Source organism: Varanus komodoensis, unplaced genomic scaffold (assembly GCF_004798865.1).
Source record: "Varanus komodoensis strain SLA01 unplaced genomic scaffold, ASM479886v1 scaffold11, whole genome shotgun sequence".
NCBI lineage: Eukaryota > Metazoa > Chordata > Lepidosauria > Squamata > Varanidae > Varanus > Varanus komodoensis.
The window spans coordinates 3,717,860-3,789,948 of record NW_025335317.1 but is presented as its reverse complement, the minus strand read 5'-3'; the positions used below and the strand labels follow the sequence as shown (position 1 = coordinate 3,789,948).

Sequence of the window (72,089 nt, the reverse complement as noted above, 5' to 3'; positions counted from 1 at the left end):
AAATTTGAAACTAAATCTAAGAAGCCTGAGGGCTGTTGGAGCTCACATTTTTCTAATCATTGCCAATAAAGTAAGTGAAATCTTATGTTTGCCTGCCCCCTGATACCAGGTAATTATAGCTGCTTCTGCCCTGGCCTCCAAAATCTACCCATTTCTGCCCTCGTGGCTCACTGTTTGCACCAGCATCCAAGCACCCTTTTCCACATGGGCTTCAAGTCCTCTGCTCTGCCATTTCTGTTGTGCCTTTCCCTTCCTCCTTTGGCGAATTTTCCCAATATATTTTTTCCAATGCCCAAAATTAGACCTATTAGAACTGGAATATCAACCCAACCTAGGCGTTTTTCTCCTGTGTAATGAATGTATGTGTGTTTTAAGAACAAAAAACTGTAAAAACTAAAGACCATGTTTTTGGAGTTTAAACAAGTGTTTCAGTGAATTTCCCCTTTGTAGAAATTCTCCATTTTAGTAAACACATAATGCTTAAGTCTATTGTACGCAGACTGAAGCCCAGTTCGAGATGCTGCCCATTAGTCATTTCATGCATATACAGGAAAGTTTCATCTCCATGTGACTATGGATGCACAGCAACTTTACAGATTAGCAGCATTCAAAATCCTGTCAGAAACGTTGCTAGTCTTCGCAGAGTCTTTTAGCTGTGCCTGAAATTCCTCAGAAGCTTCTGCTAAGAAGGGACCCCAAAATCCCCTTCAGTCAAACTTGCAGCTGCAGCCAGACTGTTTGCAGAGTGTAGAATCAGGCCCTCCTTGAGCAGACAAAATGAAATATATCCTGTCACAGTCTAGAGGAGATGACCCAATGGACTGTGACATTTAATCAACTGTTTGACTGGGACGTCACCCCTGAATCTCCTGCGGAAGAGAACACGATTCTCTTCACATCGCTTTTCCAGTGCACAGTCTTTCACAGCCAGGTTATAAGCCCTTAGAAAAGACGGAGAGAAGAGCCCGGTAACAAGGGTCAGTCGCAGCTATGAGTCCTATGAAGGTGTGCTGGAAAACTGCATCAAATGCCAACTTCCATGCACATCCGTTCTGCCGGGCTGCCGCGGCCAAGATGGTTTGCAAGATGCTGGCACGTCAGAGGCACCACTGCAAAGCAGCGACATTTGCTTCAGCGTTAGAGCCTTCCTTCAATCGCTGCGCAATACACTGAGGGTTTCCTTACAATCGTGTGCCCATCAGGGACATGCCTGGCTCTGATGTAAGCCAGAGATAGCTAAGGATCGGCTCTACCTTTGAAGCTAAACAATAGTGCCTTGAACCTCTGGCTGACAGCGCCAGGGTGCTTCCAAAATGCCTCTTAGCCTAACTCATCGTCAACTGTTGGATTCTGCAATGGCAACCTTGCATGCCCAGGCCTGGAACTAAGTAAGCCCCATTGAACTTAGTGGGATTGGTCTCTAAACAAACATGCATAAACTGTGTGGCGAATTATCTGATCTTGTTTCCCTCCAGTGTGCAATTTTTTGTATGCGTTTTTGTACATATACCTTTGCCTGCAGAATGGGTTTGCAAAATCCAGAAAAGCCTGGATTTTTAGGAATAACTGAATCTGGGTTCAGGCATTGGTCTGAATGTGCAAATCTGGCTAGGTCTGCATTAATATGAGCAGGTTTCTCCAGTCCCCTCTCACTGGCATTACAGCTGTGATCATCCAATCAAATATATAAATTATCTTTTGCTACTGCAGCCATCCGGAGCTGATCTTGCATGTGTGAACCATTCCCAAGTGACGAAAATGCTCTCCTTTTCTGAGACTCTGTGCGCGACGACTGCCTGTCTTTCTGCAAGCCCAAGCGTACTTTTTGTTGCCAAAACACAACCGCAACACGCCTGCAATAGACTCCACAACCTGCCATGCAAGAGACACCTCCGTATGTGCACAGACAGACAATTCCATTTCAAAGTACCATCAACGCACATAAATGTTTCATTCATTATAAAAGCATAATGTTTGTGAGGATATTTGCAACAATCTTCCATTTATGCAATTGAAGGAGTGGCCAAGCCCAAGAAAACAACCCTTCTCTCCACAACGACTGTGCTTTTAAAGACAAACCAAGGCCTGCTATAGCATTGCGAATTTTGTGCTTGCACAAAATAAAATGCAGCACTGAGGGGTTTTTTTTCCATTTCGGTTGCTTGATATATGGCAGGAATCTGCCCCATCATTCTAGTATGATTCAAACAAACATTAGAGAGAATTTTTCTACTTAAATTCCTCACTGCAACAGAAGTAAATATCTTACTTTTATAAAACACCATTTCTTAAAGATAAAATAGAATTCCACAACACTCTCTCAGATAGAATTGCCATAAGTCAGAAACCCTTGTTCAAATAATGAACTATGAACGCCATCCATCTTGCGCCTTTACGTAGTAGTGAACTGGCTTTTATTAAGGTGCTCCTCCAGGACGCAGTGTGACTGATCACAATGAATGGCTTTTTTCCCACCACATCCTGGTTGCCACTATATGTCTTTAGTGAGAATGGAAAGGCAATTAAGAAGAAAACGATTGAGCAAGGAGAGACCAATGACAGGGCACTGTTTTTTAAAGACCACGGCACAATTACACCGCTGCAACTAAAGTGACACACGTACGTGGGGATTCAAACTTTTTGCAAGTACAGCACTTACGGTATCTGTCTTCCTTTCTCTTCCGTTGGAAGGCCTCTTTAATATGCAGGCATTGGTTTTCCATCCCTGGCCCCAAATTGGAGGTGGGCCCCAGCGGCAAAGCTGCTAGCCTTGTGTTTGGGAGAACCAACTTCAGTCCAGTGCTTGGCAGCAGACTCTGTGCTATTCGGAGGAAGACTGTTAAAGTCACACCCAACACACATTGACACAAAGCGGAGCCCCACTGCTTTCTGTGCAACTGGCTTTCCTGTAAGTGTGCATAAGATTGTGGCCCTGCACAAGAGTTAAATGGAGTGTACTCTCAGGACAGTGTGCAGAGAAGTACCATCTTAGTTTCCTACAGCTCACAGAAATGCACAAATATATTTATATAAAAATATAAATATACAAATATATAAAAGGAAATTCCAGTGGTCTTTCTACGCATCAGAAACACTTAAATGTTCTTCAATATGCTAAAGTTTGTGCTCACGAGAATGGTACTACGTGAGATAAAAGAAGATTGTTTCTTATCTAGATGATCTAGCCTGTATTCTTATGGAAATTATCTATACAAATCTTAGTAAATCGGTACTCTTATACTTCAGGTCTATATTCAGTATGGATCAGATCTAGTGGCTAGAATGAAACATGGCATTGTCAGGTGATACTACTCCTTTCATAATGATCTCAGTGTTGGCAGACACCAGGCAAAAATTGGGGCGAGGGGAAGGGGCAAAGGTTATGGGCGTCAAGATAGGGCAGCAAAACATTCTTCATCAGCTTCATCTTCATCAGCATCTTCATCAACATCATCATCTTCATCTTCTTCTTGCTATGATCATTCTCAAGGATGTCCTGCCCCAGGAACAAAACAACTTGGCCAGCCTTCAGGAGTCCCAGACACTTTGATGTGGTGGGGCAGGTGCAGAGGCAATGGCGATGTGTTCTGTGTCGGGGTGACATGGGCTGGGGATCTCCTCTGCCGATGCTCCACAAAGGAGAGAAGCTGTGCTCAGCTGGCAGGCTTTTTGAATTCTTGCGTTTGACGAAGTAGCACAACAGCACCTGTGGACAGGTGCTCATCCTTGTGCACCACCGAGGGGGACTGGGGAGCCACCCACTGGCGGGCTCCAAAAGTGCACTTTGGAGACACTCATCCACTCCCATCCAAACGGAGGCCCTGCTCTTTCTTGTGTGTACATGCTAGAACCAGAAAACTCACAAACAGCACATTGTGCACAAGCACACAGCCACACCTATCCCTATCCATGGCTGGTATGGAGTCAGTGGGCTGGAAGCCCCAGAGAAGGCACAGCATCCTCTTACATCCCTCTACGTGATTTAGCACAATGTGGCTTTCCACAGTTTTTAAGAGCCAGCCAAGCCGGCCATCCATGCAAGAGCAAATGGTAGCCACTCGTTCTGGAGAGCCGCAGCCACATTCTTTGCAAAAGCCTTTTCTAATAGCTGCACTGATATTGATGGGCCGCTATCCTGAAACACGTTTAGCATGACAGTTAATGCAGCCTTGAATGTGAATCTGCCAAGTTCTTGGGTAGCTAATAAAATTAAACTTGTCTACATGAGGAATCTTTTGGTCCTAGATTATATAACTGATTGATTGCTATATATCCAATATGTGAGAATCATTTAAAGGCTTTTGAAGACAAGTGACAGCTCCCCCACACATGAAAAAAGAAAAGAAATATTTTCCTACACCAAATATTTTTGTATTAAATTGGTAGCATATGCATAACATGTTTTTATGTGCTGTTATTAACAAAAGGACAACTTTGTAATGAGCTTAATTATTTAAGGAGATGCATATTGATACGGTGATTTCAGAAAGCTCAAACCATTAAATGGCAAGATGCAGCCCACAGTTTTCAAAGCTATCCTAGTGCTTGCAGAATTCATAAACCAAGTAAACCTTCTGACATAACGATAAAATGTGGCATAAACCCCAGGAAAAAATAGCCATCTTGAAAAGGGTAACAGCACTTTTATGAGAATTTCAACTGCACCATGGCAACATCAACCTGTCAAAGCAAATGAAGGGCAGTAAAACTAAAATTAAAAATGATGAAGGGGACCCCAGCTTGCTAACAGCTTTCCAAGCTGTAAAGCTTTCAAATGTTATCTCTTCATTGGTTTGTTCAATCACACATGTCTTTGCTACCAAGCTTTATCATATTATGTATCTTTCCCATCACTGCAGGCTGCTGAATTTGATCGACTTATGCATGAAAAATACCATTTTTCCCCAACTAGCTCATCTTGCTAAATTCCTTTTCCTGTCCTTATTGGTTCATTTTTATTGGTGCCTGTATTGACACCTGCAGGCTACAATAGCAGTGACAGATTAGCAATCAGGTCTGTTGCTAGGATTTATGTGGCCTTGGGCTGCAAAGCCGCTGGTGAGACCCCTGCAGTCACTCATTTCACCCTGGCCTCATCTGGTCTCATTTCCATCATCCAGGGCAGGGCAGGGCAGGGCTGGGCAGGGCAGTCCCAGTCCCAGCAAGTCTTCTACAGTGGACCATCCGGGGGGAGGTGCCAGGCACCTCTGGAGGACAACGGTTCTTCCCCACATCTGCCTGGAATCCCAAGAAGCAAACAAGCCGTGCGATGCGCAGGGTGGAATTTGGTTTGGAAGGACACACGCTGTGCAGAGCTGACAGGGAAGCAGTTAGTGCCAGCTCCAAACAGATTCAGAGACAGGTGGCATGATCGTGATCAAATCAACTCCGAAGCAGCAACCAAAGGGCTGGAAGGCAAGCGGCAAGCGAGATAATGTGCCTGAAGGAAAGCCCGTGGTTGGGTGGAGCAGACGAGTGAAGTGAGTTCATCTGTGTGACTGCGAGTAATTCCTCTTGCATAACAGACCTGACTCAGAGCTGGGCTAACTTTTTTTGCGGGCACGTCAACCATGAACTCAGATAACAAATGTACCACAGGGTGGGGACAAAAGCAAAACTTCAAATGTTCATTCAGTTCATTTTAATCAGAATTCATCCAATTCGTACCTTCTGGACCTAACATAGACACAAGCTGTAGTAGAGGTCCATACTTTTCTGAGCTCAGTGCAATTTCCAGACCTCTCCCCCAGACAAAACTGTATGAAACCATGCATTAATTTGGAAAATGCACATGAAAAATGCATGCCTTGGAAAATGCACATGACAATGGGAAAGGCACACAACTGATGCATGCTTTTGAAAAATATGCACAAAAATACACAGAGATTTTTGTGCAAAAATAAAAAAATCTCAGAATCTGATATGGACTTGAGTCCAAATGAGCTTTGAGATGGGATTCAGAGAACTTTGAGAAATGTGCATGTTTCTAGTTCAAGCTTTGTTACCAGAAGGATATGCATGTAGTTTGTAGTTCTTCCACCACGACTGTTTTTCAAATTGAAGCAGCTAAGGGCAGATGGCAAGTGTCCGAGTGGGAGATGTGCATCCACGCATGAATGTACGCTACTGTTTAACATCTTCCTTTTGCTCCTTTTCAGCTCCAAATCACCACCATCAAGCTGCTTATACATGCATGGGAGAGAAGACACAGCCACCAAACCCAAGGTTAGTCCTACATTCAGTAGCCCCATTGAAATGGGACCCCAGCTAGTCTTCTGCCCCTTAGGGCTAAGGATTATGCAGTGTGATGAGGTGAGAAACTGGACAATCAGCAGGGCCTCTGCACATTTCTAAGATCCTGCTTGAAACACTGAATTCGGTTGTTCAAATCAGCAAAACAAAGGTCCCACTGAGGTCATCCCATGGACCTGAACCCTGCCTGCAAATGAAGTCAGAGTTTCTGAACCTGCCTGGCCACCACTCACCTGAGCATAAGTACTAGGGTCACCCACACCTAAGATGATGCTGTTGATGCTGACAATTTTTCCAGAAGTGGTCTCACTGCCATTAGCCAGTCAGGGACCACCCCTCCCAACATTTACCCAGTTGGTCATCCACTCTCCACACCGCTTCTTGCACCAACTCTAAGCCCAGCTTCGACCTTTGATATGTGCACTACACATTAAGTATATATCAAAGGACGTACTGGGCAAGCAACATATCACCCTACCCCAGTAGACTTCATTGTGAGGCTGCAGACCTGACCCTGACACCATTGCACGATGCAGTCCTCAGGGCTTCATAGGCACGCATCGGTATCCATTTTGCTGCTTTGGGACTTGGTCGGAGCATGCCATCTGTGCTCTCACAGTGTCACGGAGAATAACTAGCTCTATTTGTTCTTTATGTCACTGCATGGCAAGGCACTCTCCGTGCTGTCTCGATGCATGAATACAAGCCAGAGTCTGGTGTCCAGAAATTGGCTTTAATTTCTCTAGCACTGAAGTGCGGCTGCGAGATATCAGACAGCACCGCCAATGCCTAGGGCAAGCTGTGAAGGACATGTTCTCAGCGGGTTATAGGGGGCCTTTCAGGGTGATGGGGCCAAGATGAGATCAGACACATCAACAGACTTTAATTTTTCCCCCCATAATCAAGTGGAAATAGTTACTCAGATCCTCAGAAATGCTGCTAGAAAACATGGCTAGGGAAGTATTTATTTTTATGGCAGTTTGAAAAGTAGGCTTCATGGTAGATGCACAGAAAATTAGAAAAAAATCTCACAGGCCAATAATCAAGTATGACCGTTTTTATATCATGCCACTCCACGGAAAATCCTGGGGTGAAGCACAACACGGCTAGGTTCAGACAATACGAAGCCCTGTGTTGTTGTTGTTGTTGTGTGTTTTGTTAATTACTTAATGACAACACACATTTAGGGTATAAGAGTGTGTTCTTGTGTTGTCTGAATGCAGCCAATGTCTGCATATCCACTTGCAGAAAATTCCCTGGATGAGGTGGAACAAGGAAGCCATTAAAGCCTTGTTCTGAAGCTGTACCCCACTTTCAAAAGGTTCTGTGTGGTTCTCTCTAGCTCTTCTTTTGGGGTTGCAGTATTTTCTCCTGGAAGGATCCCTGGGATGCATGATGGACCAAAATCAAAGCCTGGAATTGTTAGCCCCTTATTATGAGCTGGTGGAAAGAATCCACCATTAGCAGCAAGAGATATTCTGTCCTCAGCCACAAGAGGCAGACACAGGGAAAGTGGTGGAGGAGCTTGGTTCCAATTTATTCCGTTCATTTATTGGATTTATAATCCACCTCTTTCTTTTTTAAAGAGCTCAGAATGACTTACATCATTCTCCTGCTCCTGCTGACAATCTTATCCCCTGGGGGAGAGGTAGGTCTGAGGGTCTGGGGCTGGCCCAAAGTCACCCACGAGGCTCCACGACTGAGCAGGGCTAGAACTCCGATCACCTGAGTCCCAGATCTGCGCTCTTAACCACTACACCACACGGGGTCCCAGTCGACTGTGAGGACGCCACATATCTGAATATCTAGGGGAGCCAGTGTCAGGCAGCTCTGTAGGAGCAGAAGCAGCATGACCCCAGGCAGGGACTGGTGCTTCCTGATCCATTTTTGGACCCCTTGAGCATCCAGACAGAAAATGCCCTGAACTGAGAGGAACAGCCACCAGAAAGTAACTTCTACTCCCTGCCCAAACATCCGTGAGAGCGCTAAAGGTATTTTCCTGTTTCAGGGCTTGGTCCCACAACAACAGTCTCCACCCGCCTGGCACTCTGCAGCTTCCTCACATGGAGAGCTTGCAGAAAAAAAACGTGTCCCTGAAAACCAGCACCAAAACCAATGTCCCCAACCAAAACCAGTACCCTGAAAACCAATGGACTGCTGGGCTCACCTTTGGCAGTGAAGACTATTTCAGATAATGGAGTCAGCTCCTCTGCAGTCCCTGTTAGCTCTTCTTTGCTAATTCAGCAGCTTCTCCAGCCACTCTCCTGCTCCTGAAGCATGTAAACATTTTTTTTTTAATCATCATTCATCTTGCTGTTTTAGCAGCATGTTCCTCAGATTATTTATCCACTTGCCATTTTGAAATTAACAATTTATTGAAGAGTTTACGATTAATCTTCCCATTCACTCATCAGCAAATCAGCACAAACATGCCACCTTGGAGTCCACTGGTGTGGGCTTCTGCAAAACTTGCATATCTTCTCGTTCTCCTTCCTTAGGCAAAGTCATTCAGTTTTGCAAACAGCAAAACACAAACTCAGACTTCTCAGCTTTTATGGATCTCTTAACTCTGCTCATTAACTGTATTGCCATCCTCTTATCTCCTTTGCTAGACCTTGGAGTGTTCAAGGGAAGGAATGGGGAGCAGGATCCCATCTGCCAAAGTGTGGCCTGATATGCAACTTGAGCTGGTCGCCTTTCTCATAACGCAACACAGCTAGGTTCGGACAACACAAACCCTACTTTTTAGATTTAGAGACAACAGAGCTGTCATGTTAGTTTGTTGTTCTCATAAGTCAGAGTGCAAACTACTGCAGATGGAGAAAAAGGGAGCCCTGCTGTGTGATTAAGGCTCCAACCCTAAAACTTAAAAAGAGAAGACTGGGGGATAAGTCACATCTTCTCACTCCAGTTAACTTAAGTATTTTATTAATTGGACTGAACCATTCAGCTCTAGTATCTTTTTGGCAATGGCACCGAAAGGATGAGGGAATTAAAGAGATCAAAAACCTAAATCAAAGAAACTAACTGTGCAATAGAATTCATGTTTCAGGCACTGGGTTCAGCTGCCGTCTTCAGAAATGCATATCGCACATCTGGTTTCTTTGTCTCCTTAATATTGGTGGGGACCTTCCTGATGAGCTGCCACAGAATTTGACAGCTCCTATTCTCTGTAGGGAGCAGGGGCTTTAATTACTATTTTTTTTTAAAAAAAATCCTCTCTTAAATAACAAAGCAGCACAATAGTTGAAGGATCATTTCTTGTGGGAGACAATAACTGGACAATTGAGGGACAATTGATAAGTAAGGCTTCGGCTTCTGAACTGAGCTATTCAGAAGCAAAGAGAATGGAATTCCTGCTGAAACACACGGCAGCCCTAAAAACTTAATTTTCCCCAACTACAGTGAACTTCAAGTGCTGCAAGTGAATTGCAATAAGGGCGGGAGAGATATCAGAACTGGTCTGGAAAAGAGAAGAACTCGGGAAATACTGGTATGCAGTGGACTGGCTCTAATGTCTAGATTTTCCATGAAAAGTGATTAAGGACAAATAGCAAGACTTGATGGCTAATGTGGAAGCAACTTCGCGTTCCAGAAGAAGCTTGCCTAGAAACGTTCATTCCATGGAATATTTGTTAGTCTCTATGATGATTCAAGATGTACTGTTTCTGCAAGCACAGTCCTTGCCCAAGCACTCAGTATGTGAGGGACCTATACGCTTTAGAAACATGGACTCCCTTCCCAGTCTTGTGAATCCTTCCTTTCCCTAACCAGATGTCTGCCTATCTTTATTTACTTGCAGCCTGTCATGGCGAAAGCCACTGAAACAGGAAATACAAAGCAGTTGGTGCCACTTTTCAATATTGATCCTCTGCAGTTTTAACCTGGAACATATATGAGTAATAGCAAAAGGTGCTCCAAGGATCAGTTGGCAGGACAAATATAGGCTCAGAATCCATTTATTTTTTCCACTGCACGTCTAACATTTCTGAAGAATGGTCTGACTGCAGTCATAATAAAGTGAGACCAAGAGATGAGGCATGAGGAGGACTGACAATTTCTTGTTTCAGCCTCTGAGTGCTGAAGAAGAACATTACTGGCTGGTTCCCTTTTTCAGCCTTTGACCAGTTGCCCCTGTAAATTATGTTACCCTGAGAGGTGACGCAGGCATTCTTTTGTCACCATTAACCATTAGCTTTGGTTAATTAAGCCGTTTGCAAATGTACTCATGCAACCAAAAGCATCAGAACCTCACCGTAAGATACACGAGGCTTAGCTTCCATGCCATGTAAGTGTAAAGACACGCCAGTATCTTACATTTTCTTCAAGTTAACTTGTTTGTTGCATTTATGGTATAGGAGGCATACCGCAAGAGTCAGAGCTGTTGCACTAATGTACACAAACTACAGCTAACCCAGTCCAGAGTGACTGAGCATACTACAGGGGTTTTCAAGCTAGAACCATAGAAGAGTAGAGTTGGAAGGGGCCATGGAGGCCATCAAATCCAACCCCCTGCTGTTGCAGGACACCAAGTTGCACCATCCCACAGCTGGGGACTGGGGAAACAGGATAACCACTTTGAGGACACTGAGGCAGAAGCAAAAAGCACCATACACATAAAATAGTATTCTGTGTATTAGTTTCCAAACACAATTCCAAAAAAATGAAAATTCTCCAAGACAGCCGGAAACCGAGCAACAAAAAATGCCAACAAAAGAGCAAAACACCAAAATCAGTGCAGCATGGCTCCTGGTGAGCCATCTCTCCCCTCTCTGCCCACCCTGGAGGCACCAGTGCATGCCGCCCCCCCCATGGATGAGGAAGAGGTGTTGGAGCCCAGCCAGCCCCCTGCCAGCCTGCAGCAAGCAGTCCAACCCCGGACTGACAGGACATCTCCTGTGGCTTGGCACTGATCCATGGACCAGTGGTTGAAAATCATTAGCCTACTACAGGGAGTTGTCAAAAATCAGTGTTTGCACCAAAGAGTTATGACATATCAATCAGTCCAGAAGGGAACTGAACTTTGAATTTAAATGGCTCAGCTCATTTGCTGGATTTGCCTCTCCTTCCACGACCACCCAGAGGGCCTCTTCTTCTGCATATCTTAGAGGCCACCAGCAATGTTTGGCCCTTCCAGGTGCTTGGGAAAAGAAGGCCAGCAACACCTGGCTACATTCCGGCTGATCATTATAAGAACCCTATAACATGAAGAATGAGTTTCTTGTGCACCTTTCCCATTCCCATTTGTGTTGTCTCTTTGTAATTCATAAGCCTGAGGGCAAGGACTGTCCAGTTTCTGTTGATCAGCAATGCACTTGGGATACCTTTCGACTGAACAGTGAGCTATAAATACTTTAAATAATGAATCAATAAGTCCCCTGAGTATAATGGCCCAACTCATAGCAAACTGGAGTCTTCCAACTGTTTTAATAGAATATGACTATTTTTCATCCAGTTCCTTGAGCTGTGTGAGCCAGTGCAGTGTTTTTCAAACCGTCCAGGAAAACATGGGCTTTGTCTGAAAGTTTTCAGGAGGCCCTCAGTGAGAATACTAGTGCGGTGGGCAAGCTTTCCTGAAAAGCAGCCTTTCGCAGTTCCTCAGCAGGGAACGCTTGGATGTGTTCTAAGGCATCTTGTGGACTCAGCTGTCTCTTTGGCGCCCTAAAGGAATGGATGCACCTAAAACATAGAAACAAAGCGAGTCAAGAGGGGCCTCCCAGGCCATCTTCTCTGACCACTAGCTCCAGCTGGCTTTGCTCATGTCATCTCCAACATGTGGGAGTCCATGTGGGAGTTCTTTCCTTGAACACCCTCACGGATGGGGCCTCAGCCACCTCCTGTGGAAGCCCAAGAACCTAGAACTGTTTAGACTCATCTGTGCTGCATTGCCCCAGCTGTGCTACATGTGCAGATGTTCCTCGGTGAATGCACTGATGTGGAAAGTCCCATGAAGGCAGAATATTTGAGGACCGTGGCTTTAAGGGCTGAGAGAAGGACTTCTCCCCAGTCCTTAATTTATTAAGATATAGACTGTGGTTTACAAACCAGGAATAGCCAATCTGCCTTTCCCCAAATACACGGCTTGAGTGTATGATGAGGACCGTACCCAGTTGCATTGCCTGGTCGAACACTCCAAGATGGAGAGCAAAGTTTGCAGCAACTGGCATCTTTGCTCTACCCCCAGCCTGTCCTGCTTCACCTCGGTGGAGAAAAGGACAACCCCGAGATGTTGTGCCTGACTAGTAACTATGACAGAAGGTAACGCGCCACTTCCAGACACCAGTCTTGCACTTTTTGTGTTGACAGAAATGAAATGCCCAGACAGGCCAATTTTAACAAAGGAAGAGGAAGAGGGAAGACTGGAATATATCTTTTTCATTTCCCCATTATCTAGGGCAGTTTGAAATGTCTTAGAGGAAGAGTTGGAAGGCCAAACCATATATCTGCTCACCTCTCCTGTGGCAGCTTCTCCAACCACAGCCAGTTGGAAGAGCTGCTATTCACAGGCCCAACAGTTAGCAATTCATCATGTCAGTGAACAAGGAGGGCTTCCCTGGATTGATCCAAATACCCTGGAGGCACAGGGGCAAGATAGAAAGCTCCCGAGTTCCCGTTAACATTGCCTCTTTGTAATAAAGGCCATCGGTCCCTTCTCTTTGTTAGGATTCTTATCATGCTTTCTTTCTCTCTCACATATCCAATGCCCTTTTATGCTGCAATACCTGGAAAGACTTTCTCCCCAGTGAAAATTTTAAAAGAAACAGGTTATGGCAAAATATTCAGTTACAGGTGACACTTAAGGAGAGGGAAAATAAGCTGTGTAAACTCACCCATAATTTTTGAATAAATGTTTGTAGCACTCCTAATTGGCAGAGTGTTCTAGACAGACAGGTTAAATTGATGGCTTGTTAGTGAGGACTGGCCCCTTTGTGAGTTGTTTTCAGAATGATTGATTTACAATAAAGTGGCTCATGGTGGGAGCACGCAGGTGGAACTGATTCGGATCGATTCCACAGAAGCTGACTAATCAGCTGCTTAAACTGGCAGAGTGCTCAGTGACGGAAACTGTCGAGCCATCATTTTCTATCTGAGATTACAAATTAGCTCATTCCATTTATCCTGTCCCCCATCAATGTGGGAGCAAACAGGGAAGGAAAAGGGGGATTCTGGAAGACATGGACAAACAAGCAGCCTCCCTTGATATGGAACTGCTATGTGGGCCGAGAAAGCGTACACATAAAGGGGGCAGGGGAAGCTATTTGAGATTATTATGCTTGCGTTGCATTTCTATCCTGCCCTTTTCCTCTTGTAGCTTACTCAGTTCCACTGTCTGAGGGCAGCAATCCTGCTAGGGGGCTTGGGCTGAGAGGCAGTGACTAGCCAGAGCCCACCAGTGAGTTCCAGTGGCTGAGTGGGGACTAGAACCCAGATCTCCAGTCCCACTTAACACCACCCCACACACACTCATGAAACTTCACTAACAGTGCAAGCCTGTGTACTTACGTACTTAGGAGTAAGTCCTCCTGAGTTCAGGGGGATGCACCCCCAGATGGGCGCATGTGGGAGCACAGCTTAAAGCACTCTTCCTTGATCAAAAGGACACCAAATGAGGAGAGAATCCCATTGAACTCAGTGGGATTTGTTTCTGACTCAATGGGCATAGGGTTCTGCTGCATATTGATTCTTTTTTCTTTTTGCAAGAGAAAACAATAGTACTAGTGAGGTGAACAAAAGCCAGAAGTAGTCACATCCTCATTGGCAGCTGGCGCCCGTCGGAGCTGGTGTGCCAGCTGGATAGAATAATAGTAGCATGAGTGTAAAGCAGGGGGATTCATGCCGCCATACAGAAGTGCTTCCTTGGAAACACATTCTCCTGTTCCAGCACCAATTCCTATTCCACAGAAAATCAAGCAATGTTGAATATCCGGGTGCAAAGCAGAAGGGGAGAATGCACATAAGATGGGGATGATGACGGCAGCCTGAGCCCCACAAGACGGCAGGAGGACACTTTCTTTGGAAGTTCTAGGTGCTGAGAGCATCCAAAATTGACCCGTTGGGTTTGCTATTGCTGTCATGACAGCAAAACACCCTTAGAGCCTCAACATGGAGAAGCAGCAGAAACCCACTGCTGGCAGAGACCTTGGAACGTCACAGCGTCAGAGCTGCACAAGAAAGGATCCCGGATCTAGCTCCTCCACAGCCACCCTCCTCCAGAGGTCCTCAGATGGAAGGGTAAGAAGCAGTGCAGTGCTGACATGCTTCAGCCTCGGTGGTAAGGTGTTAGCACACAAGCAAGTTCAGCCACTGCGTGAGTTTGGCAACAGGGTGAGGAGCCTTTCTCTCCCCCTTCCCATATCAAGTAACTGTAAATTAAGAAATGAATAACCAAAAGTAAAATGCAAAATAGTAAAAATAAGATCAATTAAGTGATAACAGCCCAGTTATGTACAGTATGTGGTTGTGTGTCTCTTGGTTGTCTGTGCTCAGTATAAGGGGCTCCCGGTTCCACCCAAGGTGACTGACCTAGATGAGCTAAAAGAGGCAGAGATAAAGGTTGATGGTTCTCTTGGTGCCCAAACAAGGCAGTCCCCATTCATGGGATCAAAATAAAATTTAAACATCCCACCAGTGCTGAGGTAGGAAGAATGGATAAACCATCATTCCAGCTCAGCTGGGATCGGGCAGTTGCGGGGTTGCATTGGGAGGTGGAAAAACATTAGGGATTGTTGAAATCAGGACTTGCCGGTTTGCATCTTCCAAAGAAGAACAAAAACTCTGCAGCAATTCACAGTTGAAGTCTGCACATTTCCGAAACAAGTCTGCACATTTCTGAAACACACTGAAATGCAGTGTGATTTTCTGAGCCCTGAATGCATTTCACAGTATGTTTGAAAAATGTGCAAGAAAAATGAGGGCTTTGGAAAATGTACATAAAGCTGCTTTGAGCAATGGGAGAAGAATGCATGCATTTCAAAGATGTGGATAACTGATGAGTACATTTGGGGAATGTTCATGAAAATACACATTAATTTTTATGTGAAAATAAAAAACATCACTTTCTGATACAGACTCAAGTCAGAATGGGCATCAACATTTTGGAGAACTTTTTTTTTTATTTTATTTTCTATTTATATCCTGCCTTTTTCCTACAAAGGGCTCAAGGCAGCTTACATCATCTCTCCTCCATCTTATCCTCACAACAACAACCCTGTGAGGTAGGTTGGGCTGAGAGTCTGTGACTGGCCCAAAGTCACCCAGTTGGCTCCATGGCTGAGCGGGGACTCGAACCCAGATCGTCTGAGTCCCAGTCGCAACTCCAATATACACACATCAGAATCTACAGATTTTATTCTGTGGCCTTACAGAAAGTTAGTTCCACCAATTGCCAAATAACTGCCTACAAATGAAATGAAATGAAATAAATTAGAACTATTTGGGGGGAAATGTGCCTCTTCTAATCCACATGCCTTTTGCTTTTTTGTTTCTATAATCCTGAAATCAAGGTGAAAGATGTGTTGAATCAAAACACTTTCTGTGTATCCATTGCAGAACCCAACAGTGGAGTGATGGCTGTTGGCTGTGAGCAGTGCCCTGATGAACTTCACCTGTACCCAATATTGGTCTGTGCACACCTGGACTTGCCATTCCCACAATAGAAATCGACTTCAGCAGAGTTGCCAAATGTCCCTTGATTCAGCAGTATCCAGGAAGGCTAGAGCTAATTCTCAAACACAGAGCCACTTGTCTTGTAGGGCATTCATATTAAGAAAGGAAGAATATTCAGTGAGAACACAGTATTCTGGCATAACAAAAAGTCTTGTTAAAATCAAGGTAAATTCTCGAAGTGGCAAGATGAAAGTTCCATCCCATTGATTTTCCTTGTAGATCTTTGATGAAGGTCAATATCAGGAACCAGGCGGCAACTTTTGGGAAGCTCCTGGGTTCTCCCCTAGAGAGAACCAAGTGTGATTGTGCTGTATTTCAAAATTGCCTCTTTGCGGGCTGGAGAACGTGTGCTTCTCTTTAACCAGCCCATGCGACCGATGAGGAAGAATTGACCCTACGCTTTCCAATGCATCTTCACAATCTTACAGGCTAGCAACCAGCTCCTTATTTTAATGGAAAGTTAACATCTGATGGAAGCTCTATTGCATTCATCTCTGTCCTTTCTCTGTGCTGATGTGGAATCATGGCAGCACACACGACAATTCTTTTTTATTATTGTACTGCAGTGTCGAGACCTTGGTAAAGGATGGAGTAGAAATGCTTTTAATAATAAATAACTACTTTCTGAGTTCAGGTAATGATACATGTAGCAAGTTCTTGGGGCCAATCTGAAAGAAAACTACAAATGGCCAGTCTTCTTAGCTTTAGTTATGAAGGGTTTTTCATGGAGTCGTACCATTGGAAGGGGCCTGGCAGGCCATCGGGTCCAACCACCTGCTCAGTGCCAAATTCACATCTCCCATCCAGAGTCCAACCAGGCCTGACTCTCCTTAGCTTCCAAAATTAGGCAGGATCAGGCACTTTGAGAGCTTCGAGAGCATTCTTATCATGTTTTAGGAATACATGGAGGAAACTTTCCACTTGAAAAAGAGTGTCTCTTGAAACACATCAAGGAGTAATGGACAATCCATATAGCCCTTTCTTTTTGTGGTGGAACTATAAATGATAGCTGATAACATTAGTATTGCATTTAATTGTTTCCGGGAAAATCTGAGGAAGGTTGACCTCAACCACCATTACATTTTCAGCTCTGTTGCGTGTCCACATTTCAAAATATTAGCTGCTACAAAATACAGGCTTAAGCTTCCTTTAGTGTCCTCCAATCCTGACCTGCAGGGCTCAGATTTTGTCTCAAGTTGATATAATTCAGTGTCCCTGGCAGTGCGATTCTAGTCTTCCTTTTAACAATGTGCCAGAGCCACTGAATTATGTGTTGGTATCGAGATGCGGGCTGCTCGCTGCAAATTGAGCTGATAGCTGGCGAAGTCATTTCGCTTCACACCCTCACATTGATGGGCAGTCTCTGGAGGTGAGATAAGCAACCTGGTTCGGATTCAGAACAAGATGTGTTTCTTCAAGATAAGATGGGTGATTTAAAAGAAGCAACGGCTCAGGCAAACAGGGCGTGAGGGCTGGGGACCATTTATCAGGCACGCTTGCACACACACCGCTTTCTGTGACTGCCTGAGACATTTTGGGAAAGGTTGTAACAAATGCAGAGGTCACTTCTTCGCTGGGCACTGCTCCTGTGCTGTGGCATGCACAGCATGTTTCTTGGACCAGCCACCCTGGATGGGGAGCTGGACTTAGACCTCATAGGGACCAGGCCAAGCTCCGCCTCTGCAATTGCCTCATTGCACAACCTCCCCAAATCTCACTTTTCCTTGCAAAACTGTTGAGGTTGACAGGGACCATTACATAAAAATGGGGTAGTCTGAGGTCCCTCCCTGAAGACTTGCTATGTATATATAATGATACATGATTGTGTACTTTAGTTGGATAGCCATATGTTGAAAGTCCCTTGGACTGCAAAGAGATCAAACCAATCAATCTTAAAGGAAATCAACCCCAACTGCTCTTTAGAAGGCCAGATACTTTGGCCACTAAATGAGAAGGAACAACTCACTGGAGAAGAGCCTGATGCTGGGAACGATCGACAGCAAAAGGAGAAGGGGACGGCAGAGGATGAGGTGGCTGGATGGAGTCCCTGGGGCAGTGGGTGTGGGCTTGGGTGGACTCAGGGATGGTGGAGGACAGGAGAGCCTGGAGGAATGTCATCCGTGGGTCATGATGGGTCAGGCACAACTTTGCGACTAACATCAACAATGTTATGTAAATGCTTATTTTCCTCTTAAAATGTTAGTTTTCTTTCCTTTCAGCTTGATATTGTGGTAGTCAGTGAGAAGAAATGTGAAGCTGTGGTTAGGGTGTTGGACTGGAACTGGGCAGACTCAGATTCTTGCCCACCACTTGGCCATCAAGCTCACCACGTGACTTGGAGCCCGTCACGGACTTTCAGCCTAAACTAACTCACAGGATAAATGGAGAGGAAGAGGATGTGCACTGCCTTGGCTTTGACAAATAATCTACCCAGAAGTGTCCCTGCCTTCCCACACCCCGTCTGGAGGTGGCCACCCTGAGGAAGGCCTTAGCAGGAGCTTCAAGGGGTGGATGAGCTGACATTTGTCAATACCAGGAGCAGTTTTTCTGCAAGCCCATCTCTTTTCTGCATTCACATCACAGCAATGCTACACCAGGAAGTGGGCTGAGAAATAGGGTGAGGGGAGTCAATCCCCTTTGCATGCCTTTCAATAAGTGACAACATTTATGGAATGAGAATTCCACAATTTGATGGAATCCGGGGGCTTCTGGAAACCACAGGAAGAAACAGTTCAATGTTGCTCTGTACCACAGGGCTGCTTCCAAGCCTAGGTTGCCTCCTGCTGCCAAGGGGTCTCTTTTGGCGGGTGCCTGGAGCTCCCTGAGCTGACTATCCCAAAACAGCAGAGTGTGTGGGGTGCCACTGGGAGACCCGTCTCTGCAAGGTGCAGGGAGCATCCTTATCCTTCAGAGATGGAAGTGGGATCCGTACCTCGTCTGGGGGAATGCAGGCATCTGGAAAGTGGGTGAAAAAGTGCCCCTCAAAAATGCGGAACGTCTCACCAATATAGGACTACCTGTCAGCAAGTTTCTCCTTGCAAGTAGGAATTCTCTGTGGCATCTCCAATTATCTGCAGTGAAGCCCCAAGTAGGGCTCAAAGTTCAGTCTTAAAAGCCCTCAGTTCTTTGACAGATGGCTGCTAGGCTATGTCTGTGCTTCCCCTCTTGGACTTTGGTCTAACATTCATTTACAAGCTAGTCCCCCTTCAGGCCTCATGTGTTCTGATCCTTGGATCTTTTCCAGATCTTACCTTTGAGAAATGCCCGAGCCTAAATGGACACCTTGGAGGGCCCTTGCCCTCCAGCCTGGGAATGGCCATCTCCTTATACAGCCGGAAACATTCGATTACTCTAAAGACTGGTTGCTGTTCTGCTTCAAGCCAAACTCCCCTAATAAAGCCCCCCACCCCACCGCCCGTGCTTGCTGCAATGTTTCTGGTTTCCGTGTTCTCCTTTCACGTTAGCTTCACCACTACTTTCCCAACTGGCAAGAAGTAAGATATACTTTAAACATCCTGCGCAGGAACCTGCTGATCCATCTTAACTTCGGGTCTCTGTAATTGCAGCTTGAATCAAACCGTTTGTCTAGAGAGCCTTTTAATGGTAGCCCACTGGTGATGCTGAAGCCCTGCCCCAAAACTGCATGCAAGGTATTTGTGGCATCCGTGCTCGGTTAGCATTTCTGGCCTGCAGAACAATGTTTGCACAAGGGAAGTCAAGTTGATGGACATCGGGGCTTATCCGTCATCAATATTTTGAAAGCTCCTTTGAGGAATTAATCACATAAAGCAACTGAGGCAATCGGAACCCTGCCCGTTGAAGATAGAAAGCATTTGAATGAATGCTGTGAAAATATTTTAATGGGAAAAAGGTCTTATTATAAAGTCACTGCAATTCATTTGCTCTGAGCATGGGGGGAGAAAGCAGAGCCAGAAAGGAGGGCTGGGTGTGGAGTAGCACAGTTCAGGCTATTGTCTCTCCTCCTGGCATTCTGTTTGCGATCCCTGTCATTCCTCTGCCAGGCTCTTGGTGAGAAAGGACAAGGGGGAGTGGAACTGCCCCCCATCTTGTCCCCTTGGACAAAATTCCAGATTATGCATATAAAGTAAAAAGTAGGGATTGGATTGCTCAGGAAAAGGTTTGGGTATGCCATGTGCTTAACCCAGAAACCATAATTGCAATCCTAAGGATGATCATGAAAATGAGACGGGATGTGCTCCAATGCATGCAGAAAAAGCCTTGAAGCAAGATGCACACACCTTGCAAAGATTGAGTAACAATGTACCTGTAATGGAGCTGCTCCTGGGGTTGCACTGGCCAGGAAGGGCCAGCTGGGCCTGCACTGGCTCTTGGGTATGCCCGTTACTTCCAGAAGATCTGCTCCACCAGAGCTGCTTTCTGGGTCCTCAGTTAGCACCACCACACAGGACGGACTTCAGAGCTGCTAGGAAAGCAAACAGAGAGAGAGACAGAGAGAGAAGGAGCCTCCCGGGGCCTCCCGGGCCAGCCGGCTCCACTCATGACATGTCTACCATGTGCATGCCCAGCATATCCTTGAACACCCTCACCGATGGAGCCTCAACCACCTCCCATGGAAGCCCATTCAATGCACTAGGCATCCTAACCATCAAGAAGTACTTCCTGGCATCCAACTTGAATCTTGGTTCCCCAAGCTTTGCTCCATTGGAATGTGTCCTGCCCTGCTCTGCAGGGGGGAAAAGGTCATGACCCACTTCTGCACGGCACCCCCTCACATACCGTTATGTCTCTAACAGGTCTCCTCTGAGTCTCCTCCTCTCAAGGCTGAAAAGATGCAGCTCTCTCAGTCTCTCCTCATATGGCTTGAGTTCCTTCCCCCACCTCCCCCTTTTCCCCTAAAATGAAGCTTGAGGTGCAATCCTCTTGGAATTGTGGCATCTCTGTAGGTCATGGAACCAGAGGAGCAATGGTGATGCTGCTCTGTATTTTCACTGGACGGTTGTTTTGGGCCATCTTGGGATGGCGTCTTATTGCAGGAGGGAAGGAGGCTGGAACACCTTCAGGACACCTCGTACCCTGGCCATCCGAGCCTCTGCCCTGCCCTATACCCTGGAGCACCCCATTCTACCCCTTTCTGAGGTTGCGCTCTCAACCTGGGAGAGCAACCAGAGCACCCACTGCAAGGGAGTGAGGATGTGGCTTGGAGCTCCCATTTCCAAGCCAATGTTGGAGCTGTGCTTCTGAGTTCACAAGTAAGAATCCAGCCTCTGGTGAGTCCCTCCGATGAAGTCTAGGAGCCAGAGGATCATTCCCTCCAGGACACAGGTAGATCCACCGGTGCGGCACCACAATGAATATGTGTACTACCTTCGGTGTTGCATCAAGCTCTGACGTGAGCATGGGGACCAGTATTCCTGAAGAAACTGCACGTGGTTTTTATTACAGCTGTAACATAAGAGAATTACAAGTCTGTTATCACACTCAGTGATTACTCTGCAAACTCTTTGACACAAGAACTCTCCTCACTGTCATGTCATCTGGGAGCTAATGTTATCTAACAATCACTATCAAATACATTTAGGGAGTCTGTTAATATTGATGTATTAACTTAGGGCAATTTTCAGGTAATTAAGGTGTATATCTTATTTGCATTAACTAAATCTCTGTGCTCTTTCCATCACTAGTTCTTTAATTGCAGTACAGGTCTCATCCAGACTGTGGCTATTCAGATTTTTGAAGGGTCTGGAAAATGCAGGAAAGGGTTGCCCTGATGTCCAATGTGAGGAAGGAGATGCCATGGGTTAATTCCATTCTCTTAACCATAGTTAATCTCTTATCCCTAGTTAAGATTGTTTTATTGATCCCTTATACCAGTCAGCAAGGAGAACAATTACTTGAAAAAGGTGTGTAGTGAATAATAGGAGGAGAACTCAGTGGTGGGCAGGTGACTTCTCCTTTTCTCTCTTTATGATGTCAGATCCACCCAGGTTTCCTCTCCACTCATACCAAGAAATAGATGCAAATGTTTTCACATTTTAAGGTAAACATTACTTAATATATGGGAGGCGGAATTATACTTATGGTGGAAGTTGTTATGCAAGAACAGTTTTAATTTATAGAATTCCAACTCTGCTAAGTGTTTACAGGTTGCCAGTTTGTCTGTCAAAAAACAGCACCATTGTCTACTGGGTAGCTGTTGGCATCAAATACCCCTTGTGATAAATAAAGCAGCAGTCACACTTAATTGGGCTACAATACATTATTCATGAATTATTCCATGATGATTTTGGCATTCATTAAAGGAGAGGAAAAAGGGCACTAAACTTCCTTGGTCGAAGGCAACTGAGTTGACAATTTAAGGCTCAACCCACTTCTAAAAGGGAACAATTAGGGTGAAAGTTGAGGAATTACACAGAAACTATGAGCAAGGACATACATTCTGCTTGACTAATGAAAGAAATAAGCACATTGAAATAGGTCAGCAGCATCTGTTGTTCAAACATAGGCCCCTTTGGGGGCTAAATGCCAGGCAAAAGAAATATGTAAGGGCCACTTCTCACTTTCCGTGGCAGACAACAAACCTCAACCAGATTCCAGGCTCCAGTTCGCCATTGAGCATACCTGGCAGGGAACAGCAGGTGAACGCTGCTCCTTGACAAGGATAATTGCATAATGCAGACTTTTTGAATACTTTCGTGTTCCATGCAAAGCATTTTAAAATACCCGTTACAAAAGCTAAAATTGCAAAGTGTGGAGTAGCATACGAAGCCAAAGCAGTCCTGCTCCCTTGTCACATGTATTGGAATGAATGTCATGTCTACTAGTATCCGCTTTTTCTCCTACAGCACATTTTATATTTCAGATGTACACCCAAAATACTGCACATGCACATCTACAAAATGTAAATGTGAACCAGCTCTCATACTAAATACCCCAAATTCACTTGTTCATATTAGTAAAATTTAATTTTAGGGCTTTTGTAATATGGGTCATGAAACTTTAAACTTGCAAATCAAGTGGTTCTTCTAGTTTTCATTTCATTCTTTCTTCCTGTATCTTTCAAAAGAATGACAGAGAAAAGGGAAAGGACCAGAGGCTGCATCACACCATTTTGGCTCCCCAAGGTGACCTGTCGCACCTGCACTATGCATCGCACAGATTCCCGAAACGTCTTCAGTGGTCCAGATAGGACAATGGCACTGGCCTGCCGGAAGCCGCTACTGAATGCTTCCGTCTTCCAAGGATGCTTTTTAGGTTGGTATAAGCACTGGGAAGGGAGCAGGACCTGGAGAGCTGATGGATGGCACATTTGATCCTTTGTCATAATTCGAGGTCTAAACTTTGTAAGCCTAATGGAATTTTTCAGACAATGAAGGGTGGAGTACACCATACTGAAGAAAGGGTTGATCCACCAAGCTGCTCAATCCCTCATATAATTCTGCTTGTATAAGCATTCTTATTCAAATCTCATGACAGAAGCGCACCTGAATGCACAAAAGTACAATAACGCAATGCATTTTAGTACTAGGAGAAATGAAATGGAAATTCTTTCAGTTTAACTTCAAACTAGCTCTGGGCAGGGGAGGCTGATCGTTGCTGTGCCTTCTACAACTTTTGTTTTGAGATTGCTAGGAGCTATCTGTGGTCCTGAATTCCACTGCTATGGAGTCCAATGGAGAGCTGCTATGAAGCACCAAGGAAAAGCTGCAAAGGGATGCCACAGAGTCCCACTGACACAGGAGTTAACACCATTCCCTGGTTCCAGAGCCTGAAGCAGAGACTAAGAACTGGATGCATTGATTAATGCAGAAATTGGCCTGAATTAAGTTAGCCACTGCTAGGGATTTCAGAGAAACCCACCATGGTTTCAATTGTGTTTAGATTCTGCAGCAGACGGGCTTTTTCTGTGTTGTGTGTTCTCAGATTTGAAGACGTTTCCCTTGAGGCAGGAGAGATTTCCCACAATGCACACTGGTGCGAATATACAAATGTGCCGGCCTGCAATTGTGTGCATGCAAGCTAACAAGGGGAGGGGAGGTGGAGGAGAGTGCTACCATAAATGTGGAAGGAGGTGGTTGGAGGGATTAGACACAAGAGGAACCTCCGCAGGAAATGGGCACTGGGGCAAAGAGACAAAAAGGCATACCGGGAGGAAGAGGCCCGTTGCAGGAGGATTCTTTGCAAGGCTAAGGCTGATTACGAGCTGAGACTTGCCAAGAATATCAAGAGCAACAAAAAAGGCTTCTTTCAGCATGTAAATAGGAAGAGGAAGGGGAGACAGGTAGTGGGACCGCTAAATACGGAGGAAGGAGATCCAGTGACTGATACGAGGGAACAGGCACAGATGCTAAATGACTATTTTTCCTCTGTGTTCTCCCCAAAGCAGGATGGGGGATATCCGCATAGGAGATTAGATGAGGTCAGGGACTTAGGGGCACAGATTAGAGTCAACCCCCTAGAAGTCGAGGGGTTCCTCAGGGCATTGGACATTACAAAGGCACCAGGCCCTGACGGGTTACACCCAAGGGTACTTAGAGAGTTGGCAGGGTTCTCTCATGCCCGCTGGCCTCCATTTTTGAGGCCTCGTGGAGAACAGGTGAAGTTCCAGAGGACTGGAGGGTGACATCAGAGGTCCCAATTTTCAAAAAGGGTAGCAGAAGGGACATGGGGAATTACAGACCAGTTAGCTTTACGTCCATTGTAGGAAAAACAATGAAAAGGCTTATAATAGAGAGAGATCTAGTGATGCTAGATAGGGAAGGGAAGCTGGCAGCCACACAGCATGGCTTCCACAAAAACAGGTCCTGCCAGACAAACCTTGTGGAATTCTATGACAAGGTTTCGAGATGGCTAGATGGAGGGGATGTAGTGGATGTGATTTACCTGGATTTCAGCAAGGCCTTTGACAAAGTGCCCCATGATATCCTGGTGGAGAAACTGAGGAGTTTTGGGATACACCAAAGCACTGTCGGTGGATTAGGGCATGGCTGACTGACCGAAAGCAGAAGGTAACCATTAGTGGGGAATCATTGGAGTGGTGGCCAGTGACAAGCGGGGTTCCCCAGGGCTCTGTCCTGGGGCCGATCCTGTTTAATCTTTTCATCAATGACATGGAAGAAGGGGTGAGCAGTCTGCTGATCAAATTTGCAGACGACACTAAAACTGGGGCAGTGGCCACAACTGAGGAGCAGGTACTCCAGATCCAAAAGGATCTGGACAGACTATGGAAGTGGGCAGGAGACAACAGGATGGCGTTCCATGTGGATAAGTACAAGGTCTTGCACTTGGGGCATAGGAATAGGTGTCATAAGTACAGGTTAGGGGACAAGTGGCTGGAGAGCAGCACTTGTGAAAGGGACCCCAGGGTGCTGGTTGACTGCAGGCTAAACATGACTCAGCAGTGTGATGCGGTGGTCAAGAGGGTGAATAATGAGTCTGGTAAATAATGAGTCTGTCAGTGAGGGGAACAAAAGGTGCCTAACGATCCATGAAGCAGAGATGTCATGCTTTCCACCAAAAAATAGGCAGCCCTAGCCAGACGGATGGGGCAGAAGCCTAACTAACCTGAGCTTTATTGAAGGCAGGGTTTCTTCTTTGGCCAGATGTCCAGTCCTACACCCAGACCCAGCTCCCCTCTTTTTCATCTGCATTTTTATAAATTAGGGTTCTAGGCTAATGTTACTCCAGGGAGTTCAGACCAGCCTACCATAGACAGTCCTCGTCATTAGACTTCATCCAGGCATCCCATGGCTGGCTCTACTTAGCTGCTTCAATTTAGAAAAAAAAGTAAAAAAAAAAAAAAAAAAACACCAGCATCATGTGTCTGTATACATTATCTGGGACAAACATTTAGTTATCTGCATTTGAAGTACTGATGACTAATGATCTTTGGTTCAAATCAAACTATATATGCAGAATAAAGACTGATGACATTTCCATAATAGTGCAATTCATTGTTTAAATAGCAATTTGTCTTTACAAAAGGTTGCATTGCCATTAGCAGTTGTCTTTTTTCCCTCTGCTAAACAACCAAAGATGACATTTGTGTCCAAAAGCAATTAAATAAAAAATTACTTTTCATATTTCCTCGGGCTGTCATTACTCACTCTTGCTCTTATAAAAAGAAAGTACTGAATGAGTATGTGGGTGGGTGAGTGCCCATAGGACAGAAATTAGAGGTGAGAGGAATACTTAATTTATACTGTTAAATTATATTGTTTTATATTATGTTATTTATTTATGATTGTGAGCCGCCCCGAGGCTTCGGTGAATGGGGCAGCATAGAAGTTTCCTAAATAAATAAACAAATAAACAAATAATACCACCCAGGGCTTTATCTGTTACAGCTGCTTTTGGCAAAATCGTAAACGTTTTCCACAGATCTTATCAAATTCCGTTTCAGCTCTCATAGGTTTAACTATAAAACACCTTATTTGAAGTCTTTCTCCATTTTATTTATTTATTTTGGAAGCTATCCATTAACATCATGCTCTCTGGGGGGCCATTACAAGAAAAGTACCAATAAGTAACATAAATAAAATGCTACAATTAAGATATCTTAATAAACAGGATAAGATCACATATGCATAGACTAATAAAATGAAATTTAAATTAATATATTTAAACTGGTGCAAATTCATATAGATAATCTATGTGGTGCCACAGGTGTCCCAGAAGAGAAAAAAATTGTCAGGATCCTCAAGTTCAGCAAGGGAGGAGGCTAACAAATCCATGATGGCAGATCATTCTGTAATTGGGGTTCCACCACAGAAGCAGCCATCATCCACACAGCCTCCTTCTGAACCTCCTGAGGTTTAACCTCCTTCAAATGATAAAAACTGAGTGGAACTTTCATTTCCCAGGAGAGTGTGAAACAACGGTTTGACAAACTTTTAAATAAAATTTATCGTGAGGAGCACAAAAGTGCTTAGATAGAAGAAATAAGAAATCCAAGTGGAGCAGCATTATATTGGAAGTGCTTAAGAAACAGTCCTCTCATGCCTGAGAAGGCATCTCAGGGACTTCTCTGTGGGTGGAGATGGAAGTCTACTTTCATTTCCACAAAAGCCACCTTGCGGGGCAGTTCATGGCATATCTTCCCCCCTTGCTCCGCTTTCATTGCTGCTCTGATGGAGGAGAACGCACAAAGAGGGTGTTCCAGGGAAGCTTTGGATCTGGATTCATTAAGAGGGGAAATGATTTTTTAAAAGACAGAACATGATGAACTGGGTGAGCAAAAGCAACGTGTCATGCATTCACTGTAAATGCAAAGTACCCAGTGGCTCGCGAGTCATCAACATCATCAGAACTTTCCACCTTATTGGCCTGGCCATGAAGCAAACATTCATGCAGCTTTATGAAGAAATAGTGCCTGACTTTCCCAGCTTTCCTGTTCCCTACCCATCCCCCCGTTTTGTTTCATGTCTATAAAAGAAAAAGGCTTTGGGCAAAGATTCACTTTTCATTTTTCTTTCGATACTTAGAAAGTGTTAGGAACAACCTCAATCCTTTTAAACTCATTGGTTGGAACACTGAATGTTGAGTAAAAGGGATAGAAAAGTTCTTTTTTTTCAAAGAAAACAAACCTAAAATGTTGAAAGAGAAAACTTCAGAAGATACCTGAGGGAGCTACAAGCCATGGTCCTCTTCCAGTGGATAAGGCAAGGCATCCATAGAGGAAAGTGGTCTGCTGAATATTCATTCCTACATTCCCAAAATAAACAAGCTGAGCTCTCTATACGGGGAACCAGCACGCTTGAACCCCAGCTTTGATGTCTAGCCAGTATGTAGAGGATTATGGGGAGGGCATGGAGAGGGAATCAATAGTGTGAAGTCCTGCCGTCTGAAGTTGTGTTAGTTCCATGTGATCTAGGCCTATGTAAACATGGCTTAACTAAAAATAGTCCCATCTGGCATATTCAAGAATACACTCCAGATAATAAATTGCTAGTATTTCTCTCTCCCTTGAAAACTTAGGTTTGCCATTAGATTAATGTTATTCCAGTTGGATCTTTAATGCAAATGCATCACGGGCTCTCTTTTGTTTGATTATTTAATTAATTCTTAGAATTAAAGAAGGAATGCACTACCTGTTTGGGGGAAAACACAATCCTAGTTAGTAGAATAGTTTAGCCTTGGCCATGTTTTCCTGCTGTGCTCAACATGAAGAAGAGGCTTTTATAACTCTGTCTTGCCTTGGCAGAGAAGTCTTCCAAATCCCACATTTACCAAATATTGCCAGTGTCAGAGGCACTGTGCCCATGTGAATTGCTGGCTGGGGTTCAGGAGGGTCCTGCTGCAGTCATGTCCAGCTTGTGAGTTTCTGGTTGGCCACTGTGAGAAGAGAATGCAGGACTAGCTGGTACATGACTGCAGCAGGACCCTCAGCATGGGTCACTTTATGTTCTTAAACGTGGGTGCATGATGGCCAGAATGCCCTGAACTGATCCAGAGGAGATCTTCTCTGCAAGCGTGTTCAAGTCCTCCAAGACCAAAGCCTTGGGAATCCCCAGCACCATCCTAGGACCACCTCCTACTGCTCTCGTAGCAAGATGACTGGGCATCCCCATGGATCATGCACCTACAGAATCACGTTCTCAAGGCCAGGCATGGACACTCCAATCTGGGCAGCTAAGCACCTGACCTGGGAGGTAGAATTCTTAAGGTTCATTGCTATCTTGAACAGTGATCAAAGAACAGCATCACTATCCTTGAAAATGTGTTCAGCCTCAACTGTGTGTAATTGGCATGTTGGTGTCAGCATCCAGGGTGTGGGTGATGGATTAGTGAATGGGAGCACCGGGATCTGGGTGACCAGGGTGTGACACAAGGGTCAGTCCCGAAGCATAGTCAAAAATAGTCCAAAGGTCAAAGAACCGAGAAGATGAGCTAAGGAAAACAGGTACCTGGAGCAACTGGAGCAAGGCAGGAGTGACGAGCAGAGCTGGAGCTAGACTGGAGCGACACTGGAGAAACTGAGGCAGGGCTGCAGCAAAACCAGGGCAGAGCTAGAGCAAGGCTGGAGTGACTAGAACAAGACTGGAACAGCTCTAAGCAAGGTTGGGGCAAGACTGAGATGACTGGAGAAGAGCTCAGGGATGCAGGGGCCAGAGCAAGAAGGGCCAAGAAACCTTCATCATTGAGGCAGCTTCTGGAGGGAAGAGCTAGTGCTTATAGCCCCTCCCCAGGTGCCACTCGTAAGGGCCCTGACTGCTGCAGTCAGTTGTATATTTACTATTATACTATTATCAGTTGTTGTATATTTATTATTAAATTTGGAATTGTTTGAGAACTTCAGAATATGCATCTGGACAGCATTTCTGTGTCAGTTGGTTGACTTACCATGACTGCACTAGGCTCATCCATCCATTATTCCCTTGTCTTTGTCATCTCCATGGCTCTGGTTGCACAAGGAGGAGGAGGACTCTGAGGATCCATCCTCTTCTCTCTTCCATATCCTGCAACTGACAAAGATAACAACAATACCAATCTTGTTGTGCAGGCGGGCCATGCAGAATCAACCCATCGGGAAAGCCTGCATCATGCAGGGATGATGCAATTCTAAACTGCCTCCAAGGATGCAGGTTGAGGTTCTTCATGTGCAGATTTTCATGACCATGGCATGAAATTCCATATTAAAGGAAGGTTCTTGCCTGAATCCATGTGGAGGAATTCATGGCTTCCTGAGTAAAGAATTAGTTTATTTGGAGTAAGTCCACCCATCGGTAGAATGTCCAGAGCTAGTAAATAGTAAACATGATCTTCAGCATCATTTCCTAGATAATACCAACCCCTTTAACAGTTCACTCTCTTTTGTATCTGGAGGGGATAAATGTAAAACTCTACTTGGCCATGGAGTGCAGTATTTTTGAATACAGGCAACAGAATATCATAACATAATAAACCCACACTCCAAAGAACAATCTGTACCAGCCTATGGGCAATTACATATTTTAAATGTATCAGATGTGATCAGATTATGTGTGCATTGAGTAGAATCATCAAGCAGAAAGTTCAACGATTGCTTGAACTTTTGCTTCATAACTTCAGCTTGTGAATCCAAAAATCAAAATACAAATCCCTTATGCAAAATGTCCATGCACAGATATGTACCGAATATTGCATTTAGGGAGCAACCCTGATGGGTTGCAGGAAGCTTCAGCTCCCACTCCAGGGGCATGCAGAGAAAGATCCAAAGGCGGAGACTTCCCTGTTGCAGCGATGGAAAGCTCTGCCACCGTCACTGACCTCCTCATCATTACTGCAGCGCATTTGTTGCATTGCAAATGTCCCACCTTTTTTCCTCCTGCAAGGAACCCAGAGCAGCTCACATAGTCATCCTGCGCTTTATGTCTCCTCAGTGCAACAACCCGGTGAGGTAGGTTCTGATAAAAGTGAGTGACTGGCCCAAAGTTCCCAGTGAGATCCATGGCTGAATGGAAACTAGAACCTGGATCCCCAGTTCAGCACTCACACCAGCACACCACATTGGCGTCCTCACGCCATCTCCCCGAATCCAAGAGGCAGTGTGTGGAGGCTTGAATGCACCTAGGATGGAGGCAACGGGGCTGCAGATACTGGAGAAGTTACAAATAAAAGCTGTGCCATAAGTGGGTTTGGGGGAAAAAAAGGTGTGTGATCAGTTTGGGTCCATATACTTCTTACGTTAGGCCAAACATTTAAATTATGTGTATTACACCCACAAAGGAAAACACACCAACTGCAAAGAAAATGCCATTGCTTTTGTGTTGTTGTTCCTGTTAGTTCTCACAGAGCAAAAGCAAGTCGTTTTGAAGATTCATTTGGCAAGCTTAGAAACTGTGCTATGCACCACCATCAAATCTGGTGTGTCCCGATGAACACGGGCCCGCTGCTTCCTGCTGCCCATTCCCCAGGAATGTTCTGACCCACATGTGAGACAGAGGCATTCAGAAGAACAGAAAACGGGGGCAGCCAGAGGCAGTCGCAGCTGCCAGGGAGAATTTTTGTTGCTCAAACATTGTATGTTGAGGAGGCATTGGTTACCTTGCCAGGCAGCAGGAGAAGTATCCAGGGGTCTGCTGCTGCTCATACTGACCACCAGTCCTTGTGCAGTGGTGGCTCCATTGAATATGCTGTGGGGACCATTGTGATGTGGGATCCTGACTTTAGTATAAAGGTGAGCCATCCATTTTTTACTGAGAAGGTGGTTCTGGGCAGCAGAAATGTAGGCCATTATGGCTCAGCCATGAAAACCATTCAGTCTTCCATGGCTCTCCAACCCTGCCTCTGTCCAAGCATGCAGAGTTTAGCAGTCTTTCAGGAAAGCTGGCAGTAACCACATGTCCTTCCTCCATGTTGGACTCCAGGTCTTTTTTCAGGTGCAAAAACCTGACGCTCTGATGGCATTTAAATGCTTGTGCATTAGTTGCTGACATGAAGTACATGCTCCACAGGAGATTGTAGGGAAGCAGCCACTCCCAGGGAGGGGAGAAAGCGGCCAGGACCCAATGCTGCTTTTCCCCGGCATCTGTGTCTTATCTCTAGAGAATGCAAGGTGCTCCCTTCATGCAATGGGTCTCCCTTCACAGAGGACACGCCTGTCCTTGATGGGTTGTCAGGGGGAAGTCTTGTGTTGAAGGTCTCCTCAAGTCCAACTGGTCCTGGAGCTGAAGATAAAGAATCCCATGGAGAAGGTGGAATGTGGCTCCTGAAATTGCCCCTCAACCCAAAGAGGTGGCTGTGTGGCCAGCTCACGATCCCCCCCATATTGCATTTCTATGCAAATTATGGCAATTGTTTCTGGATTCACATCTCTATCTCAATAGTAGCATATGCAAATATTATGTGAGTCACCACTCCCCTTCAGGGGTTCTTTTCTTCTCTTCTTGCCTGCTCTGTTGCCCCCGAAAATGATTCCATGAACCTGAAGCTCGTGAATTTCCCAGCCAGTGCTTGGGTGCTCCTGGGGACCAAGAAGGTCAAAAGGGGTGTCCTGGAGCCACTGACTGGCTGAGGCTAGTCTTCCGTATCCTGCAGCTAGCAATCCCAAACTTCTGAAAACCCTTCAGACAGGTGGTCACAGAAGCCAGCCGTGAGTTGATTTCATTCTAATTAGACGCTGCATTGCTGTTGAGCAGATCCAGGCAAGATTCAATTCGAACAGAAAGCAGCCAGTTCCGCTCAGAAAAGGGCAGAACAAGGCAAGATGGGAAGCGGCTGTTGCTTGCACGTTCCCTGCTAGCCCCGGAGGCTTTAATTCGAGGCACTAGTCAGGCTTGTTCCCGTCCTAATTTGGATGCCATTTGCTACTGTTCTTCTTTGCATGCTGTATTTCTCTTGGCTAAATATACTATAACAATAACATGCTGATGCCAGATAGGTGATCTTCAATTATGCCCATGCATATTGGCAAAATACGTTGCAATTTAAACTGACGTGCCATAATCCTGCATTGCTCCTTAATTTGAATCACTGGTGAGGCACTGTGGAGACAACCGACAACATACTGTCTGTTCGCAGTTTTAGTGTGCATCGCAGTTGGAGTCTTGTCATCTTAATATATATTTAGCCAAGTCTCTATATGATCTATCTGAACGTCGCACATATTCCTGTCATCTCTTTTCTAGCATCATGTGTATCAACACACAACTTCGGCTGCACATGAAATATGCACACAAACATATTTTTAAATGCATGAGGTTAACCCCAGATGAATTAAATGAATGTAGCACACTATTAATTATATTTGTTTATGCATCTTAATTTTTTCCTAGGCAACCTAGGGGCTGTATTTTTAATAAGCCTTTAAGTGTATAATGACACAAGAGGAATAGGGAATGATCTCAAGGGCTTGGGCAGTTGAGTTTCTGCTTATTTTCTGTGGTTTTCCCGTGGCACAAAGCTCCACCTTTGATTTTGCAGGACCAGATGCTCCTTGTGGACCTCCGGAGAAACCAGCACCATTTGGGTTCTTTGTGAACCAAGAAAGACCACCGATCATGCTGAAGAGAGACCTGATGGTTTAAGGGTGGTGGGCACAGCGGGGACATATATTCACTGCACTCAGGGGCATTTGATTTTGGGCAAAGAATGCATATTCTGTGCCCTGTGCTTAAACCGAAGTGCCCTGTTCTTAGCCTGAGAAACATCTTCTGTGGAAAATGCCACAGTGCTTGGACAAGTTGAACAAGGTGACAGCTGGGGCACCATTGCACTAAGTCAGAGTGCCAAGTAGACATGCTCTTTGCATCCATGAGACAGATGTTACTTTAAGTTATTGGCATGTGCAGCTTTGAGGCAACATTCAAAGGGGAGCTCCAACATGGCAGAGGAGAGGATGCCAGTGAAAGAAGAGTCTTTCATTCCATCCTGCGACTGGAGTGGAGTTTCATGCACTTCTTAGGAACTTCTGAGGCACAGACTGCATTCAGATCTGCCCGCAGTGACACCCCATGGTGCTTGTTTGGTTGCCATTCTTCACACAGGGTTGACTGTTCAGCTATGGATCCATCAAAGGCAGTTCCAGTTTCCTCAGAGGACTTCCTGGCACTTGTGGCAGAAGGTGCTCTTGCTCCTTCGCGGCATCATCAAAGGCCCACGGGTTTGGAGGAAGGGGCACTGCCCCTACACCTGTACAAGAACAGTGGCCAAGTTACAGGTAGAAGGCACCTCAAAGCCTGATGGTGAGTCCTGGTTCAGCACAGCTAGCAAGGTATGGTGGAGCAGTCCAGATGGAGACAGCAGCAAGGGGCAAATGACCTCCTTAACCACATGCCCAGGTCCCTGTCTGGATGCTGCTTCTGACTCTTAAGAAGAGGGGCATTTTTATTTTTGGACACCTAGGTCTCTTTCGTGGAGGAACCTCATGCTGACCCTGAAACTACTAAAAAGAAGGGAAGATCTATTCTGCATCATTTTTGCAAGCCTTTGTTAATGGAATGGAATGGAATCTGTAATGGAATTCAAACAAGCTCATGAGAGTAGAGGATTCACAGCATGTAGTAGAATGGAGGCATGTGCATCCAGGAGTTTATAGGGTTTTAGTCTTCATTTAGTCTAGCTTGGCTTCATCGTACCAAGAAGTGTCAGATTGTGTGTGTGTGTGTGTGTGTGTGTGTGTGTGTGTTTGTGTGTGTGAGAGAGACACTTTTACACTACAGTTATAGGTGCACATTAATTCTTGAAGAGCAGAATATTGGTGTTGGTGGTGTTGAGGTTTTTTGTTCTTAGTTTTTTGGGTTTTTGTCCTTTGTAGGCCATACAGAGACTTTTAGTAATGGGACAGCATAGAAAAACTTTAAGTAAATAAGTAAATAAATAAATCTGGTTTCATCTACCTCACTCTTCAAATATATTTCTACCCATATATATGGACTTACCAACATATACTGAAATCTCCCCTTTGGACCACAAAACTTTCATACAGTAATGCAACATGCAAACAAAATATCTGTTACAGGATCATGTGTGCCAAATGCATTATATCAGGAAAGAATTACTTGCAAAAATTATACATGCTAGAGAAAGTGTACAGCAATGCCTGTTTTGCACTACCTTTTCTCCTGATACAGAACACAGCCAAAATGAGCTTAGCGCTAGGAAAATGAGAAGCGGGGTGACACTCACCGATTGGAGCTTCCCTGCTCAGTGTAACATGTGCCACAAACAGCCACATTTGGCAGAATGAGTCCATTGTGCTGGGACTGAGGAAGGGAAGGTTGTGGATGGCTGAAGCTGTATGTTTCCATTTCTGTCAGTTTCACAGTGTGCAGAACTTAAATTTTTCCACAAGAACACAGACAAACCAAGACAGACATTTTCATGTGCATTTTTAAATCAGAGAAGTAAAGTACAAAATTTGGGGAAGTGAAAACTGAAAGATCTTTTTAAAAAATAATGTTTACTCTGAATTTTCAAAAAGTTATAAGAAACCCAAAGGTAAAAAAAAAAAAAAAAGGTTCAATGCATCAGTTGCTAAGTATACATATGGAGTGCCTACAATTCTGTATCCCATGCATATAAGGACATATTCTGCTCTTACCAGAAGTAGTTAGGCATATACAGTATTTCAACAAAGGCAGGCTGTGTACCCAGGTATCTATTCCTGCACTGGTGTCATCCATTCAAAAACTGAAAGGAGCAATAGATATTCACTCCATTGCATTACTCAGGATGGCCATTTATCCTTCCAGTGTTTAACTTTCATTAGAGCATGGAAAATCTATTCACATTGATCTTCCATTGATTTAGATGTGGGTAAATACTTAACTAGGACATGTACATTCCTAAAATTAAAGGGTCCTATTATAAAATCCATCTGTAGTAAACCTCATCCCAAAAGCAGGCAGTTGTTAAGCAAACACCTAGGTGAAGGAAGCATTTGCTATGTCAAACCTTCAGCATTTATCCAATTTAGCAAGGTCTCTACTGAAAAGATGTTGAGCCATCCAGTAAACATGGAACAAGATATTTGCTAAGTAAGATGGTAACCTATGCTCCACTGACACTTCAAAAATGGGTGCTAATGCAACATTCCATTCATCAGTCAAAATAGGGCAACTTAATTCATTATTTGATTCTTGCTAATGATCCAATATGTCATATTTGTCGCATTTGTTTAGTGATAGTAAACATTTATTCAGCCATCATGTGGGCTGATACGTCTGACCAGCTGAAAGTGGAGGAGGCTTTGCAGCAGCAAAGAAACACAGAAACAGAGCTGTGTCTCTCTGAAACAGTCAGAGGGGGGGTCTCCTGGGCCATCTAGTCTGACCCCGGCTCCAGTAGGCTTCGGCTCACGACATGCCCACCATGTGCGCAAGCTGCAGGGCTGAAATATGATTCTAACAAATGCTTCAACTGAATATAATGTGGTTCAGAGTTACAGGCAAACCATATTTGGCAACAAGAGTGGAAAATGAGAAAAAGTTATCCTAGAACGGTAGAGCTGGAAGGAGCCAAGAAGGCCATCAGGTCCAACCCCCAACCCAGTGCAGGATTACCAGTTAAATCATCCCTCTCAGATGGCTGTCCAGTTGCATCTTGAATGCCTTCAGTGTGGGAGAGCCCATCGCCTCCCTCGGTCTTTGGTTCCATTTCCTACTTGCTCTAACACTCAGGAAGTTCTTCCTGTTATCCAGTCTGAATCTGGTTTCTTGTCACCTGAGTCCATTATTCCACTGTCTTGCACTCTGAAATGATGGAGAAGATATCCTGGCCTCCTGTGTGACATTTCACATACTTGTGGGTTGCTATCATATCTCTTTCAATTCCAGCTCCTATCTCTTTCAATGCCTAATTCTTTCAATCTCTCCTCAACGGGCTTTGTTTGCAGGCCCCCGATCATCCTTGTTGCCCTCCTTTGAACTCTTTCCCTCTGGTCTTCTTTCTTAAACTGTGGAACCCAGAACAGGACACAGTACTTCTGATGAGTACTGTTAAGTAGAGGGGAACTAGTATTAACATAATCACCTTCTTCTTCTACTTCTACTAATTGATCTAGTGTAAAAATGTGCTTAAACATTTGGGTCTACATTTGGGTTTTCTCTTCGGTTGAATCTGGTATGAGAAAATGGATTGAACTACAGTTGGCATGCCACTGAATGCCCCACCTCTCTTACTGTTGCAACTGCAGGAGGCATCCTCTCTGTTTTATATAGTGAGGACCAAGTTCAATCCATTAGGAGAGAGGGTCCAGACATGGCGATTCCAAGAAAAAAAAAAGGCCAGCAATATAAAGCAAGATCAATGAAAGCAAAACTAGTCTCTTTTGACAACTGCATTTTTCAAAGATATTCATGGTGGAATAAAGGCTATAACATTTATGAAACAAGCTATTCAGTTTTTGAAAATATTGACGAGGTATAAAGAGAGGAATCTCACATAAAATGTACATAATTCAGGGTATGATGTTCACCTTAAGTGTTTACTTTCCATCATAGACTCAGATTTGAGGATGGCCATCTATGTGTAACTCATGCCATCTCAGCAACCTGTTTGTCAAAGCTTCACGTAATCATTGGAGGTATATCTTTGGGAATAAGAATCCCCAGCTAGGTGATATAGTCTAGGCAACATCAGAACTGGCAGATTACCAATATATTGTGGGGAATTGTGTCTCCAATAGGCAACAACTTGGATTTTGACAAGGTAATTGTATAGCTTGATAAAAGACCAAAAGTTATGATCAACTCTATCAAAGCTGGAACTGACAGCTGAAATTTGCAACTAAGCAGTGAAGGATCATTAGTGTAAAGATATATTTTTTAAAATTCTAGACAATTATACCAAAAGTCACAAATACTGCTATTTTCTCTTACGGAACAGGCCAAATGTTTTGCGCATACATATCACAGGAAAAAGTGAGCTTCCTAGTCTAGTACCTTGCCTCAGTAAGAAAAAAATCAGAGAGAAACCTATTCATTATAACTCTATATTTTACAGTGGAATACAGAATTTGAACCCATTTCAAGAATGCCACTGAAAAAGTACGGCTTCTCAACATTGCAAAAAATAAATTTCTCATACATTCAATCAAAGGACTTTTCAGCATTGGGAGAAACAATGGCAACAGCTTTTCTGCTATCTGCATCTAAAACAACCAATTCCACTACCAATTTATATCTGCATCCTCTGTCAACTTGTAGTCAGCCATACTTGATCTAGTCAGATCAAAGCTTTGATAACTTGTTTCAGCATGTTGATTGATAACTTGTTTCAGCTAATCAATTTTAATGATTAGCACATAGACATCATCAGTTATTCAAGTAACACTTAAATCACAGTTATTTGCATGTTAAATGTAATACATTTCAATGCAAAAACTTCGACTAAGTTCCAATTAATGGCATTTTTTTAAAATCTCTCCAGTTTGGAAAAAGTAAAAGATAAACGAAAAATGGAAAACCAAAAGATAACCTCACATATCCCATGTGGTGCTCACTGCCCTGACGAGAAGGACAGATGAAATAGTATTTGTCCTGCATTACAGCTGGCAACCGAGTCATTTATGCCCTTTCTAAGTTCAACAGTGTGTATTGGTTCAGAAAGTGTAGATTAGCTGAGCTTGCCATAAATGCTACTGAAGCACTTTCTCCGCATCTCTAACCAGCTGAATGAAGCCAGTGGTAGCCAGTGTAGCAAAGCTTGGAGATAGATGGGCCTCCGTTTTCACAGAGGGGAACATGCTAGTAGAACGGTCTTGGAAGCTAATCCTGCACACTCCACGCTGAACTGGTCTGTTCATTGTCCTTACAATAGTTGCAGACTATTGAAATACCTGTGCTACAAGCCCCACTGGAATTGCTGTGCTGTTACACAAGATCACACACTGCAATTTTCCCACTGAATTGTGTTTAAGATGAATGAAAGAGGGGAGGAAACATACAAATGATGTTTGAGCAAAATGTAGAAAGGCCTGCTAAGGCGTAAGCACCTGTAGGCATTCTGAGGCAAACCGTGAAAACTTTGCCAGAACAATAAAGTTCCCCAGGCTTTGTTCATCAGTATTAGATTAACAGCGTAATTAGATGATTTTTTTTTTTTTTTTTTTGGAAGTTGGTCTCAGTGTTGATGCACTCACTCTCATGTAGGCACAAAGAAATCAGTCTATGTCCTCTTTTTGTCGGTATTGCATGCATTCAGTCAAAAGACCATTGCATTCAAATTCAGTATCAGTTCCCAATATTAAAATTTGCATTTATTTTCAGAAGCCATTTCCCAATATACATGCATTTTATGCAATTTTCCTCAATGTGCTCATTTCTGTAGTAAGTGCCAGTTAGCTATGCATTTTGGCATTCAGTTTTCCCTAAGAGGCTTATCCGCATGTACACTTTTTAAGCTGAGAGTTGCATTTTGGCATTCAGAAAAGTGTTGGTCAAAGTTCTGGGCCCCGTATTGGTCTGGGAAGCAGAAATTATCTTGGTTACAGACACTGACAGCTTCCACATATCCTCTCTGAAGTACATGAGTTTTGGGTTGCCCCTAAAACAGCTTAATGTGAGAAAGCAGCATTGTGTTGACACAATTGACTAAGAATTTGGAGAGTTTTATATGCTGGAAATGACCACTTTGGGTTACGTAGGGTATGTTCAGAGTGAGGACAAGCATGCTTTCCAGTATGGCATGTGTCCCATTTTTTAAAGTTAATTATTTTTTCTCCAGCCAGTGCAAGATCTCCCAGAGTGCATTGCATTTAAAACATACGACTAATTTCAAAAATCTAAACAGCCATAAAACCAGTGTGCTCGCTGCAGCCATTATTTGCAGATGTGGAGACGGAATGCACATTCTAACCAACGACATCTTCTAATTCAATTTACTGATGCAGGAAATATTTTTCAAAGACTGTAACCGTCACTTGCAATAGCAGCCACCAATATACTTACATGCCTCCTCTCAGTGTAGCCACAGGGGAAGCTCTCCGTGGATGGTGTACAGCCTGATTAATGGGGAGAGATTAGTGTTACTGAAGTGGTCTGCACTCCATTGAAATATTCAGTGTCTCATATCAATGTCACACGCTACGGCGTTAATGGGATTGAGATGCAGCAATAATAGTTTCCATGACAATGTGATGCGTTCAGTCCCAGGCACCTCCCTGGGTAAACAGTAATCCTTCAGAAAGGGGAAGGGGAAAAAAAACCCAAGAAGGTCATTACAGCAACTTGTCAAATCAATGCAGAGAGTGTCTGAGGCGATTAAGGCATCTACTTTCAGGCCTGACATGGTGTCAATAGTGTTGGACCGCTGGAGCTCAGTCAGATGATTGAAATGAAATGCCCATCAGTCAGAGAGCTGAGGTGGACTAATGATTCCCCGTGCTGCCTATTAGGACTACATGACAACTCAATCCTGTTTGCTAAAAAGAGGGTGGGGGAAGTGACCTTGCTACTTTGTTTGAAGCTGAATTAAATTGACAACAGCAGCTAATCTTTACCTAGGGCGATTAACAGAATTAAAGCACAACAACAAAGACACACGACACTCTCTGTTTTATCTTTGGGGCTTGATGGATGCTTCCCAGCCTAGCTTGGGTGCATGTCTTTCTAATCAGGTGTGCGGTCTCTTCTCTTCCTCTCTCTGTATGGACACGTATGCACACTTATATTTGTTTCCTCACCCAGCAGAGATTCCAAAGAGATCTATTCCAATCTGATTCACTCTTGAAGCTTTAAAAACCCAAATTAATGGGGAGTTAAGAGAAAAGGCCATGCTATGAAAGACGCATGTTCTTTTGCAACCATTTCACAGAGCCATGCATCTGTGGGGTGGGGCTGGAATGATTCAGAATAGTCCCAAAGTGAATATTACATGATCTGTTTCCTTGTTACTCAACTAGAGCCATGTCCAAAATTTTGTATACGCGGTACCCAATGCTGCTTTGTTTAATATCAATGTTGCATCAGTCTGTTTCGACGCAATGCTTCCTTTAAGCATTTTGCTGGCAACCTGGAGCAAACTTGCTGACACGCCTGGTTTTGAGCTGCAGCATTTAAGGCTGCAATTTTATAAATGCTCAACTGGAGGAAAATGGTGAACTCATTGAGGTGCTCTTTTGAGCATTGGATTAAACCATTAGAGCAAAAGCTTAGGGCTCAATGTCCTTCCACACATAGACACATCCCTATACATGGAAAACTACGACGTCAGGAAGGAGGAGGAGACCAGACTAGAATTCACACACACACACACACACACACACAATCTAGTTTTGTTTGTGTAGGATTGTACAATGGTTGTCCTTTGTGTGCCCAGTCAAATGTGACGCCCCAAATATGATATGAAGTGCTACAGTTCAGCCAGTCAAAAGCATCCAGAACTTCTGAGGAGGACGTTCCCCTTTCCTCCATTACATTTGAGCTTGGGGGATGCAGGCACAGGAGGAAGGCTGCCTCGGCTTGGTCATTCTTGGGGAGAGGCTGTTCCTCACAGGTGCTCATCAGCTCTATACCAAGTGGTCGCTGTTACGAACAATTTAGGCAGAGGTTGTGCACACGTGCATCCCACTGAGTGCGACTTAAGGAAAGGTTAACACAGCTACTTCACCTGCCTTAATTTATTCTACGAGCAAGAGAAAACAGCCTTGCATGCATTTCTTTCTCTGCATTTTCATCTTCAAGATATGCAAGAGAAGCCGTTTCAACTGCACCATCAATCTTTTCCTGCCTTAAAAATCACTTTGCCCCCAGCCCTGAAATGGCTCCTCCCTTTATCTGCCACACTGGTATTCCACCTTTCCTCTGCTCTAAGGATATCGGAGGAACTGCCTTGGATATCATGACACATCTCTGAGGGAGCCTGAACTGACACAAGGGAGTTTCTGAACTCTCATTGCGTTTCACAGCTAAGCAGGGTTTGAAAGGCTGGCTTTCAAAAACTGAAGCAGGTTCCTGTGCATTAAAGTTGCACTCAATGTCACCTAAGGCCAGATAGTGAATGAGAATGTTTGTGTTTGAGCATCTGCAAGATTTTTTAGCAGAAGTTCACATTGTTTGGAGAAGATTAGGCAGACATTCCAAGAGGTTCGCAGGCCCTTATCTGGTATAAAATGCAACTTTTGTCCCAGTGTCTAGACTTAAGTGTGCACATAAACTGAGACATCTAGGGATAACTCAGTCACCCCCCCCCCCCCGCAACCATCTTTTATAACTTGGGGGCTATTCCGAAATGATGTGCTTGATTAAAGTCTTCATGCCCAGATTATGTTTCCTTGCTGTTTATCAGTTTACATTACTGACCTATTCAATCAAAAAAGAAGTGCAGAGATAGAAGAGGAAAAATGAAAAGGAATCATAAGTTGAATGTTTTTCATTTTTATGGACACTAATAGGAAATGTCTGAGATGCTAGAAAAATAAATACCCTGCCCTCTGACCTGCTCTAATCATGAATATATTACTTTAAGATGTGCTTTCATCTCCAAAAATTGTCAGGAGATCATTCTTGCCTCCTTACATATACAGTCGAAAGTAACAAATCACTCTGAGTTGTTCAGTTACAAAGAGATGAAAAACTACAGAAGTAGTGAGGGATAAGTAAACTTGTAGCATCTGCAATTCTAATCCCATGAGGAGAATAGCATCCCATATTCTTCCTGGTAATTGGAGAACATTATGCTCATTGTACTATGGTTTGATGAAGTGTTGATTACCGCAAGTGCACTTTAATGCACGGAATACAGATGTGTGCATGACAGAATGGCAGAGTCCACAATTCTATCTAGGGATTGGAAAAGTTGGCCTGGAATGTGAGTTCGACAGTACAGATCATTGGCTAGTAGGAGCTACAAGCCTCATTCGCAAACAAAAGCTATTTATAAAAGACACTTTTGCTGCAGAAGGAGTCAGAGGGACAACAGAGAGACCTGGGGGACCTCTAAAGTCCCATGAAACCGTGGGGGTGGAGACATCCAACTTGAATGGCAAAATATTGGCAACGGGCGTGCTTTCTGGGCCTTCTTGAAGACAGTGTGCAACCAGTCCTAAATCCCTGTGGAGGAGACTATCGACCAGGTCAACTGCGGCAGCATCAGCCTTGGTTCGGGCTGCCATGGAGAGGAATGAGTGTTGTAGGTCCCTGTTGTAGCATTTCATATCAACACCTCTGCAATAGTACTGTGCGACTGTACAAGATTGCTGGCTTAAGCATATTTCTTTTATCATTAGAGAGGTTTTGCAATATCTATTTTTCAACAGCATGTGACAACTGTGCTGTTACCTTAGCTAGTTTACATTGTAGGGGAAGTCCGTATCTTTGCATGCCTGGGACTTTTACATAATTGTGCAGAACAGACACACATGAGTAAACTTCAAAATTTACATTTCCTTTGTGGGATTACCGCTGTAGCATGAAATTCCCATTAATATAAGTAATCACATGTTATTATTTTTGATACATGCAGCTTAAATGCTTCCTTATAAATTTCTTAAAGGTTGTGTAGACAGTTGTACCCTTAAAAAAACCAGCAATTCACAACTAAGCTGTGAATCTATCCGAGGTTTATATGTGCCTACCGGGAGGTTGAGAAAGGGCCTGATTCTCGCCCCCATTGGGTGACTTTGCAAATGGTGCTCATTTCCATGCTGTCCTTAAACAAAGAATTTAAAATGTGTTAAGCTCTTTCATTTAGGGAATAATTTAATTGGGGGCTGTTAATCAGTCTGACCAACTTCCACAAATCTTGATTTATTTTTGAACAGAGTGGAAGGAAGATATATACATATGCAAATACACATATTAATTCATTCAGATTAATCCTCATGTGTGTCTAAGTACAAGTTACTATCTAATGCCAATCAAAACTACAAAAAGAACACTCAAGATTTCATGGGATAGTATAATTCTGGAGGTCAGCCAATTATAGAGGACAAGAGTAAGCAGGAAAAACTCACCCTTGGTTTATGTTTTTATTTATTTACCACTTTAATGTGCATCATTTCTTGAATACTACTTATACAGGTCATATTTTCAGGGTCTGAAATGTAAATCTTGACACCCAATTAGGCACTGCCTCAAATGCAAGTTAAGTATCATCACCAAATTCTTCTCTGGCTCAGGAACTGGCTGTGGGATCAAAATGTGTCCTATGCATGTCTCAGAAAAAGATTTGGCCCATCCTGGAAACAAGCCAAGCCATTTCCCAAAGATTGGAGAACCAGGGCAGCTTGTTCTAAGCCAGCCTGGGTCAATTGGGGGGGGGGGGTTGAATCTATTACCAACTGGGTATGCTCCTTCCACAACACAGTTATTGACACGTGAGCTCTGGACCACCTGAAAGGGCCTCTGCACAGGCCCACATTGAGCCAGGACAGGTGCTGAACGATGCCCGTGTCCTCCCACAGGTGGGGGTTAGCCTGTCACACCTGAGCTGGGTTAGTGCTACCTGAGGCAGAGGGCACTGATGCCCGCTCATGCTGCTACCACAGCTCCACCTTGCCATAGCCTGGGTGGGCACCACTGCCATGTTCTTAGGCGTGGGAGCCACCGTAGCTCACTGGCCTGCCATGCCAATGACGGAGGTGCTTGTCACAGCACTGTCACCAGGGCTCCACACGGAGCATCCCCTTGGCCTTGGTTCACCACACAGGTATAATCAGTGGGGGCGGAGACCGCTGAGAGCCTGGCCAGGCATCTCCGCAAGGCAGGCCTGGGTCCCGACGGACTGCACCGATTGACCGTCTCTCCACACTTGCCTACCAAGAAGGCTTCTGCCCCCAGAGTTCTGTGGCTCTGTGCCTCCCCCACAGACTCAGGCATGCTCCCCAAAGTGTGGACTAGCAGGAGTGAAGAGCCTCATCCTCAGACAAAGCGATGCACAAAAGACCCTTAAAACAAACGACCTTTTCCATCATGCTCTGGGATGGACATCCCAGGAGCAACTTTCTGGCCAGTGCTGGAAACAGGGTGACTCTGTGGACTGACCAGCAGAGATGGGTTGTCCTTCTCAGGGCAGGTAGTGACCCCAACACCATCATTCCAGGCCCTGCTGCAACTCTTCCAGTGCCAAGCCTGAACACGCACGAGTAAAACAAGCACTGGTTAGGCCTCCTCTGGAGCCCTGTGACCGATTTTGGGCTTCACAGCTTAAGGAGGAAGCCGAGCAGCCGATGGTCAAAAGATCTGACACTCTCACCAGGGCCACTGCCAGCATCTGAAGCACAGGCTGACTAGCAGACAGCAGCCCTGGGACACGGGCAACCAGCATGTGGCACGAGGGTCAGTCCAAAGGCACAGGTAATCAGCCCGATGGTCAGAGCCAGGAGCTACGGCACAAGACCGAGTCCACTCAAGAAGCAAGCAGGGTCAGACAAGCCAGGTGTCAGGGATCCGGGAAGACAAACTGAGGGAAACCGATATCTTGAAGGCTGGAGGGTCCACAAACCAGAAACACTCTAGCCACTCAGGAAGCCTCTGTTGCAGAGGCAGCTTCTCGGGAGAAGAGCCAGTTCCTATACAGCTCTTCTCCCAGGGCTCCCAGGTGGAGCTCATGAGAGCCTGGCAGCTGCAGTAGACTGAAGTCGTAATCCTGCAACTACCAGGACTTCTGTGATGGGAAGTCACAGACCAGCAGAGGGAGCCCTGAAGCTTCCTGGGGTCTTGGCAGCCTCATGTCCATCTCTGAGGTAGGTGGACTAGTGTCTGAAACAGGATCTGCCCCACCAGTACACATGGGCTAGTTCCGGTACTGTCTGGTTCCTCATATCTTCTCCCTGTGCTTCCCCTGTAGGGCATCTGCAAAAGTCTCCAAATTAAGAAAATGAGGGACACTTTAGAATATAATCTACAAGGAATAATTTAAGAGGGAAAATAACCCCCCACCCCAGATTCTAGAGAATTGGGGTGTAGCCTACAGGGATCTAACCTAGTATGGCAGAGCTTGGAACTACTGAAACTTCTGGAGAATGTTGGGTAATGTGCAAATATAATGCATTTACAATTTGAGAATACTTTCTATCTGCTCCCTTGTGTTCACATTAAAAGTGAAGCTGTTTCTCATAAAGACATGAAGTCAATAGCAGCAAACCAAGCAAATATAAGTCTGCAAATAAATTAAAAATGGTTGCCATTTTCAACACTATAGGAAGAAAACAAACCAGTTATGTGGAACTCCTCTTCCTCCTTTTATTTCACAATCACTTGCAAATATGATTGTGCTGGTGCACCGGGTTTAAACACTTCTCAGTTCCACCATTTGTTGCATTCAGTAATAATTTGAATTCTTGAAGTTTATCTTGGGAGGGATTCAGTGGGAAAGCAACAAACAGAAGCTTAGTGGATTGGGAAGGTGGCTATAGTTAGGGCTGGGAATGGAACTGGAGATAATCAGCAAAGTGTTCCTTGAGAAATACCAAGATGTCTTTCTTATGAAGTAATGGTAACACAACAGCAACTGGCCTGAAACAATTAATACCCTGTATCTCACCAATGCCCTAGGAGGAAGGACAGACTAAAAAGAAAAGTAAGAATGGGAGATTGTGCTTGTGTGACTGTCCAGAAATATTCTGCAAGTGTGATATTGTTATTGTCCCTCTAGCAGCCTGTAAGGTGAAAATGTTACGTGCTTCATTCAAAGCACTTTCTCTTTTCTTCTTGTGTTACCAGAAACACTTACTGTCACTTACTTAATCCATCAATACAGCATAAGCTCCCAGCTCATGCAGAACATTGCTTCTGGATTCACCACTTCTCCAAGGAGTAAAGTTGCTAGAAGGCATATTTCCTAAAGATATTTATGATGCCTTTGGTAATGCAAGCAGTACTGGTCCCCAAAAGCTTCAGTCTAAGCATCAGCCTTCAAAGGTAACAGCAACCCTACCAATGCTACTTCTTGCCAGCCGGCTACAAAATTTCTCCTTTCCCCTCTGGTCAAATTCAAAATGGCCTCTTTGAACACCCTCCCCTCCTCTGGCACATTCTTCAGCCCCCGTCCTAACGAGGGTGGCCAGTCATGCATCATCAAAACAAAGGACTGTTAACTCATTCTGCTGTCCAAGGTTTACATTTCAGTGTCTGGTTCTCTTTTCTTTTCTTTGAACCCAACTTGGTCTGAGCAGCCTTTCAAAGTGTGCTGTGAAACAGAGAAATGCCCTCTGTAAAGAAGGGCCCAAGGGCACCCAAACCCTGAGAGGAGCATAAGGCATGTATTCCCAGCTGTTACTGGGTTCCCATTAATCAAGCAACATACATCAGAAGCCAAGCCATGGGTCGGAATGGCATAGACTCCATTCTAACATCTAGCCACTTCCTTCCTTTTGTAATGAGATCTAAAGAGAATTAATTCTCTTTTGCTTACTTGTTCCAACTCTGCCCTCAGCCATATGAACATCCAGGGAACTAAGACAAAACTTGTCATAATATGAGATAAGTGTTCACAGTCTTGCCATCATAGGCATCACCATGATATCTTCCATTTGATGTTTTATGGTCTGGGTGAAGCTAATACAATTTTCCTCTTGCATGTCCTACTTTTTCCTCTTTGCTGCTATCAAAGGTGAGGGATCCTCAGGCTTTTATCTATCCTTCTGTCTATTATTTGCCTTACTCTGTACATAAAAGCAACAATGGATGCACATTCTGCACTATAACCTTGTGGGAATTCTGCACCAAGGGTTATGGCAGACAGCCAGAGGTGTGAAAAAAATAATTCACACTATTCGAAAGAAACAGGCAAAAATAACAATAGACAAAGGATTGTGTCAAAGGCAAGCTTCTTTGAGCTTTGCAAAATACTGTTGGCTGAATTCTAAACATGTTGGATAGAGAGAACACATATACATTCCTTCAGAAAATCACAAAATATTTAAATATTTTGTCTTGGCACCTGGACCAAACTTGTGAATTCTCCAAAGGTCCAACACCAGGCATCATGTAATAGGTGACACAGGATCCATCCCATGCTAAGCACTTTGAAGTTCCATTACTTTTAACAGGGGAGGCTTACTGCAAAATCCTTAAGAATTAGGCTCATCTAGGTCATTTGTCACAGTAGGATTGGACACGCCTCTCTCCGCATATAAGCAACCTGTATTAATAATGTGCAAAATTTGCCTCAATCAGTCGGCCTTAAAGGGTCCAGTCTCCTACTGTGAAGGTAAATCTGCCTTAGCTGGGAACTTGGCAGTCATTCCCTTGATCACATGCCATGAACAAGCAGCAACCATGAAAATGTAACACCTGTGGCAACATAAAATATTGGGATTTTGCCACAGGATGAGGAAAATAATTATGTTAAATGCTACTTTGTGTGGAACCTCCAATGTTTTTTTTTGTTATGTTTAGATTCCTCTGCATCAGTACACAGCTGAGGACAGACAAGTAGGATATGAATAATATGGCATGCACCTGTAGAATATGTTTCTTTCAGACTTACCAACAACGTCAAAGAAACTCCCCAAGAGCCTTCATTCAACCGCACATACCTAGGATTAAACATTTGTGATCTTTAACAAAGAGAGAGAAATAAGATTTAGCATTGCACTTCCTGACCCCCTGGAAGAGAATCTCATTTCATACCTCCGATGGGCAAGCAGACAAGGGGTGCTTGATGACTCTGCCTTCATTACAGGACTTTTGTCTTTTATGTGTCCCCGTATCTGACAGCTAGATGGAGGACAGAGCCCTTGCCAATGCTGAAGGCTCAGAAGTATATGCAGCAGTGGGAGCAGAAAGCAGTGCCCTGGGCTAAACCCATCAGGGGGCAGAGTAGGGCTCAAGAAGGCCCTTCACTTTGGTGTGCTTCTCCCACTCTGGAGAAGGGCCTTCCCCCCACCAAGCGTGACAACAGGGCAGGTGGGGCAAGGAGTCATTCAGGTGTGAGTTGGCCTGGACAGCAGCGCCACCTCTCATTTTTAACCAAAGAAACATCCATGGCTGGATTGACCCCAGGAAAGTGCAGGGTGTTTCAGGTGCGAGGGATTTTTCTGTTGCTAAATATGCTGGTATCTAACACATCCAAGAGGAAATGTGAGAACTCCCTGACATGGTAAATACCAGTATAGATATGCCTAATTTATGTGGAGCATAATGCTGTTTATTGTACATCTCCAAACAGTTACGCAATCACACTGGTAAAGATTATAACAGACCCTTACAGCAAGGCCATACAGATTTTGAGCTACCCTTTGGGCAACAAAAATGGATCCTCCAGTTGCAATAAAGAATAATTTTATTCTTTAAAATAGATGTAGATTTGTCCCACGTTCTATGGATGGCAGCTAACGCTCCCCTTCCATCTGAAGCAGATAATATGGAATGCAATCCTATGAGGAGGCTAGGTAACTTTGATAAATGAGTGGAAAGCACTATGGAATTGATACGAAGATCTCATTAGAAATGCTGAAGTTCTATCATATGATATGATTAAAAATAAAATGTTTGATGAGAGTCCCCTTTGGTTTGAATATCTTCGAGAGAGAACATATTTGCAAAGCTGGTTAGTAAAAGGGAATGGGTTAGGAGAGAGGAATAGATTCTGAAAAATCGATCTCCAGAACTACTAGACACAAATTATTTGAAGTAGACAATATTGTGTTGAAATTAAATGAGCCCCTACCAAAAGGGAAAAAAAAGTTTATAGACACAGGATTTCAATACTTTCACACATATTGCAACCTAGAAATATTTATCATTACAAAGCCATTACTTCTGTCTGAATATCAACATTAGAGAAATTTGGTTTAAGTTAATGATACAGTGGGATATATCACCAAGTAAGCTTTACAAAATTAATAAGAATTATAGCAAGATATGCTGGAAATGTCATTCTGGTCCTGGTGCATTTATTCATTTTTTTCTGGATGCACCCTAAAATAAAGTGGTATTGGAAATCTATTGTTAAATCAATGAAAGAAATAATAGGCAATGGACACTGTTTTGTTTTTGCTAATCTATATGAGCTATATCATAGCAAAGTGTTACTTAAGTGCACATGGAATAATGGGTATACCAAACCCTAGGAAGAAAAATATGCCACCAGATAAGGGATGGCCAGGGACATTCTGAGATTATACAATCATGTTAAAAATAGCAAAAGGGGGTTCAGTTTGCTCTCGGATTGCCTGAAATCACTCTAGACAAGAGAAAGTCACCTTCAATAGGAAAAGAGGGGGGAAAGCACTGTGAAGAAGAGGTGAAATGAATAATAACAGTGACCCTTACAGGGATGTTCTGAAAATGTCCCCCCACCTATATGGTTTTTTTTTCCCTGAAAGCATTCAGTGCAGCCCTAAATTGGAATCCACCTCTTTAGCTGCAGAGCAAAAATGGCATTCCAAGCCAAATTTGAAAAGATTCATGAAAGGGTTTCTGGTTGAAGTAGATGCCACATCCAGGAGCAAGAAACAAGCAGGGAATTTTATCTGAAGGTATAAAAAGTGAATATAAGAAATACTGTAATCTTGCCCATCCATCAGAAAATAATTGTTGTTTTTCCATTTAGTGGCACAGTATGCCTTTCTAAGGGTCGCCAGAAGAACAGCCGCTTCCAAGGACAGCTCTGATGATGAAGGATGGCCCCAGTGTCCCAGGAAGATGCTTTGGTATCGTTTTCTTCCACTTCACCCTGTGCTTTCCTATGCCATGCTGGCAGTTACAGAAAAGCGAGCACTAATCCCTGGAGCCCTGAAAGAAAGTGAATTAGACAGAGAGAGGGTGAGGTGGACACTGACATTGGCAGTTTATGTGAATGGAAGAAAAGCCTGTCACACAACCCTCTTTGGGACAGTGCCAAAAGTCTCCTTTGAACCTACCGGCCTGGTTTTTAAAGGTGTGCGCCAGCCAGAGGTAGGCGCTTGCTCCCTCAGCAGGACTCAGCCTGGATTAAGGACATAGGAGCAAAACTGTGAACATCCCGATGTGGCACCAAGCAAATGGAATCTTCTTACATGCGTCTGTGAGCATATCTGGGGGCAAAATGTCTTTCTGCTTACAGTTCAGGAGAGGGAAAGAAAGGCAAGCCTCTTCGCAGTTCTTGACATCCCTGAACCCAACCCTGGTTAAAATAATTCTAAACTTCCAGCTAATCCCCATCCCTGTTTATAGATATGGAGCAGCAGCAGTAGACAGATTTTAACTGGAGGTGCCTTTTGGTTCTTCTCATCAGCCCTTAATCATCCCAATGTTCCTTTCATTGGAACATTGTTTAAATGTTTTAAAATAAGACTTGCCTTATTTGGCTTCAGGTGGGCACTGGCACAGGAGAGAAAGAGCAGCTTTATGAAAGCTAGAACCTAAACTAGGTTAATTTATATATTTTCATGAAATGTTTCAGAACAGATTTCAAGACTTCCTTCTTCCTCACCCCTGGTAGGGAAGGCGAATGCAGAATCAAGAAGACAGCAGGTTGTGAACTGGCCTCGTCCTTTGGGTGTGTGGCAGAGGCAGGACACACCTGAGGATTTAGCAAGACACCTCCACTCGCAGGTGCTGTCTTGTCCCTGAGATATGCAATGGACTCCATTCTCGGTGCTCAGGTGACAGGGAAGATGGCTTTCATCTCCTCCCCTTTTAATAAGTGGGATTATTTATTTTTACAACTAAGAGAAACAATACAATTAACAGAATAACAACAATTATGACTAAACTTCACTGATCAACATCGGAGCTACCTTCACCAGGACCAACAACTCTAGCTACTTAGGACAAGATCATATATTGATTCAGGTTGCCCCACTTCCAGAACTGCTCTGACTCTTGTAGTAGGGAAAATGGCGGGCTCCCATTTGCAGCATGCCTGCTATGCAGCAGCAAGAAGGGGACCCTGTTTGTGTCGTGGCCATGGGAAACCAGGCCCAGGAGAGCCCAAATTGCAGGCAGGAAGCAGGTCGCTGCAGCCCTGAGGTGAGCCATCTTCAATCACATTCTTTTACTTGCTAATGTTGATTAGCAGCACGCCAAACTTTGCTCTAGAGGTAACAGTTCCAGAATGGCATTTTCATCGTGGCTATGATGCTTCTCTGTGAAGCTGGCTTTGTGATCTCTCCCAGTGTATCATTGACTTAAAGCAATCTTGCTTAACTCTGATATTCAAACAGAAGTAATGGCTTCATCATGATAAATGAAATTTATAATACATGTGGAAGTACTGAAATCCTGTTCCTGCAGTCTTCTTTTTCTTGGTGCGGTTGATGATAGTCAACCCCAAAGTGTGTGTGGGTGTGGGTAATAAGGATGACATCTTGGAAAGGGGAAGGGGGAATGATAGTAACTCACCATTAGGAGAGGAAGATGCTGCAATTGTACATGTGGCTGGCACAGGGCCTCCGTCTTGATTGGCTGCCACCACAGCGCTTTCCTTGAGCTGGGCTGTACTGTAGCCAGTGGATGAGGAGATGCTGCAGGCCTCTAAGTCAAAAACGAAACAGAGCTGGTTTGACTGGCAGGGAGAAAGGGCCTGCTGGGATATATCGGTTCTGCCCACCCTTCAGAAGCTGTGGGTTCCCCAGGGCCAGCTTAAACATTGTTTTCCACAAGGCTTTTAATGGTTGTGTTTGACCTGATAGTACTAAAAATGTAAACAACCTTCTTGGCTGCTGCTTTGTTTTATGACTGCCCTCTCTGTCTTTTGCTATTTTTCCATGTATTCTTATGTTTCTATAATTTTGTGAGCTGTTATTTTATGGACATTATTGTAGTGGGTGATCTTGAAGGTTGTTAAGTGAGAATGAAGCCTCTAAAGGTTCAGATAAATGCATAAATTGGCACCCAGAAGGGAGGTTGGCTAAAGATTATATCTGAGCAGGGAACGTCCCAGTTCAAACTCACAATGCCACCTCTCTTTTTGTGCATGAAAGGAATAGTCAGCTAAGAAACTGGGCTCTGCAGGGGCTGAGGGTCTGCTTCTGCTCCCACCCAGAGTAGGCAATCTCCGATTGATTCCCTGCTTCCACATATGGCCAAAGAGCATCCATCAAGCCGGCACAACTGAACGTGGTGAATGGGATAGTGGAAGGCTGTAATCCATCAGCAGACACTTCTAAGAGGGTTTTCAAATGTGGGAGGCCAGAAATCAAAGTGCTACAGAGGCATAGTGTTCACTGGGTGAATTAGAATGGTTACCATATGCAATGTTACAAAGTCAACATCAATCCACAAGTGGAACAAAAGGGCAGTCTATTCTTAGGAAGTGATTTATTACATGTGAAATAACTTTTATCTTCAATGCAGTTCTGGAGTTGCCATGTGTAAAATTATCAGCCTTTCTTCTAGTAACAATTATTATGCTGGCAGTGAAACCAAAATGGCTATATATCCACAAATGGCCAAATTTGGTAGCTCATCAATCCTGTCAGAAGAGTATTGTGGGATCATGATTTAGAAGGAATGTTAGTGCATCAGAACATGCCCTTCCCTTTTTCTTTTTCCTAAGGAGATATTAATCCTGTTAGAAAAGTCCAGAGCATTTTATGGATTAGTCAATGTAAATGCATTAATTTCATGTCATGGCTACAGTATAGACTGTTCTTGTCCTCAGGTTGACCAAATGAAAACTATTTCGCCCCAATGTGAATGCTGGAATCTGTTCTCAAAGAGGCGGATACTGCAGCCAACTCACCTCTTACACATTCCAGGTAACAATTTAAGATCACCCAGACCTGAGTTTAACTAAAGAAAAATGTTAGGTGAGCTTGGAATCCCTTCTTGGCCAAAACATCCAACACATTTTGAGGGAAATGCACAATATTTCAGTAAGCCTAGGAAGTGTTCTGATGAAGTATTCTACCCATTCCCAGCTAGAATTTTACCAAATGTTGCTGAAAATTAGATTTCCGAGAGAATTTGCACGTGAAGAACATCCAGGGTGTTCTGAAGAAAACACAGTGAATTCAGTCAAGACTAGCAACCTGTCTCACAGGGGGCCCTGATTCTCCTTAGAGCCACAAGCCTTAATTTGTTTAACTGTGAGATTAATTAAGGAAAGCTTTAAAATATATTGGAATGGTTACAATATGCAAAGTCCAGAGACAGAACAATGTGCAATATATCACTGAGAAATGATTTATTATATGTGAAATAACCTTTATCTCTGGGGTTGTTCTGGGGTTGTTGAGGGTAGCATGATGAACCCTTTTTCTACTGGCAATGAGTATCTCTGATGTACAATTTAGATGGCTATATTTTGTTGATTGCTCGGTGGACTATTTTTAATCAATGTTCACACGATCAAACTGACAGGCTAGGTATCTTCAATGGGTTAAACAACTCAAACAGCCAGGAGAGCCCTTAGCAGGCCCAGTTCAAGTCCAGAGCCCCCTGAAATGGGCAGGCCTTCCTCCCATAAAAACCCAATGGCAGACATTTTGTTGCTAATAAATAATTACTTGTTGGGCTCCCGCTGGCACAGTATGTGGCAATGCTGTGTTTCCGGCTATCTCCTCTCAGTCTGACCCATAATTTCAGCAGACCATATTCAGTTTTGCCCTTTTAGCAGTTCTGGGGAACTTCTGAGATTATTCCCTCTGCCCCACCACATGTGCCTCTTGCTTCTTCCACATTGCTCAGTCCACTTGCTCTGTTTTTATCTTCCTTTGCAAAGTTTTAAAGGAACCGCATGCAGTCGAGTTGGGCTGTTTATAGATTATCTTTCTAGCTGATGGCTGTGCTTCTAATACAATTCCTCCAACTTTTCACTTGTTTGGAAGTTTCCCTTTCAGATGAATGTCTTAATCCCCCAAGTGCATTGTTTTTCACAAATATTTTGTGGTTTATATTGGCAGTCTACACACAGCTCTGTTTTAAACTGTGATTCATGTGGAGTCTTGCCTGGGAGGGTTGAAAAATTACCCGCCTTGAAACTTTCATCTTGTTTCATGGTTTGCTCTGACTTCAGAAAAGGGGAACATTGAAATCCAAGAAAACTGAATTCTTCAACATTCATTAGCTTTGTTATTTTGTTCCATGTGGATCCTTGCAGCTGTAATCATGTTTAGTCATATTAACCATCACTTATGTTTTAGCTTTAAACAGCAGCACATTAGTCCAAAAGTTAACTGTGGAGCAAGCATCCTAATCAACATTAAAGACATTTGACACAATAAAAATGGCAGAATTGTGAGTGTTGTTTGGATGTTGAATGTGTTCACAGAAAGGTCAGCTGGTTAGCTGGAAATCACAGATGTTAGCAATACAGTGCAAATCTTGGACAGATGACTTAAACTTGGACAGATGACTGAGGTGGATTCTAGGCTGCTGACCTAGTAGAACCGTGTACAACATGGTTTGATTCCATCATCCAAGTGCTCCTGCCTTCATGGATGTGTGTGTTACATGAACTATGGAAAGGGGAGAGCATTAGGTGACCACAAGACTTTCCCTGGCTCATTTTGCCCATCAGCTGCCATTACTCTTATGGCCCCTTTCTCTCAATCCTTCAGGTCCTTGCTATTTCTCTTTCCCCTCCAGTCCTTTCAAGGGCAGGAGTTCTAAGGTAAGTGAAGGCAAGAATGTTGGATGGAAGCTGGCAGAAGAGAATGACCAAGGCCAAGGAAAAGTTAAAGGTTGGGAAGGACCTTCTCATTCTTTGCAAACTGGAAATTTGGAGGCTGGAGAAAGAAAGAGTGGAGTGGATAGGATGAAGAGACCATAATTCCATTAGGTCTACTTAGAAGCAAGTTCTATGTGAGGCTTATTACATGTATGCATTCACACATCTACAGTCATAAAAGAAAAGGACAAATGGGAGATACTCATGTCCAATGTTTTGGATGGTGCTTCTGAAAGAGATGTGCAGAGATGGCTCTCTAACAAGAGGTACATTGTCTCTTAACTTCATCTGCCATTTGGGCCTCTGACCCAACCTTTTCTTCTAGGGTACTTCCAGGTTTAGGCCTGCAGGTACAACCAGTCAAAAGCCCTTCTGCAACTCTATCTTTCCCTCCTTAAAAGATATCCTTCTAGGATTAAAAAGACTGAGGAACTGCTAGAATTCAGGGGGAACATTGCAAAATGAAGCCAATGTCTGAACTCCTTGTAAAATTCCACAATTGAGGCAGGGAATGAACCCTAAAAACCTCATGTGGAAATAGCTGCAAACCCTCTTTCTTGGATAAATTAGCCATCCTTTGTGACCGTCACACTCCACAGCAACCATTTTGGCCCACAACAACTCCTAAAGCTTCTAAATGCCTCAACAAGCCCAAAGTGTCTTCTTCTGTGGGAAGCATCTCCTAATGAGGGTTTTCAAAATGGCAATATTGATGTAATCTCTGGCCCTCAGCCCTTACAGGCACCACCTTTTTCCTTGGAAGAAGGCAGTCCCAGAAAGAGCACTGTCATCCTCTTCTGAGGATGAGTCCCACCAGAACCTTCATCTTCACAACCTTGGAGAAGTCCAAGACTGCAAAATCAGGTGATGAACCTCTTACTCTAGCCAGAGAGCAAGTTGTAGTGCTAATCAGCTGTTTGGAGAGTCCTCTTCCATTTCCCACCCTTTCTGCCCTTGCTCATTCCACTCACAATGGATTTATCTGTTTTAGCTAACTATCAGCTTACTGCACTTTAAGCGAATTTTTGGGGGGCTATTCTGGCAGAGAGTTCTTCATGAAAAGTAGCTCACATTTGAAAGCTTTCATAGAAGCTAAGAAATATTCAAAGTGTTGGAATATTTACATATATGAGCATTTGATTTATTAAGGAATTAAATCTCTGTGCACTCACCATGCTGTGCATATTTAATAAACAGGAGTAAGCTCATATGAGACTTTGTGATGCTGCTGTACCTCTATCAGTTTAGGAACTTGGCATCCTTATGTCTGAGAGACACAGGGGAATGCAGAAACACCAAAACTCTTCTCTGCTCATGCAGAATGTGTCAGCTCACTTGTTTATATTTACACACACACACACACACACACACACACACAGGTCTGACATCTGTCAGCACTGAACATTGTTTCGCTTTCAATTAGATAACTGGTGGATTTATCATTGTGTCAGGAGGGATGCATCCTTGGGGTGGATTGAGCCAAAAAAGGCCTGCCAAAAATTAGGCAGGTAGTCAAGAGGCAGGTCCCCCCTTATTGCCTAAATGCTCATGTTCGATGCCTGCAAAAATACCGCAGTGACACATTCTTGACCAACTCAGGGTCCACACCATAGACCCGCTTGGTCATAAGAAAGTACGTAGGTTCTACTCATGAGGAGGTGGAGAAGAGATGCATGTACTAGCTCTATTCCTTCATCTTTGCATCCCTTCACATATAGAAGGGAACAATCTACTGCAAAGGAGGATCTTATGCACCCAGCAATTGTATAGAAGGAGATCAAGGCATACCCAGGGCTGTAAATCTGGTGGCCCATCTGCACCACACCAAAGAGCCAGCACATGTGTGGAGGGGGGAATGTACGAAGGAAGGAAGGAGTCCAGCCCCTGATATGCACGACTTCAGTTTGCTGTGTGATGAAGGCATGCTGCGTGCATACATTGGTACACTCCGGTAGTCTTACATTGTGCCAAATGTGCAATGTGAGGCGCACAACTAGAGGGACAGGTGATGTCAGTGCTGATCCAGCAGGGGCAGTGATGCCTCCTGGGGAATGGACCACACACATGAAGAAAATGGACTGTGTGGCCCTCACTTTGTCCTTCTTCTTTGTAACAACTTAGCCAACCTACGTCTGTGTTCAGACCAAACTGAACCACTGCTGCTTTTTTACGCTTTCCTGCCCTTCAGTGCTTCAGCATCTGGGTGAGTGCTCTTCCTCAGCCACCTTCCAATGCTGCATTGATCAGTGCAACATCACCAACATCTGTATGCCCGGAAAATTAGATGCCAGGCCATTAGATGCCAAGGGAAAACTGTCTCACCAAACCAATAGATGGGCCCACTGTTCACATGGAAAATATGATGTATCACATTTTCTTTAGAGCTTTTAATACACGTCTGATATACTATTCAGTTCCTAACAGGGAGTGAGGGGCTAACTATCTCAAACCCAGTTGTGTACATAAGCCCTGGGCTCCATTTCATTGGTCCATATGGGTGCTTTACCACCTGCCATGTTAGAGGGAAGATTCAATCAGGTTTCTTCATTTCAGCCTCATCGCTCCAGCAGTTTGGGGGATTTAGAGACTGGAATGCATGTTTTATTATATTGCAGTTTCTATTGGGATATGAGGAGGGGACTGATTGTGCCTTTATGATCTAAGTTTCCTGGCAAAGACGATCCATTTTATGTATCTTACTGTTTAGCTGACACTGTTCCTGTCATTACTGAAAAATTGGCTAAGGGTTTTGTGTTGCAATTAAGTTGAGAGCTCAGGTAACCTATTTTCAATTCTCCCAGCGTAGCTGATACACTGTTCTATATGTCTTTGTATATGTATTTTGTTGTTCTGTATGTTTATGGAAATATATCTTGTATATCATGTTTCTTCAGGTGGGGCAGGAGAAGGCAAAACTCCCTGGAGAAAACAATCATTTTTTCATAGGGAATGTAGAAGGGAGAAGAAGACAAAGAAGACCAACTATGACATGGATAGAGTCCATAAGGGAAGCCACAGTGTTGAGTTAGAAGGTGAGGAGAAGGCTGCCATGGATAGGACATTTTGGGGTTTTCATACATCAGGTCATGCTTAGTCAGGGGCAACTGAATGGCACATAAAAACAGCATGCCATGTTCCTTCAATCAAGACAAAGGCTGTGATCAACAGATTTGATTTGTTGATCATATCTGATATAACAGGATTAATCTTTTGAGCAATAAAAGTCTAATAAATAATCCCTTACTCAATCTAAAATAGAGCATATCTGAACTGCTGCATATATGGGTGAAATGCGTTGCAGAGTCAAGCTTTGCCATGCCATGCCATGGCTGTTGTGTTTTCCAAATACGCTAAAGTGATGCCTAGTGCAATGCCTAAGCTTGCAGTTTTGGCTGTGAAAACCAAACTCTTAATTTGCATGTCTTTAGGCATTTGCACTTGTCCAATTGCTGTATCATTTGTAGCATCCATATAATTTCTCGATCACAGCTTAGCTCCTAAAGTTAGAGAAACTTTTCACGGCACTCAGTCAAAATGAGCAACTAATGCATTTCTGTAATTCACACCTTCTTCTTGCCATGGAAAGATGCTTTTTACTAAATATGCAATTAGGATAATGTGCTGTGCTGGTTGACAGTCACTTCTTCAACAAACTAAAAGACATTTAATATTATCTGTTATCTCTCATGAGGAACATGGGCCATCTTCCATGATGTAATCAGAAGCACCGCATTGTGACCAAGAGTAAATATTTCCCAGTGTAAAGACCGACTTGTTGGATCAAATGCCAGACCAGTGAGTCTAAGCATTGCTTCAGTGGCTAAGTAGTTATTCTGGTCCCATCCAGAATGGAGAACCAGACACCACTCATGATTTTAACTATGAACCACAATGTAATTTATTTACACGCCTGATTTCTACTTAAATAGTTGAGGCTAACTCCACTTGGCCCCACCAATGCAGCCAGAAGAGAACACACCCTCTTTTACAGAGCATAGTCCTCTATTCAAAGGGATGTCAGAGGAACACCCTGTACTGGAACCATCCTTGCTTTTAAGGATTAGGGTTAAAAGGTAAAGAACCACATGAAGGAAGGTTGAGGGGAGATCTTGAAGCTGCATAGCTGACTCACCAGCCACAGAGGTACTGATCTTTCCCACTGTGGCTGGGTACTGCATTTGTATTTGAAGGATGGCATTGATTCCTAAATGTGCATCTGTATCTGTGCATGAGCATATACAAATATTATGCAAACCACCGTTCTCTTTGTTGGTGAGGCGTTTTCTCTTTCATTTTTGGGGCTGAGCACGTGAGTGGCCAACCCAGCCCAGACATACATGAGGCAAAGCGAACAGAATGTTCTGCAACTCCTGGCCAGTTGTCTGGGCAGGAATCCCCACCCTGGCTCTAGGCAGTGCATTGCTCTTCACTGCTCTCACGCTTGACGCAGCAGTGGGGGCCATGGGCAGGGAGGGCGGGACTTTCCCCCTTGCAAGTGTTGCCCCTGCTGGAGGGTGTGTGTGGTGTGAGGGACTGCCCACTACTCGTTCGAAGCTCTGGCCGTTTTCCAGCATCGTGAAAAGGCAAAAATCTCCCAGCCCTGCTTCCACACGCGAGTTCTAGGAGTGCGGACTCAAAATTCCTCGCTGGCCTCCTCTGGCGGCTTCCTAAGCACAGGTGCCTGGAAGGCCACCTTATGTCACATGGCCCTCCCCAGTTGGTAGCACTGTTCAGGGCAGGATAGGGCAGCATGCACCAGGCCTCCATCCTTTCAAGTGTCCTTTTTTACAGAGGATGGTCCTCTGTATGAAGGCCTCTCCATTCTGAAGGCATCGTCTGTCTAGCCTACTTGAAGCTGGAAGACAGAATCATTGGAAGAACCAACTGGGGCTTGAGGTTGCGTATCGGTAGGACCTAGAGAGCAGACTTAAAAAGTGAGACCAAATTTCCATGTACATGATAATTATTCCTACATTAGCATTATATATTAGCATAGGCAAAGTTATGCCAAACAGTTCCACCATTGGTTCTCCTATTGGCGATACATTTCCTGTTGTTGTTGTTGTTGTTGTTGTTGTTGTTGTGGGGTGGGGGCAGGGGAGCAGTACCTTAATGGCCACCATAACAGCTTGCCCAACCTAGTACCTTCCAGATGTCTTAACTCTCCCACATCCCTGTTGCCCTGGGACTGATGGGAGTTGTAGTCTTAGCATCTCTTTTCAACCAAGTAGGGTTGACATGGCTTAATGGTATATGACATGGTCACATGGAGACAGTCCTAGTTTTAATTCCTGGCATCTCCTGGTAGCCAGGCCCGAGAAAACCATGTGAATCTGCAGAGGATCCTCCAGGTAGTGCAGGCACTAGCCAGTGCTGGACTAAATGAGAGGAGTGGCCGATCTACACAACCATACTCTGGTCCTGTCCAGTTCATTTATTTGTAAAGAGAACAGGAGGACAGTCTGCATCTGTGGCCAGACCTCTTCTCCTTGTGCACACACCACAGCTTTGTAGACTATTTTGCTCATGAAGGACCTGCAGTGCTACCAGAAAAGCTCTACCTGCAATGACACCAAGATTTGGCTTGCGTAAAATTGCACTTGATCCCCCCAGTATTTACTCATAGCTTGCCATCTCAATTTAAGAAATATATCTCCGGTGCAGTTCACACCCATGATGTATTACGGCAACATGTCACTAGTGCAACAGCAGTACAAGGGGCTTTGATGATGTATTAACAGAATGCATCATCAGAATGAGTCACTCTCTTGAAGTATAACTCAGGAGATGGCACTATCCAGGGTAAGGTGCACATGCAATATATTGGGGAAAACATTAGGATCTAAGGCACCCTTTGAGGGGAAACAATGGTTTGTACTGGCATGAAGCAGCAATGGATTGAGATGGCTCCTGAAGAAAGTGAAAGAAGAAAGTGCAAAAGCAGGACTTCAAACCACTCAATCCTAAAGGAAATCAACCCTGACTGTTCTCTAGAAGGACAGATACTGAAGGCGAAGCTCAAACACTTTGACCACCTAATGAGAAGGAAGGACTCCCTGGAGAAGACGCTGATGCAAGGAACGATTGACGGCAAACAGAGAAGGTGGCTGGATGGGGTCACTGGGGGAGTGGGTGTGGGCTTGGGTGGGATCTGGGGGATGGTGGAGGACAGGAGAGCCTGGAGGAATGCTGTGTAGGGGTTGTGAAGGGTCAGGCATGGCTTTGCAACTAAACAACAACAATGTCAGATTTGAAGATAGGGAAATTGTGGAAACGGTGCATACTTGGGCTCAGTCATCAATTCAAACTGAGACTGCATCTGAGAAATCTAAAGATGAATGAGATTTGGAAGGGCGGCAATGAAGGAGCTAGGGAAGATAATCAAGTGTAAGCATGTTGCACTGGAAACGGAGGCCAAGCTCACTCACATAGTGTATTCCCAATCACTATGCCTGGGTGTGAATGCTAGATAGCGAAGAAACTGACGGGAAGACAAGTAATGCATTCAAAACACAGTGCCGGAAGACAGCTTTGCACGTCTCGCTGGGGAAAGACAATCACGATGGGGAAAGTCAAGAGTAGAAGAAAAAGGGGAAGGCCAACTAGGAGAGGGAGCAATTGCATAAAGGAAGCCGACGTCGCAGGAGCTGAGCAATGTCATGGAACAGGGTGTTTGGGAGGGCTTTCATTTGTAGGTCAGAGATGACTTGACAGCACGTAACAACAGCAACAAGCCTGGCTTTGGATTTCTGATTAACACATGTGCACACAGCCCAAAGCAATGAATTGCACACAACCACCAGATGAGGCTGGAGGCAGCTATCCTTGTTCTTTAGTAGCCAGTCCAGAGCCCCTGATCTGCCACCAGGCATGCTGTCGTGGTGCTGTTCTCTCTGCCTTGTTCCTGCTCTCTCAGGATGGGTCACCATTATGAAACATAATATGCGCAGGATCAGCGTTCAAGGCCGAGGCTGTGCTAGCTGGAACCACGCTCCTTTCCATAGCGTTCTCCATGGGCTCCTATTCCTCCTTTATTGTTTCGATTTCAACCGTCTGATCGTTTGCTGCATTTCACTGTAACAACCATTGCTGAGCCTAGGGGAAACAGTTAAAACGCACACACTCACCCAGCAGCTTTGGCATCTCCAGGATGAATGAGAGGACCTGTCCCTGATGCCTGGCAGATGCAGCTGGGCTCATGGCTGAAAGCGGGCAGTCCTGGTGCTGCTGATGGGCACTTCGGGGCCCAGCTCTTCTTCCCAATGGTTCCTTATCATTAAAGCAGACACGGGCAGGACAGTTCTCCATGTGCCTTCCGAGCAGTTGATGGTCCTCTAGCAGCCCTTCTAGCAGACTGCCCTCTGTAGAAGAGAGCACATAGCCACATTAGACCACCAGCACGTTTTGTGATTTTATTTTACCATGGTCGTCATCGTCATTGCACTGTATTTATATCCTACTTTTCTCCTCTTGTGAAGAGCTAAAGGTGGCTTACGTAGCTCACAACAACATTCCTGTGATGCAGGTTGGGCTGAGAGTCTGTAACTGTCCTAAAGTCACCCAGTGAGCTCCATGGGTGAGCGGGCCTGGAACCACGCCACTTTGCCCATCTCTAAGGTCTGTAATTATAAACACTTCTATTACCAGAGTCAAGAAACTGCGTTATTGACACCTCAAAGCAGAAACATTTGAGATCTATACTACTAGAAGGCCTCTATAAACTAGGAATGGCTCTTCGTATGCATTACCTAAAGGAGCGCCTGCGTCCATATATGCCCTCCCGCCCCCTGAGATCAGCAGCAGAGGCCCTCCTCTGGGAACCCTCCATGAAAGATGTTAGCAGACAGAGCACCCGAAGGAGGGCCTTCTCTGCGGTGGTGCCCCACGTATGGAATGCGCTCCCCGGAGAGGTCAGCCTGGCACTGTCATTTGTTTTTCGGTGCCAGGCCAAGACCTTTTTATTTAAAAGTTATTTTAATTGTTAATTGATTTATGGGGTTTTATATTGTGCCGAGATCTAATTCAGATCTAACTCTGAATTAGATCTACACCCTTATTATATAAGTATTAATGACTAAACATGAATAATGGCCAGCATGTGATATGCTTGCGGCTGTAATAATCCAGTGCATGATTAGTGGACGTTGCAAACTATATCAAATTATTACTGAGGTTAGCACAAGAACTTCTGTGCATTTCTCTCCTATGGGAGGCATAGTTGCTCATTCTTCATCATTCCCATATAATAAAGATCAGTTGATTAAGTTGCTGGGGTGTTGCTGTTGTATCACAAATGAGCTGCTGCAGGGAATGGGTGGAGCACCAGGAAATCTGCCCCTCGTTATTTCGATAGCCTACTTCCAAAATGAACCCACTTATCTTATTGAGCTGGCAGAAGATAAAAGCTTCCACAAAAGTCATGAAGTTTCATCTCTAGTATATGCTGTCCTCCCACACAAAATATCTCTGACACTTGATTCAGACTCCCACCCAGATAACACACACACGTGTCCTGAATTCCCAGAAAGTAATCACCAAGGATGCCCTGGCAACCCTGTACACCCACGTTTGGAATGAAGATATTGTCATTTCAGTGGGATGAACACTGGGACTGAACTCCTGCACTGCCAATCCTATCTGACCTTTTTGTGGGGATGGCTAGTAGTTGGGGGTGTAACTGTTGCACAGTCAAGCTGGGGGTTTAAGAATGGGAATACAGAATGTGTGCTCTGCTGAAAATAGTGACAAGCAGCATATTCATTTGGCTATGCACCCAATTTGCATCTACAGTTTTCTTTGTCCAAAGTTTTTGTAAATAACTGAGAGCATAAGGCAGAAAAGTGGTAAACTCATCTGAACTAGAGGCAGGTTTTACATATCCCTGTAAGCATGGCATGATTGGGGAAACGATTTCCTTCACCGAGAGTCTACAAAATAAGATAAATCAATTTGCCCGAAAAGACCATGTGTCTGTTGGGTTGTGCTTAATGTTTCAGTTTATCCCCACCTTGGTTCGCCTGCTTTCAGTTGCCGGATATGCACAAGCCTGTAAGTGTTGCAGATAAAAATGTCGGATGATGTAGGACTTCACTTGGAAACAGATGGTCTTTTTATTGACATTGGCCTACATTTGAAAAACTTGAAGAGCTGTGGATTTCTGTACCTGTGGTATCCTGAATCACTTGGAATTACAGAATGTAGGCTATTACACAGCATGAAGGATTTCAAAGTCATTCTGTCGGCTGTCTTGAGTCATTTACAAGTGGCAATTGTGCCATTTTTGTGGGCTGAATTCCTTGACGGTTCCAGGTGAGGAGTGATTATCAGGTTACAGAGTCCCCTCCAAACCGAGACTCCATTTCAACAGTTACCCAAGATGAAGTAACTAAAAGGGGCACATTTGCAGGTCAGGGAGTTGGTATACTTTGACTAACATCACAAAGCATTTAAGACGTGCTCTTCATAATGTTCCAAAGAATGTTCTTTCATTCAGTAAACACACAGCATGTTATTAACCTGGGTGTTATGTGTTAAAATAGCAATATACAGAATTCCATTTGAAAATAATGCTTATATTTTGGTGTTCCACTACCAAAATTACCTTCAAATGTACCAGGGATAGTGCTTCATATTCTGGACACCAGATAAATTGTGATTTCCAGGAGAAAACTCACCCTGTCTCTCTTATATGCAAGCTTTCTCAGCTGAAGTGATTCTATGTGACATATTAAAGTTGGGATCTATGAGAAATTTGTTTCACTTCATTTTTAGCAAGTTTGACCGAGTTTGCACTTTCTAGATGAAGCATGGACTTGGATGCACCCTGGAGCAGCGGTCTGTGCATTTCTGAGTTTGCAGTGTGAATTGCAGATGAAAAGAAAAAGGCTTGAAGTAGAGATGGAATTCAGAATACTTTGATGGGCTCCAAAATTGCTGATTCACACAGTCCCTCATTAAAGGTAATTAGTTCCATTCTCCCACTCTTAAGCTGATAGCATGTAGCTATATTTCTTGTCCTCGTGCCTTTGTACTTTCTCCATATCCCAAACATATGGATTGGGATGGTCTATAGGTCCATAAGCTACTTTCAGGTCTGAGATAATGTTACCTAGTTGTCATGGTGACAGGGACATTGTGCACGGCTTTGGCAGACTTGAATGTTTTGCAAGAAGTCCAGGAGTCTCAGCAAATGTATTTCTAAAAGGAGGAATGAGATATCTGTGGAGGCTTCTCTGGTGTCCCTTTTAGCCATTGATGGAGGACCTGTGTGATGGCAGATGACTCTGGTGAACACAGCCTCTCAGAACAGAGCTTTCCAGCTCTGGTTGGACTTGGTTTGCTTGAGCTGCATGTTATCTCCTTGTGGGAACAGGGTCTCCTCATGGGAATGGAGAGCAGACAGTTCCCATGGTTGTCTCCTCATGGGAATGGAAAGCTGACATCAGAGATGATGGAGGCGAACTCCAGGTGACATAAAACCCATCTCTTCCACTGGGGAATCTAGAAGATACTGCCTCCTACCTCCCCCTTTCATAACTGCAAGGGCAGGAGTCTTGTTTGGTCTTGGTGATGGATTCATTTCCACCCACTGCCAGGGAACACCACTTCTGCCGAGAAGGGCTATTTCCAACGTCCTTCACTCCCATTCTGCCATTTGCCTTTCACCATGCAAAGAGAGGCACGGAGTCCCACCTTCTCCTTAAATGGAGAAAGGGATGCTGCCAGTGCTCACAGGAATGTTTCCTCCAAGTGCCAATCATATCAGCCACTTTCTGCAGGTGGAGTTCACACTATGGTTGGGGTGGCATGCAAAGAGAAGGTACTCTACCAGTCCTTGCAGGCACTCTACCAGCTGATCAAGCATCACTTAGTCCTGTTCCTCCATAGAAATCCCCTAATTATCTCCACTCACAGATCCAGTGTTGATCCCTCTCCCTGTCTTTTTCCCAAGCCCTGGGGGATAGAAAAACTTGGCCGGTTGGATTAGGCCCACAGGTCAGAGTTTCCCCATCTTTGCCTTCCTGCCCAATGGCAACAACAGACATGAAAGGGTTCCTATTGCTGCAACATATGCTTTTTAGGAATTTGAGCCTTTGTCTGGTGAACAGGACAGCCCTCGAAAATGCCCAAGTTGGCTGTACCTGGTACACCCCTTCCTGCCAGGGGCATTGCCGGTATCACCACCTTAGGCAATTACCAGGAAGAGCCACGCAACACGTGAGCAATTCCAGCATCTTTGTGTAAATTTTATTTATTTATTTATTTATTTAGAAGGCTTCTATCCGCCCCATTCTCCGAAGCCTCGGGGCAGCTCACAATAATAAATAAATAAGATCAGTATAAAACAATATAATATGAGTCGACCTGGCCTGAAAAATAAATTAATTAATTAATATTAACAATTAAAATAGTGTTTGAATAAAAAGGTCTTTGCCTGGCGCCGGAAAACAAATATCGACGGTGCCAGGTGGACCTCTCTGGGGAGCGCATTCCATAGATTAAATGCAGTCAATCCGAAAGGAAATCAACCCAGACTGTTCTTTAGAAGGTCAGGCATTAAAGCTGAAACTCACATACTTTGACCACCTAATGAGAAGGAAGGACTCACTGGAGAAGACGCTGATGCTGGGAACAGTTAACAGCAAAAGAAGAAGGGGACGGCAGAGGGTGAGGTGGCTGGATGGGGTCACTGGAGAGGTGGGTGTGGGGTTGGTGGACTTCAGGGATGGTGGAGGACAGGAGAATCTGGAGGAATGTTGTCCATGGGGACAACTTTGCGACTAAACAAAAAAACAAAAAAAAATCAAGCCTGTATGTAAAAGAATAGATCCAAATGCTGCTGAAAACTTTGCGACTGAACATGAAAATCTTTCTGCTTCATGCTTTGTGACTAACTTCAATATTCAAATAAACATTTAAAGGGTTGGGGACTTGGAAAGAAGGAAGGAAGGGAGCAAGTGAGGAAGGGATGGGAGGAAGAAACCCAGACCCTAAACAGAACATTGCCACTTCCTGTTTAATTCAGCTCACAAGTGCCCATTCGTGATCACCCAAATGCTCCTTTGCCCAGCTGGTCAAGGCAGTGGGGTTCTTCAACTGGCAAATGTCACAGAGTAATGCCAACCAGATGAGTCCTTGGTGACCCCTCTCCCCGCTGAGAATAATGTGAATAAATGTCACTGTTTTCAGTGAGCTTTCCTTTTGCCGCTTGGGTTTAAAGTCAAGGCATTTCGGTCCGGAGCGCCAGGGCAACTTTGCATTAAGCACAGAGCAGCCAGTGGGGCTAAGAAGACTGGGCTCCCTCAGTAAAGCACCATGATGGAGAACTGAAAAAGTGTGGAGTGCTTAGGGCTCTCTCAGGGAGAGCTGCGGGGAAGCCCGCATATTGTGCAGAAGCACCCACACCTCCCGTGCCCGGTTGAGGCTTAAATGTACAATCAAAGGAGAAGCTGAATAATTTTAAAAGAAAATTGGGCAATGCAGGGAGGGGGAAAGGTTTACTTTTACAGCAGCAGCTGTCTTCAAAGAGAACAACTTCAGAAGAAAAGGTTCTCAACGTATTTTACTTGGACATATTTAACCAACTACCAATTTGCTTATGCCATTCTCTTTCCTTTTAAGTCTGACTGCACTTAAAAGCACCGATGACGATTTTTTTTTTTAAAAAATAATGTATCTTAAAACCAAGCAACTACTTTGATTGTGACACCCACAAAAATGGAACCAGTCAAGTAATGTTTGATAGTTTGTGGTGCAGACTACAGAAGCTCACCAGAGAGCCATCTGCTTTGTAAACTGTATTTTTCTTTCTGTCTTATTTTTAAAAAACATTTGTAGCCCGTCTCTCTCCATTGCAGGATCTCCTGATGGCTGGAGATGATAATAATAATTTATCAGCTCTCCTTCAGTGCAAGTCTTCCAGGCTGGTGGAAAATAGAGCAGCAATGCACAGAAGCAATAAAGTACCGTATAAAATGTGTTCTCCTTAGGCAGAGAACAGCACATTTACTTTGTCCATGAATGAATGCTTTCAGTCATTCCATGATAGTCCACATGGGTCCTGATATTTTAATTGGTTAAGCATCATGCCATTTGTTTGTGAGCCAATTAGTTATAGGGAAAGAAGGTCCTGTAAAATAAAGGAATCCCAAATTCTGTGAAATACGTTATTTACTTTATAATAATTGCAATTAGATCAGGACTGTTCTACAAATATATACAGATGGTTAGTTACTTCAGTCTCCTCAAACTCCTGGGATGGCTTTCCAATGAAATGAACCCACCTCAGTCATTGTGATTCAGTTCTTTGTATTACGGTGTGCGTTTTGTGAAAGAATAAATTCAATTTGAAGTCAGATGCGTGTCTCCTCAGATTAAGTCCCTGCTCAGAAATTCCACTGCGCTCAGTGGGGCGTATGCCCAGGTAAATGGGTTTAAGTCTGCAGCCTTAGAAACTCACATTTTGAGGATGAAGCACATTAAAATATGTTTTTTATTTAAATGAAATTTTAGCAGTTCAGAACCAATTCATGCAGAAACAGAACAGGGGTCCAAGTGGCCCCCAAGAAAGTGATAAAGGTGGGAAATAGATGGATGCACCTTTTCCTGCCTATAAATGTAGGGAATCCGAAATGACAGGTTGGGGATGCAGCAGGAACATTTGCACTGGGGGGACTAAAGGGCATTCAAGGACAATCCTATGCATGTTCAGGCTGAACAACTTTTAGAAATCTGGGAGTTGTAGGCCTTTTTCTGTTAAATTTTTAGTTTCTTTCTGGCACCCAGACCATGGAATTCACTCCCCAGGGATACCTGCCTGGCACCTATCCTTCTTTCTTTTCGGCACCAGGTGAAATTTTTTTTATTTAAACAAGTTTTTAGTTAATTTAATTGCACTTAATGCTTTTCTGTTTTGTTATGGATTCTTTATCTTAATTTTGGTTGATTTATTGGCTGTGTTTGTTGGTGTGTGTGTGTGAGTCTATTTTATTGTGAGGTGTTTCTATCATTTTATTGTTTTACCTTTTAATCTGATTGACTGTTTTATTGCAATGTATGTATGTTTTTATGCTGGTCTAGCACCATAAGCCATCTGGAGAATCTTCAGGTTATGGGGCAGAACAGAATTGGAAATAAATAAATAAATTGCACAGGATGGTGGTCTAAACCATTTTGCCCCTCAGAGGAGCGCATGCCATTGCATCCTCCTGTATGCAGCATATCCAGGAGTCGCACGTGGCAGACAGTGGCACGGGCCGGATGAAAGGGCATGATGAACCAGATCCGTCCAGCGGGCCGTAGTTTGAGGACCCATGATTTAAATGTTTAATTGATTTTAACTGGGGTTTTAGTATATTATGGTTGGATGCTGTGGAGCTGTTCTGTTCTATTTATTGTAAGCTGTCCCGAGACGGTCTGTAGGGAACGGGATAGAAAAGCTTTTAATGAATAAATACATATCCAAAGTGGTTGTCCCTTGCTTGCTCTCTGTTGCCATCTATTGGCTGAGAGCTATTGCCAGAACCAGAAATTCCAGAGCAAAAACATCCTACTTTATGCAACTTCTCTAGCATTGATTCCGGCGCCTACATAAATAAAGACCTCCCTATTTTTTTTCCAGAAGAAGAGTGTACTTTTACAAGATGGAAGTGCAAGAACTAATAAAATATATGGCTTAATTAACTAAACTTATGCTGCAGTACGCACTAGAAGTGGGTGATTTACTGAGCGTTCTCCTCTTCAAGACAGAATAATGTAAACAGCATAATTAAAAGTTGATGAGAAGTATATGTATTGAGCGCAAAGGATGAACAGACATTTAGATTTATGGTACACAAAGTGTACCTTTAGTTTACAATATTATTAACGTTTTAAAGTCCAAAGCCTGCACATAATGAATTCAAAGTGCTGCGTTCCATGTAGAGATTATTTCAGTGGTGCTAATACCTCACACTTTGGATAGTAAATTACATTGCCAGACATATCCTAATGCAATATGATCTATTATGATCAAGTGATTACATTCATTGAGACATCTATGGCTACAATATATCAAGTTGTCTATATAGTCATGCGGAATAGATGAAGGACCATTTATTTATCTGTGACATGGGTTTCAGAACTATTCATCATTGGCTCTGCTGCGCAAAATGAATAGCCACTGTTTCATTTTAATTAATCTGCAGATTTATCCTCGTTAACACCAAAGTCCCCTTTTTTAATAAACCCAACGGGGTGAATTGCACCCTTGTGTAGAAGCCCCGGGTCACAAATGGACTCACACCAGCGTTACTTACGGTGGGGCTGTCCAACTGTGCTCGGCCAGCGGGGTTGTGAGTTGCGGCTCGACTCTTCCGGCGTGCACAAGCTTGGGACGGCTGTTTGACAGACAAGCTGGGGTTGGCCTCTCCTTTCCCCAGACAAAGATAATTGGCTGCAGGACATGTGTGGCCCAGTCTTCCAACTACTAAAGCAACCTTCACCATGTTAACTTATTGTTTATCTGGAGGACAAGGATGGCGATGGTGACGAGGAGACTACACTTGAAGCATCCACCAAATGGGGCACCTGTCCTCACTTGCATGCATGGTGCTAAGCAAAATTGGGGAAGGCGGTTCATCAAAATCACCCCCAACTTTTCAGCAGTTTTTAGGGGGTCCTATGATGAAAAGGCCGGGAGTGAGTTAATTCATGGCGTCATAGGAACTAGACTTGGAAGGGGCCACCAAGGGTCTGACCCCCTGCTCCATGCAAAGCTCCAAGCTGAGCATCTCAGGCAAGCCTTGGAAGCATCCTGGTTTGGCTGGGAGTACCAGTGTGACCACTACAGAAAGGGTTGTCCTGCCACCTTGGGAAGTGTCACACCTTATTTGCCCTCAGGAGCATCAGTAGGTTGCTCAAGCAGATTGGCCACCTGGCACTCTAATGCACACTGTGCAATATGCAGCGCCAACACTCAGAGATCATGCCATGGAAAATAAAACAGAGGAAAAATAGTGAGCAAAGCAGGATTGGGAGGATGGTGCCATTGTGTGAGAAAAGAATGGGATTGCACAGTACCAAATACAAGCATGGTGCAATCAGGACTCAGACAGATTATGGAAGGCCAGCACAATGCAAGGATCTTCAAGACTGCCTTGAAGTTCAGTGGCCTGGCGAGCTCCTGATGGAAACTGATTCCAGAGGCCACCGCCAAGGAGACTCTCTCCCTGGCCACTGCCAGCTTAAGTACACTAGCTGAGAGGCATTTGAGAAGGGGCTCTGCTGTGGACCTCAGAGCCAGGGCAGTCTGGCACACAGAAGGTGTTCTCAAGTGCATGGACCACACCATTCAATGCTTTGAAGCTTCAAGCCAGCACATTAAATTGGGCTTGAGGAAAGCTGGTCATGTGTCACTGGAGGTAACATCCTGTAAATGCCACACTTTGCCAGGATGCTTGGTATCCACACCATTTTCTCCGGAGGCAAAATATCAGTCCAGTGATTTTCCATTGATTGCCATGGCCATCTTTACATGCGCTCCATGAATTAGGAGCAGAGAAGAGAGAGATGGAGAATCCCAAGGGAAGTCCTCTTGGTGGCCACAGGCTGTGGAAGGCCCAAAGAAATGAATGAGAACTGCACAAGACCACAGTAGCTGGTGCACAAAGTGAGAACATAAAATACGAGCTCCTATTCATTACCCGGCTCATTACACTTTTTAGTGCTTATTAAATCATTGTTAAATGATTTAATTTGTATTTGAGAAAGTCAAGGGTAGAGATTAAAAGGATAAAATGCTGAGCTTTCTGTTTAGGAACTGTCTACAGACTAAATGTTTAAGTCTTGAAAATTAATTTGTCTGTCTCTTGTATGAGTTAGTCTCCATCAGATACCACATCACACGATTTGGCTTATTTTTGCTTAATTGGAAAGGCCTTCTCCAGGGAGAACTAGGACTGAGCAATAGAGAATATAAATCAGCTTTTGTGGCAGTCCCTTCAGGTCAAGATTCTTTTTTTTCAAACTGAAGACGGATAACATCCTGTAGATGTAAATACAGCAACCGAATGCATTTCTTCTGGATGCTAAATTGGCAAGGGTGGCTAAATGATGGACAGACAGATGAATGGACGGATGAACAGACAGACAGACAGACAGACAGACAGATGGATGGATGCACATGGGGTGGATCCGCACAACATGAGAAGCTTTAGTGAAACTGAGTAATTGTGGGGCTTTTCAGTCATCCA

The 72,089-nt window shown here is 44.1% G+C and overlaps 2 long non-coding RNA genes across 6 annotated transcripts in view; both read right to left on the bottom strand.

The window, feature by feature from the left end:
* The window catches only part of LOC123018321, a 51,593-nt gene extending 31,117 nt beyond the window's left edge, over positions 1-20,476 (bottom strand). For 4 of the 5 annotated variants that reach the window (XR_006413742.1, XR_006413743.1, XR_006413744.1 and 1 more), the window contains exons 1-2: positions 20,204-20,476; positions 8,420-8,522 (exon numbers count right to left, since the gene is read on the bottom strand). This is a non-coding gene — a long non-coding RNA (uncharacterized LOC123018321). Of the gene's footprint in view, positions 1-2,659; positions 2,818-8,419; positions 8,523-20,203 lie in introns of those variants that run through there. The other variant, XR_006413745.1, reaches the window with a different exon arrangement.
* Positions 20,477-33,978: 13,502 nt separating this feature from the next.
* On the bottom strand, positions 33,979-62,199 carry LOC123018318. Its single transcript, XR_006413740.1, has 4 exons — positions 61,986-62,199; positions 51,588-51,719; positions 47,749-47,797; positions 33,979-39,319 (listed from the first exon to the last, which is right to left on the bottom strand). It is a non-coding gene; the product is annotated as an uncharacterized LOC123018318 (long non-coding RNA).
* Between the last annotated feature and the right edge of the window lie 9,890 nt (positions 62,200-72,089).